This window comes from Lemur catta, chromosome 3, assembly GCF_020740605.2.
Source record: "Lemur catta isolate mLemCat1 chromosome 3, mLemCat1.pri, whole genome shotgun sequence".
NCBI classification, from domain to species: domain Eukaryota; kingdom Metazoa; phylum Chordata; class Mammalia; order Primates; family Lemuridae; genus Lemur; species Lemur catta.
The window spans coordinates 23701104-23762051 of record NC_059130.1 but is presented as its reverse complement, the minus strand read 5'-3'; the positions used below and the strand labels follow the sequence as shown (position 1 = coordinate 23762051).

The 60948-nt window shown below is 42.9% G+C and overlaps 1 protein-coding gene across 1 annotated transcript; it reads right to left on the bottom strand.

Annotated features, from left to right (window-relative positions):
- Positions 1 to 222: 222 nt before the first annotated feature.
- GJA8 (gap junction protein alpha 8) lies at positions 223 to 6547 on the bottom strand. Its single transcript, XM_045544849.1, has 2 exons — positions 6479 to 6547; positions 223 to 1566 (listed from the first exon to the last, which is right to left on the bottom strand). Exon 2 carries the CDS (start codon positions 1553 to 1555, stop codon positions 233 to 235), a length of 1323 nt encoding a protein of 440 aa, XP_045400805.1. The 5' UTR covers positions 1556 to 1566; positions 6479 to 6547; the 3' UTR covers positions 223 to 232.
- Positions 6548 to 60948: the final 54401 nt, after the last annotated feature.

The window sequence follows — 60948 nt, the reverse complement described above, 5'->3', positions numbered from 1 at the left end:
GGAGCCATATGAGATTGGGAACTTGGATGGGACAATGGGTTTATCTTGGTAGCCCTTATACTGTGTACGGGAAAGGCAGTTTCCTAGTTGCATAGCACGCACTGTTCCAATGCAGTGCCTATCCAACCAGGGGTGGGAGGAGGGAGAGGGGACAAAGGACTCAAGTCGTGTTGGCACCTTTTCCTTTCATCTTGCCCTATATTAGCCTGAGTGTTTTCTTTCTGGCACCACTTCATATGGTTAGATCGTCTGACCTGGCCCGGCTGCTGGCCTTGCTCAGCCTGCTCAAGGGTCTGGTGTCCTCCGCCGCGAGCTCTGGACAGAGTGAAGGTATTTTCTCAGCTAGCAGCCCTTGCTTCAACACCACCTCGGCCGGCACCTCTTCTTTCTCACCCTCCTTGCCCGTTCCAGGGGGCTCCACTTTCTCCCCCTCTGGCACTGCCGCGGTCTCCTGCCCTTCCGTGGTCACCTTCTCCGCTTCCTGCCTCTTTTCGGCCACCTCGGGCTCTGCGCCCTCCCCCACAGGCTGCCCCTCCCCCTCCACGTCCTGCGCCCCCACCTGAGCGTAGGAGGGCAGTGTCTCTTGGTAGCCGCGGGACAGGTCCCCCAGGGGGCCTGTGCTGACCTTTTCCTCGAACTGACTGAAGGGCTTGGCGGAAAGTGGGCTGGTCTCCACCATCCCAACCTCAGACAAAGGGAAATAGTGGGACACGATTTTCTCTTCTTCTAGGAGCTGGTAGCCCTTGGCTTTCTGGATGGAGGAGACGGCGATGGAGTGGAGGGATTTCTCCGGCAGCTCCCCCAGTGGCTGCTCTGCCGGCCGCTTGAAGGCGGAGCGGATCCCCTTCAGGCCCAGGTGGCCCAGCTCCACAACATTGAGGAAGAGGGACACAGAGGCCACCGACAGCATGAACAGGATGAAGATGGTTTTCTCAGTGGGCCGCGACACGAAGCAGTCCACCACGTTGGGGCAGGGCCAGCGGCTGCAGCGGTAGAGCGGCAGGATGCGGAAGCCGTAGAGGAAGTAGTGGCCCACGATGAAGCCCACTTCGAAGAGGGTCTTGAAGATGATGTGGCAGATGTAGGTCCTCAGCAGGGTCCCCTCCAGCCGGAACTTCTTGGTGCCTTTGCTGCTGCTGCTGCTCTTCTTGATGCTGCCCTGGTCTGGGTTGAGCGGGCCCCTCTCGCCGGCGTCGCCGCCGCCCTGCTGGCACAGCTCCTCCGCCTCGCGGTCCTTGCGCTTCTCCTCCATGCGCACGTAGTGCACCGCGTGGCCCACGTACATGAGGGACGGGGTGGAGACGAAGATGATCTGCAGCACCCAGAGGCGGATGTGGGAGATGGGGAAGGCCTCGTCGTAGCAGACGTTCTCGCAACCTGGCTGCTGGGTGTTGCACACGAAGTCGGACTGCTCATCCCCCCACACGAACTCTGCGGCTGTGCCCAGGATGAGGATCCGGAAGATGAAGAGCACGGTGAGCCAGACTCGGCCGATGACCGTGGAGTGCTCATTCACCTCCTCCAAGATGTTCCCCAGGAAACTCCAGTCGCCCATTTCTCACCCACCTAGAGGAGGGAGAAGGCAAAAACTGAGCGGCCACAGTGCAATCCTCAGGCATTCTCTTTTTGCTAACTCTTGGGGTACCTCTCCTTTCTGAGTTGCCGAAACTGTCAACGTGTAAACAGCACCACTGAGTGCTGCTTCTGTGTGGGCTGGGACCAGGGGACAAAAATGCACAGAAGAATTGGCTTGCATCAGCTTCCTCATCTGTAAAATGGGTTTAATAGTAATACCTGTTCTCATCCACTTCACAAGTGGTCTGAAAGGGTCAGTGAGGCAATATCTGTGTAATTTCTTCGTCTCCACTATAATAGGGATTCACTGTTGACCATAAATAGAAACTCATAGTTACATGTATTTAAATCAAGATCAAGACAAAATGATTTAAGGTGCACGAGACCTAATGCTGAAAAAAATACCCCTTTTCTCAGGTGTCTAGGCCCCCCAACAAAATTCTTTTTTTTTGTTTTGAGACAGAGTCTCGCTCTGTTGCCCGGGCTAGAGTGAGTGCTGTGGCGTCAGCCTAGCTCACAGCAACCTCAAACTCCTGGGCTTAAGCGATCCTACTGCCTCAGCCTCCCGAGTAGCTGGGACTACAGGCATGCGCCATCATGCCCGGCTTAATTTTTTGTATATATATATTTTTAGTTGGCCAGATAATTTCTTTCTATTTTTAGTAGAAACGGAGTCTCACTCTTGCTCAGGCTGGTCTCGAACTCCTGACCTCGAGCGATCCACCCGCCTCTGCCTCCCAGAGTGCTAGGATTACAGGCGTGAGCCACCGCGCCCGGCCCAAAATTCTTGTATATACAAAATTGTCTGTAGCCATCTATCTTATTTTCAACTTTGTCAGAGTATGTATAATAATGGTATATTTGAAGGGAAGTGGAAGGGAACTAACATTGAATACCTGCTTTGGGGACCTGTCTTACTTACTGCTATATACTCAATGTCTGACACACAGCCCAGCACATAGTGAGAGCTTGATGAGTGTTTGTTAACTAACTAACTTGATCGCAACTCATGAAAAACTGAGGCTCAAAGAGGCTGAATGGATTGTTCAAGATCAGACAGCTAAATAGCCAGAGTTCTGTCTGCCTGATTCCAAAAGCTGGATTGTTTGTACTATACCATTGAGATAAACTGCCTGCAATCAGAGCTACACAGTTCTCTGGCTTCTGTATTCTTGATTTATGTTTTCTCTTCTTTAGGTTGAAATCTGGGAACCCTTCTTAATAGCTTTACAAATTGAGGGCAGTATATTTTTATTATTACTCTTTTAAATCCAAAGAACAGGGAGAGTGCTTGGGAAGGAAACATGTCACAGGATGAGGAAGGTCCACTAGAACACTTTTAGTGTCTCACAGAATGAAAAGGTTCAGGGTCTGTAACATGTGGCTGTTTTAATAGAGCTAAAATTTTTGTTTGTAGAAAAATAATACCATTAAACATGATAGTATATAATGCCCCTTGCACAGCAATGGCTAATGGAAATGGGATTGAACTGATGGGGTGATGTGTGCAAACCGGATCATTCATCCAGTGCAAACCTGTTACCTATGGTGGACTATGAGCAAAACTTTCACCTCAACCGGGGACAGTTGTTCCTTCTGCTTGAACCTCTCTAGAGTTATGAAGTTTACTCATCACTGCTCTTACACCAAGGCAAGAGCCCATGTCAGACGATCCTGCTCTGGGATTCTTCCAGCCATGCTCTACCCTATAGGATCAGGAGCCCATGGGAGCATCATTTTTTAATGACAGTGATATTTGTTAAACACTTGAAAGAGTGATGAAAAGTGGTATCTCAAATTAGGTGTGATTTTCATCTTTAGAGGGGGATAAACAAAGTGGCATTTTAAAGCCTACTTCTAACCTTGTTATTTGGAGCCTGGCCAGATAGTACCTAGTGGCAGGACACTAAATGCAGGCATGGGCAATGCCCAGCCCATGCTCTCAGGGTGTACACAATGCTCTCTGCTTGTTGGTGAGCAGAGGGCATTCCTCCTCTTGGGGACCCAGAAACTTCCAATTAGGCAGGGTATCCTACAGTAGCTTCTCTTGTCCTGGGGAGGTGAGAGCAGCGGGGGCATCCCCAGTGATGAATGTGGCATTGGGAACAGTTCCTTGTAGGAGTGGGGAATTGAGAGTAGGAGGGGGTCCTCTGCTCAGAACCAGCAGCCCAGAATACCAGCCACGTGTATCTACTCTTAGCATTCCTCAGACTGCAGTTAAATTTAGGGCTTGCCCTGCAAAGGGTGGCAACCATTCCCACTGCCTTCTGGAAAACAGGTGGGAAGCATCACAATCAGGTAAGAAGCCCAAGCATATAGCCCATTGGTGGCAGAGCCAGGATAAAGTTCATTTCTTATCAAACAGTTTAACCTAAATTTTATGTTAAAACAACAAGTTGTGTAATTTACTTCTATACAATCAAATCTGGCTTTAATGAACTCTAAATCTAATATCTTACTTATTATTATCTTGCTTAATCTTACTATCTTACTAATATCTCACCCCCACTGATGTATCAATTTAGTTTTGACAACCTTACTTGTACTATATTAGTCCTTTTGAGTTTCTGCGTATATTTCACTCATGTACCCACCATGAAGGTGGGTGGTGAGCACATGCTCTCAGCACTATAGGTCAACTGGTCTTGTTTCCCCCTTTAGGATCAAAAGCTCTCCGAAAAAGGGACCTATTTTGGCTTCATCCCCTGTGAACCATCACAACATAGGACAAATCCCTTCACAGAGTGGGAGCTTCGTAGATACCAGTGGATGGGACTGATCGTAATCATTTTAAAATCTGAAATTCTCAATCCCTGAGTGCCTGTAATACCAGTATTACTTAGAGTCCAGGGAATTCCAGTCCTCTTGCTGCAGCTAGCAGAGGGGAGATTAAGAACTTGCAAAAAATGGTAAATACCAAAAAGGATAGTAAATCACTCCAAAACTAGCTTTTTTGAGACATAAAGCGGCTTATTTTATATAAAATCAAAGATATAAACTGTAAGGGCAATGGTTTTTGACACAGGAGTATCATGGTACATGTTCATGACATAAGAAGTCCCTCCTGACCATCCCATTAGTAATTTCTAGGCGAAAGCCAGACAAGGCTATGTCCTTCTATGCTCCATCCTGCAATGCTAGGATTGTTTGAATGCGTTTTTTTTAATGTCCAATTACAAAGTTTCTTGGGATAATTGTAGGAAAGAAACTGATTTATGACAAAATCTTTCCAACCCCATAGTAATTGAAACAAGCCAACTATGCTGTTGAGGCAAGAAGCTTTAGAGGTGCTAAGGAAAAGTGCCTTGGATTCCTGACTTCTAACAAGAAATTTAGAGGAAGTCAGATCAGAGTAGCAAGGTGTTCCACTGGAGCAGGGAGAAATCTAAACCAAAGGAAGAATATGTTTTTCATTTTCTTCAAAGAGATAATTCTTTGTTTTATTTTGCTTGTGAAAATTTAGTAAACAGATCTATGATTTATGGAACATAAACCAATGGAGTTCAAGCCTCCAACCCTATGGCATCCATATTTTCCTGGGCATATCCCACCAGAGAATTATGGCTAGAGATAATGATTAAAATAGCGCCTTATGTTTGGGTATCCCTTATCTATTCCTTGTCTATTTATAAATGATGCATTTTCACATATCTTATTTCAGTTCTCATAACAAGCTGTGAATGAAGCCAGTGGTTCTCAGTCTTAGATTTCACGGACTAGTATAATAACAACGACAAAATATGGTGACCAACATAAGGCTGCCAACTCCTTATTTTGTCAAACAAGGACATTAAAAGAAGAAACCTATTAAATTACTAACTATGACTACAGTCTGTTTTTGTCATCATTTCATAAAAGGGGATTTTAATATTAATACTACAAAAATAGAAAGGACATAAATTCAGAATAAAAGACACACTCATATTGGGTTAGAACCTATTATAATAAAAACCCAATAGGCTTATAACTTGGGCCCATTTAACTTGGTTAGGAAGTTTACTACATTGTTTACTTCATCACTGTCACATTTTTGTCACAGACTGCTGAAAACTTCATCTTGGGCTGTAACTGATAGTTGCACAGATGGATGCTTGGGAATCAGTGAAGCAGGCGTTATCCACCCCCACTGGCAGATAGGGAGACAGGCTGGGAGGTTCAATGAGTCTCCCAGATGTAAGCTGTGGTCTTCTGGCTCCAAGCCAGTATAGCACAGCCTTCTCCTGGCTTTGAAGAGGCAGAACAACAAATAAACATCTGTGTTAACAAGTTCCCTCAAGCATTCAATGGCTACTTACCACTCTGGTTGGTAATGGAGTATAAATGTGCCGCCATTCTAGTTTCTAGAGCAGCCACTAACCTGTAGCTCTCACAGACAGATGATGGAATGTACTCCCAGGAAGAGTTTTATGGTCTTTAGCCACATCTATTCCTGGGTTCCATTAAATCCTCCAATGTTGAAAATGCTGAGCGTATAGGCTCCCCTACACTCACAGCACTCAATAATTATGACTATTACTCCTATTGAAGAGTTTGAGTGAAAAAACTATAAAACCCTTTCATAAACATTGAATAGTTTGTTTAGGTCCCTTTGGATTCCTGGAGGCACCTTAATTCATTCTGAAAAGTGAGAAGACCTTAAGAAGCCAAGCTGTAGTTAGAGTTTGACTCCCCCATCCCCCAAATACTTTACCATTCCTCCATTTCCAAAGTCCTGCCAACTCTGAGGTCAACTCCAAGAGGGTTTTCAGAATTGCACTCTTAAGTCCAGCCATACCAGACCAAGACTGAACTTTAAAGGCAACCTTTTTCCTTTTGCAGAAGACTGTATATGGCCCTTCAATTAGGCTGGGAGAGAAGAAGTGAGGGGGAGGCTACAAACTAATATCGTCCAAGGAAAACTTGCCAATATGAGTGGTGTCCCACGGAGAAATATACACCGTCTTTCTCTCCTGGCGCTCAGCAGCAAAATGGCAACTTTGGCCTCTTTCCTTTGCTGCCTAAAAGCCCACCTCCCACTTCTCTACCCCGCCCCTACTGTGCTGCACGACTGAGCAGATATGACTGGATTGGCCCTGATGGGTAGGTTTTACTGTCCAGCAATATTTTAAGCTCCCAGCCAGACAGCTTTTATGAAGGGAGGGACATTTGGCAAACAATGGGAGTGAGAGAATGGGAGAGCTGTGTTGGGCACTGACGGGAGGAGAGTGGGGAAAGCTGATCTGTGAAAGCTTAGTTGGGGCTTCTGCAGCCTCCAAAAGTTTCTTTTAGCAGCAGACTGGCCCTCTATGGCAGGAAACCTTTGGCTTCTCTCCAGAGGGCATGAGCCTAGGGGTGTTTTCCCAAGGCCTTATCGCCAGCTTAGAAAATCTTGGTGATGTTAGGGACAGTAAGAGGTCATGTGTGTACATCCCTCTGCCCTGAGTCTGACTGAAAAAGAGTGGTCGGTTGATCCTTTTCAAAGGACCATATTTCATCCTCTTTTGGTGGTTTGCTCTTGTGTCTCAAAACCTTCAGTGGTAGGACTGTGGGCATTAGAGGCTGGGAAGGGTAGGCGGGAGGGGAGGAGGGGGAGAGGCTGGGTAACGGATACAAAATTACAGCTAGGTGGGAGGAATGAGTTCTGTTCCAGCACTGTAGTGTGAATATGGCTAACTATAATTTATTGTATATGCCCAAAAATTAGAAGAGAGAATTTTGAACATTCACAACACAAATAAAAGATAAATGTTTGAGGTGATGGATATGCTGATTCCCCTGATTTGATCATTACACATTGTATGCACGGATTGAAATATCCGTCTGTATCCCGTGAATATGTACTATTATGTGACAACTAAAAATAAAAGGAAAAAATGATTTCTAAAAAGATAAAAAACAAACAAACAAACAAACAAAAAAACAAGCCTTCAGCCTGGCAGTCTGCCCCTTTGAAAAGGAGCCCTAACACTCCAAAGAATTCTGGTGCCATTTGTCAAGATAATAACATTTCTCACCCTTTTTAACTCGTAATTATAAAACTTTTGAGAAGCTACAGTTGAATCAATGTCAGCTAACACTTTTAGACTTCAGTGCCTTTATCTGTTAAATGGGGGTATGATGTTTTTGCTCACCAAGAGGCTCCTGAGTGAAATAGCAGTGTGGCTTACTGAGGAATGATGCTGGGGGAGCCAGCTCGGAGGGTGTGGACACATGTCTTGGAGGCCTGCTCTCTTCCCGTTCTCTGGGACTGACTATGCGGAGGGTGTGGACACATGTCTTGGAGGCCTGCTCTCTTCCCATTCTCTGGGACTGACTATTGCACTGGTATAAAAAAATGGCTGTTTTGACTACATTTTCCAAACCAAAAATATTCATCCAACAAGTTTATTTGTGGAAACAATGGAACAAAAATAGTTGAAACTTGGATTGTTTTAGGAAGTCTGAAATGTATGATTTTTAAATTGAAGACAACTTTGAGGGTAAACCAGACAAAAAGTCTAAGCAATTGCTTCACCCCTCCCCCGCAGTCCCATTTTCCTGTCCTTTCTGGTGTCATGGACATATTGCCTGTTGAGGGTGGCAGTTTGAAGGAGGATGGTATTAATGTGGTGTGAGTCCCAAGTTCAATTTTTAATAAAATGTTCACTAGCCAACGACCTTATTTACTTTAGATTTTTGACTTCTTTTGAACTCCCAAGTTTGAAAGCCCACACTGACTGGGGCAATGCACTGTAGGGAATCCTTCAGTAAAAAATAGATGGTTGAGTGGATTCATAAAATGTGGTATATGTATATCATGGAGTTCTACTCAGCCACAAAAAACAATGGTGATCTAGCACCTCTTGTATTATCCTGGATAGAGCTAGAGACCATTCTACTAAGTGAAGTATCACAAAAATGGAAAAACAAGCACCACATGTACTCACCATCAAATTGGTATTAATTGATCAACACTTATGTTCACATACAGTGGTAACATTCATCAGGTGTTGGGCAGGTGGAGGGGAAGAGAGGATGGGTATATTCAAAACTAATGGGTGCAGTGCACATTATCTGGGGGATGGACATGCTTGTAGCTCTGTCTCAGGCAGGGCAAAGGCAATATGTGTAACCTAAACATTTGTCCGCCATAATATGCTGAAATTAAAAAAAAAAAGATGGTCAACCCACTGGTGGAAATAGATGGTTAAAAAAATAGATGGCCAAGTCTGTTCCCCTAATATCAATGAGGCAAGAAGTCAGAGGAAAGAGGGGAAGAAATCCAATTATTCTTTCTTTTGAAAATGTTCTGTTCCTGTTGATTCCCAAAGCTTGTGTTGTCTCTGAGATAGTCCAGAACCTTCAAAGCTTATTTTCAAAATGAACTTCCCCATTCAGGGTTTCCCAGTCCAGCTTGGCTAATGTAGTGGGTGGTCTCATCTCTCATCATCATTTTGTGAGAGATGTTAGTAGAGGATGTGTTTGAATCTGGAAAAACAGGGACTGTCAACATAGCTCTGAACCAATTATAGTCTCTCAGATTTGGACAAATCTAGCTTTTGCATTTAGCACTTGCTTTGCTTACTTACTCTGTTGATGTAGATTATTAATAGTGGCCAATTGATGGAATTGTTGTCAGTTCTTCTGTTTGCAGTGAAAAATCCTGCAAAATATAAACACTCGATCATGTTCTTGGGGAAGGTTTTGAAAGAGATGGGGGGAGAGGTTCATTTTAGCTGTGACTGAGAGATGAGTTGTCATTCCTACCAGGAACAAGAGTCACTTTCTTGGGTCTTTCAGAGGGAAATCTTCTCATGGTGGCTGTATTGCATCATTTGATGTATGTAAATAAATCCCTAGATGAGACATAACCATATTTAAATACAAATTCCAATTTTATATTCTGTAATCTTATAGAATAGATTATTAGATTATTGACATTTTTGATAATCTAATGGTGGCACCAGGGTGCATTTTGAAAACAATGAGGCAGTTATGTGTAGAAAGATTATGGAATTTGCAGTTGGAAGACCTGGCTTTGGATGTGGCTTTTCTGCTTCCTATTTGTGAGTAGCTTGTTCAGCTCGCTGAGCCTCAGTTTTCTCATCTGTGAAAAAGAGATGACTTTCTTGTTTTGTGAAAATAGGGTGGTGGTTAACCTATATGATGCTGTGAATCCCTGTGCACTTATTGGTTATATTTGCTAGGATCTGAGTATGGCTGTGTCCTGTGCCCCAGGGTCATGGGTTGGTTTGTTTCTAAGTATCTGTTGACCAAAGTCACACTCTCCCCCCTTCCCACAGTGAAAATGTCAGAACTGGGAAAGACTGGAGGAGATTATTGGCCCCAACCCTCATTTTATAAATGAGGAAACCAAGGCTCAGAGTGGAAATGACACCATGAGGTCATGGCACAGCTCTGAGGCCATGTGCTGCCCATGGCTCTGGGGGCCTCCGCACACGGGGCACAGACTCACTCAAGCAGCAGGACTCTTCAGGGAACAACCAGGTGAGCCATGGCACGAGTAGAAGGGCAGAAAGATTTAAGGGGTCTGAGGGGACCATCCTGAGTCAATCCTTGTGGTGACTGGAATTAGGAGGTGCAGAATCTCTCTCTTCCAGTTACTGGGGTGGACAAGGGGGAATGGGTCTTTGAGAAACACAGGACTGGGGGATGTGGGGAAATTGGTCACTTCTCTGAGTATTTCAGGCCCAGCTCTGGCTAGGGGACAGTGTTTGAGACTCACTCAACAAGTACTTGTTGAGCTCCCACCCTCTGAGGTGTGTGGGACACATCAGTGAATAAGGTAGAGACCCCTGACACAGCGGAGCTTGTGCTGTAGTGGGGAGGCAGACAGCAACACTGACACAAGAAGTCAGTGAGTTACGTAGTACATTGGAAGGCGCTGAGTGCTACCAAAGATGAACAAGCATGGCAGGGAGAGCACACTGGGAGAGCCGGTGCAGGGGCGGGGGTGCTCAGAGAGAGCTCACTGAGAAGGTGGGATTTGAGCGGACCTGAAAGAAGGCCATGGAGGGAACCAGAGGGTGTGTGTGGAGGGGCACTGTCCGGGGTGAAGCTCTAAGCAGCAGGGAGGCCAGAGGAGCTGAAACCCAATGGGAAGGACAAAAAAAAGTTGGGAAATGTAATTTTTTTTTTTTTTTTTGAGACAGAGTCTCACTCTGTTGCCCAGGCTAGAGTGCCATGATGTCAGCCTAGCTCACAGCAACCTCAAACTCATGGGCCCAAGCAAACCTCCTGCCTCAGCCTCTCAAGTAGCTGGGACTACAGGCATGCACCACCATGCCCGGCTAATTTTTTCTATATATATATTTTAGCTGTCCATATAATTTCTTTCTATTTTTAGTAGAGACGGGGTCTTGCTCTTGCTCAGGCTGGTCTCCAACTCCTGAGCTCAAACAATCCACCCGCCTCGGCCTCCCATAGTGCTAGGATTACAGGCGTGAGCCACTGTGCCCGGCCTGGGAAATGTAATTTTTGTCTCTTTGTTGTTTATCCACATATGGTTTGTTCACCTGCATGTCTTCCAAACCCCAACAGCGCCAAGAAACGAGATAGCACCCAGCATCCAGTGTTTGGCTCTGCCCTTGCTCTCTACCACAGACTTGTGCGAAGCAGCCACTGAGTGCTGGGCGCCATGCTGGGAACATAAAGGTGAACGAGGCTCTGTCCCAGGTGTGATGGCTGGCACACGGTGTGTGGAGTGTGCAGAGAGGCCTTGTGTACCTCGGCTCAAAGAGAGTGGGGGACTGTAGAGAATTTGGTGCACCCCACCATGCTGAATCGTGGATCTAGCCTTTGGGGTGGGAACCTCCATCTTGTGAGCATCTGAACAGAGGGCAGTTAGTGTCAGGCTCTGGGGTCGGGTCATCTCGGCTTCACCACTAGCTAGCTGCCTGACCTTACATAAGTGACTTTCCTTGTGTCAGCCTGTTTCCTCTTGTGAAAAATGGGAAACAGTGTCTGCCTCAAAGAGTCGTAGTGATTAAATAAAACAATATATATGAAAGTGAGCTCACCGCTTGGCATGGTAAGCACTTGATACATAGTAACTGCAGTCACCATTACTAGGAAGAAGGTTTGCATACCACAGGAGAAAGATCCAGAGTTCTTTGCTTCACCAGCATAGGGATAAATACTTGCTTTTTTGTTGCTCTTGTTTGTGACACCTGGAGAGGACCAGGGGGCAAGCCATGGCCCTCTCTGTCCCTCGTCCCTGGCCAATTTGGTTGTAAGCCAGAGATTCTTTTTCATCATAATCATTTGGCTGAGGTTCAAGGGCTCTCGTGCCCTGAGGGGCAAAGGGTGGGCTGGAGGGGGGAACTGGGGGCACTTTCACTCGGGAGAGGATTTCCAGCACAGACGAGCTGTCAGGGCAAGGCAGGGCTCTCTATTCAAAGGAGCAGCTCATGCATGAGAGCAGATCGTGCCAATTCTATAGAGCACGACCCCTCGGCCCAGGCTTCTCTTGCTAACAAAGTTATCTTTCCCGATCTGCTTAGGCAGAAGGGGGATACACTTCCTGTCACACAGGGCAGGCAGGACCCAGGCCAGGGCCCGGGCTGGCTCTTAGCATGTCCCCCAACTCCTCCACTGCCCCAACTAAAAGTCTTGGGTTCTCTCAGCTTCCCCATCACCTTGGACAGAGTTAACTTGGATGCACAGGCTGCAGAAACCGGCCTCTGGCTAGGGGTAAGACCAGGGAGTATCCTGGCATGCACGGTGCCTGGGCAGGTGCAGAGAGAACACTGGAGGAAGCATCCCAGACGAGGGTCAGGGAAAGAGGCTGCTGCAGTCTAAAACTCACTAGAGTGGGGCAGTTGTCGATGCTTTAGGTCAGAGGCCCTCAAAGTGTGTTTCCCCAGATCAGCAGCATTAGCACTACCTGGGAACTTGTTAGGAATGTATAGTCCCAAACCCTGCCCCAGACCTGCTGAATCAGAAACTCTGAGGATGGAGACCAGCATGCTGTTTTAACAAACCCTCGAGGTGATTCTAATACATGCTAAAATTTTAGAACTGCTGCTCTTGGTAGCCACAGCTACTGGAATTGTTCATCTGGCCCTGGTGCCCAGAACTTTTGCGTTAAACAATCTTCCCCCATGACCCATTGCACTTCTTGATGCTCTGCCACCAAGATTGGGCCCTAAAAACATTTCTCTGGGTCCACCCAGAAAAAAAAGTCTTTGTAAAGAGTTCCCTGTAGTCTCCCACTTGTCTTATTAGTCCATCTGACATATATAATATCACAAATCAGAAGAGGAAAACAAGTTTTGTACATAGGTAGTGTGTGCCTTAGGGCTGAGGAGTAGGCACTTTTATCTTCATTTTATGGAGACTCGGTGAGACTAAGTGATGAGCTCACAGTCAGAGAAAGAAAGGGGCAGGGCCAGGACTAGAATCAGACCTGCTTGATCATTGGTCCCCAACCTTTTTGGCACCAGGGACTGGTTTCATGGAAGACAATTTTTCCAGGGAGGAGGCTCTTTTCCACGGGGCAGGGGGATGGTGAGTGCTGGGGAGCGGCTGTGAATACAGATGAAGCTTCCCTCACTCACCTCCTGCTGTGCGATCTAGTTCCTAACAGGTTCCTGTCCTGGTCTGTGGCCTGTGGGTTGGGGACCGCAGTGCTTGACTCCAGAGCCCCGTTTGCTGTGGGCTGCCCATGCTGTCTCTTTTAATTATGAGATTCAATTCTACAGTGCTGGCTTTTCGGAGCATCTGGGGTCTCTGGCATATGTACTAATTAGTTAACATTCGGGGTGATTAAAAATTTTGTTTTGTTCTGAAAAACCAACATAGCTGAAAACATTTTCTAAATAAACTAATTCACTTTGCACATATTCTTATTTATTTATTTTTATTTTTTTGAGACAGAGTCTTGCTGTGTTGCCTGGGCTAGAGTGAGTGCCATGGCGTCAGCCTAGCTCACAGCAACCTCAAACTCCTGGGCTTAAGCGATCCTACTGCCTCAGCCTCCCCAGTAGCTGGGACTACAGGCATGTGCCACCATGCCCGGCTAATTTTTTCTATATATATTTTAGTTGGCCAGATAATTTCTTTCTATTTTTAGTAGAGACGGGGTTTCGCTCTTGCTCAGACTGGTCTCGAACTGCTGAGCTCAAACGATCCACCCGCCTCGGCCTCCCAGAGTGCTAGGATTACAGGCATGAGCCACCGCGCCCGGCCTACTTTGCACATATTCTTATTTTTAAAACAGTTACGAAGGTATAGCGTGAATACTTGCATACTAAAAGAAATCAGACAAGATAGGAGCATGTAGGATAAAGAATAAAGGTCTCTTCCATGGAAGAGCTGGGAAGAAAAAAAAAAAAGAATAACCATCTCTCCTTACCCTCTTCATCCTGTCCCACCATCACTGTGACCACTCTTAACAGTTTGATGTGTCTTTCCAAATGCTTTTCCTATGCATATATGTATGTAAACATAAATGAGACGGTGCTTTGCGTATTATCATGTGATTTGCTTTTTTCACTTAATATATCCTGGTGATCTTTACAGTATGTATAGGTCAGCCTCCTCCTTTTAACGTCTGCAATAGTATTCCACAGTGAGGACGTCTTGCAAATGTGTTTAGTCTCTTCTCTATTGAATGACATTTAGATGGCTCCCCTTTTTTCTGTTACAAAAAATTTTTAAATAACATCCTTATGAATATATTTTGAGCATATGTAAGAATATTTCTGGAGGATGTATTCCTGGAAGTAAAATGGATTGTCTGAAAGATGTAAAACTGAAAAGTTGGTAGGTACCACCAATTGTTCTCAAAACAGACTGTACCAGACTACACTCGTACAGCTTTCAAGAGGGCACCACATTGTGTATTCTCACCATCACTGGCTGTTGTCCATCTTCACAGTTTTTACAATCGGATGGGCAGAAAGTACCTTGTTATTTTAATTTATATTTTTAAAATTTATGTTTCAATTTTTATTTTAATTTATATTACTAAAGAGATGGAGTGACTTATCATATGTTTACTAGCTATTTACATTTCTTTTTCTCTGAATTGCCTACTTATATCCTTTGTCCATTTGAGGGGTGTTATTTGTCTTTTCCTTAATGATTTATAAACTTTTTATAGAGTACGGCTATTATTCCTCTGTCAGAGATGTTGTAAAGCTTTTTCCAAATTGTCACTTGTCTTCTAAGTTTGCTTTTAGTGTGTTTTGCTGTACAAAGAATTTATATTTTTATCTAATCAAATCTATCATTTAAAAATTTATGATAACTTGACTTTGTGCCTGGCTTAGGAAGACCTCTACATTTCAATAAAATTCAGGAAACCAGTGAGAAAAAAATTTGCAATAGTAACTTCTGTTTCAGTTCAGCTTTTAAGCCTGGATGCTTAAAACACTGAGTTGTATTGCCTGTTCTCCTCCTAGCTTCTAGTTGTTAGTTCTTTTTTTCTACTGGCATTAAAAAAAAAGAAAAGAAAAGAAAAAGAAAGGAATACAGTTGTCCCTCAGTATCTTCAGGGGGTTGGTTCTAGGACCACCTGTGGATCCCAGAATCTGCAGATAAGAAAAGTTGGCCCTCCATAGGACACGCTTTTGCATCCTGAGTTTGATCCATGTTTGGTTGCAGATGCAGAATCACCAATATGGAGGACAGATTGTATTTACTGAAAAAGAAAATCTGTGTGTAAGTGGACCTGCACAGTTCAAACCCATGTTGTTCAGGGGTCGACTATGTATATATGTGTATGTGTGTTTGTGTGTGTTTCTGTGTCTGTGTGTGTCTCTGTGTGTATACACACACACACATATATATAGACTTTAAATGCATCACCTTGGTGCATATGGCAACAGATTTCATCATTATCAACATTTGCAGGGGCGTCTTCTGATTTGCAAATCAGAAAACTAAACTTGGGGATAATCTGTGTCTTTTTGCTTTTTGCAGGTGTTTTTGTTTTACCTCATTTTGGTTCTAGATGCCTGATGTGTACTTAGGTTCAGATATCATGAGCGGATGAGACAGAGAAAGAATGTTATCACTTTCTTCTTTACAAGCATATTTTGTACCCTTTTATGGGGAGGCAGCTTTTTTTGGTCTTTTTGCCTTTGCCTTTTTCTTTTTGAAATTGCTTATCTCTTTTATGTATCTCTAAGGCTGTCATTACCCTCTCTTGGATCCATAACTTCTCACTCAGAAGCAACACTATAATTTCCACAGCCTATCTGGGTCGGTCCTCTAATAGGCACTTGGTCTCATCCATCTCAATGGATGTGGAAGGCAGAATAATGGCCCCCAAAGATGTCCATGCCCTAATCCCTACAACCTGTGAATATGGCATGTTACATGGCAAAGAGGAATTAAAGTTTCACTCAAACTGCAATTCCCAGATTTTTTCCTGATTCTAAGTGACACTCTGTTCTACAGAAAGCAGCTACTCATGCTTTAGAAACGTGCCTACGGGGCATCTGATTGGCTTTAGGCTTACAGATTCCTATAACTTGCATATTCTGGTGGTAATTAGTCTTCCTATAATTATTCTCCAGTCTAATCTACCACTGTGGCTTGGTCACACTTCATGACAAAGAAGATAGCTGTAGTCTGGGCTGGTTACCCTGAATTCCACAAAAGCTTGCCTCTTTCCTAATTCTTTTTTTTTTTTTTTGAGACAAAGTCTCACTTTGTTGCCCGGGTTAGAGTGCTGTGGCATCAGCCTAGCTCACAGCAACCTCAAACTCCTGGGCTTAAGCGATCTTCCTGCCTCAGCCTCCCGAGTAGCTGGGACTACAGGCATGCGCCACCATGCCCGGCTAATTTTTTATATATAAATATTTTTAGTTGTGCAGCTAATTTCTTTCTATTTTTTTAGTAGAGACGGGGTCTCACTCTCACTCAGGCTGGTCTCGAACTCCCGAGCTCAAACGATCCTCCCGCCTCGGCCTCCCAGAGAGCTAGGATTACAGGCGTGAGCTACCACGCCCGGCCTCTTTCCTAATTCTTTACCACTGGTTTTCTTTTTGACTCCAGTAAGAGGTTTGAATCTGACCAGATTCATTGGGAGAAACGTGGATCTGGAAGCAGGAAAGCTTCAGTGTCTGTGGCTTGATCTAGCTGGTCTCTCAATCACCAAGGGCTTCAGCTCCTTCATCTTTGAAGGGCGGATATTGCCCATCTCGTGTAAATCATCTAACACGGTTCCTAGCCCACAAGGAGACACAAAACAAATATTGTTTTCTGTCCATCACTCAGTTTTCTGACATGTAACATGGATATAATAATGAGACATATCTTGCCGAGTTGTTTCGAGCATTAAATAGGATGATAAAGATTTTTAGAAAGAAATGCGACACGAAGGTCATTCTTCAGAAGCAAGTTTGGCTCCTTTTGGGGTCATGCTGCACTCCTACCACTAGATGGCGGCATCAACACAGCCAGCGGGCTACGACGACCAAGTGCAGAAAGGGAATCCCCACTTCATTTTCTTCTCTCTGAATGTCACAAGTTTAGCAACAATTATCACAGACGTACCAAATACGTTTTCATTTTTACTGTAAATCATTTATTACCGTCAGAGCTTCTCTTAGGCAATAGAGTGCCCTGAGGAATGGTTGGAAGTGGGGCCTGGAAGCCAGAGTCGTCTTTTTGAAACACAAATTTGACCACGTCCTTCCCATGCTTGAAACCTGGGGTTTGCTATCATCGCATAAGTATATATGAAATAAGTCGCTCAGGTTGAGAGCGAGAGGCCCCTAGTCCTGCTCCTGAGGCACCACGGGGGATCCCTGGAGCTCCATGAAACGAGGCCCAAGAACCAGGGCAGGGTGAAGCTTGGGGCGTTGGCATGGCACCCAGAGCCCTCCGCTGCCTGCCACCTGCCTGTTCCTCCAGCCCATCTCCTGCCACTTACGCTTCACACTTGATTCCCAGCGTCTACGACCTGCTGAGTCCCTCAGACCCATCATCCTGTTTCCTGCCTCCGCGCCTTTGCCCGTGCGGTCCCCTCTGCTTTGAACCTCCTCTCCCCTAACTCTCACTCATCTGTTGAGACTCAGTTTGGGTTTTTACTTCTCCAGGAATTCTTCTCTGACCTTCTCTACGTTGTTTTCTAATAGTTCATCTATGAGTCTGTGTCCCCCACTAGCCTATGAGATTTCTGAGTACAGGGAAAGTGCCTTACCCATGTGTGTCTTATAGAGGTCTAGCAAATGAAAGAACTCGATGAGTTTTTGATGAATGAATGATGAGTAGAGAGAAGGGCATTCCAGGTAGGTGAGATGGCAGGAGAGGAAGCTATAGAAGTGGGAGGGGAAAAATGAGTGTTCTGAATCTAGGAGTAAGGGGAGTTTTTCCCAGACTCCAGGCTGAGCCCCCCAGGAGACCAAGGGGGGCCTTCAGAAGGCTCAGAAGGGGTCTCCTGACGGTGGAGGATTGGAACTCCCTCATCCGTACAGCAGCTGTAAGAGAAGCCCTAGCAGTGGCTTGCTTCCATTAATAAGAACCATTTTGCCTGTGACCTTCAGGGCCTAGGGTTGGGGGGTCTAAAGCTGCTCAGGCTGCCCCTAAGGGCAAAGGTCCTGCCAGGGCTGACGTCTGCCGGAGGGCCAGAGGGCAGAGGGAGACCTTGGACTGAAACTGGGAGGGAAAGCACTTGAATTTTTAAAAAATCGCTTCTTACTTCATTTTCCTTCTGAGCGGGTCCCCAGACATCCAAACAATGCCTCTCCAGGCAGCCTGGCACGGCTGTCATAAAATGCAACTGAAATCCGTATCTATGGAAACAGGCTGGGTCCTCGTTTCCTTTTGCCTCTCTCCCTCCCTCCCTCTGTGTTGGCCAGGACCCGGCTGGACTCCAGGCTCTGCACCCTGATGTAGGGGCTGCCTCAGCTATGCCCTGACTACCCTCCGGGGTCTATTTTCCTCTTACCTCCTCTTACCAGAGGCAGAGGTGCTGGGAGAGGGTGACCTCGGTGTGGTGGCAAAGCCTCGGACTACCCCAGGGAAAGCAGGCAGTGAAGCTCAGTGGAGCCAGCACTGGCCTGGGCACCAGACATTCCGGGCCCAGAGCTTTACCCAGTCAACACAGTTCTTCCCCCGTCTCCTCCACCCACCAGAGGCTTGGCTGTGATTCTCTGGTCCGTCCTTTCCTTTGTCTGAAAAGGTGATTCGTTATTTCTTAGGGGTACATGTAAGATGGTGTTTGATTGAGAGGTTTGTTTGTTTATTTATTTGCTTATTTTGGGGGATTGAAAACAAATGAAAATTGATCTGCTTCAACTTGGCAGAATTGACCAAAATGGAAACAAAGACATCAGAACTCTCTTTTCCTCTCCAGCCCTAATCTGCTGACTTACTAAACCAAGAGTTTTCTTATAGGGGCCACCTGTCTTCAGAAAGCATTGGAGAGAGGTCTAGCTTACCTGTGGGAACACTGGCCGGCAGAAGAGAGGGAAGAGGGTGATGCTGTTTGAGGACCTCACCATTCTGGTAAAACATGAGTCATTGAATGGCCAGAGGTGCTGAGGAACTCATTTGCACTCAGTGTGCTTCTGCCTCGGCAGTCCAGGAAAGCTTCCAGAACACCACAGGGATTGACCTTGCACCACTAGGGGGTGATGCTGTCTCTCTTTTGCTCCACCTACTGTTCAGAGCCTGTGGGCAAAGAAAAGGGACCAACTCCAAGTCTGCAGTGGAAAGTCCAGTGCACCCTTTGTCACACCAGAATAGTGGGCCATGGTCTAAATGGGAGGGACTGAGATGACAGCAAATGCAACAGGGAATGACCTAGACTTTAATTTGGGGGTACAGTTTAGTGTATCACCACATTTCCTGGGCCAGTCTTCTGGTGCCCTCCCTCTGTTTAATGATCATTATTTTGGTGGTGCTAGATGTCCCAGAGGATATCCCCCACTTTCTCCTGCACCTTCTCCTCCTACTGAGAAGTCCCTTTCATCACTGAAATATTTGCCATGTCCCCCACAGCCCCCCAAGCCCAAATCACTAAACCTGAGAGTCTCAGGTTCTTTGCTATATTCCCCTTCCCTCCTCCACACCTGCTCCCATTTCCTTTGGCTCTGAACTATCCCACTGCATCCCTGAGTGTACCGGGGCAACATTTGTTGTGAAAGGGCATAGTAAATTCTAGAGTGTGTAGGTTTATGTGGTGGCAAAGCAGAGGGTAAACTCCAGCAGGTGGCAGAGCTGGAATTAGAGGTGTAGGAGACAAACATTCTGAAGTCTTTCTGGTTAGGGTAATGGAGCATCCATTCTAAGAGTTATGGCTGAGATTGTATGAATTTAACTCACTTACTGGCAAATCAGAGACAGACCCAGCTGCAGGAAGCCTCTGTTGCTAGGGGCAGGGTTGGGGGAGCTCCTGGGGCCACAGAAGGTGGGTGGGAGGAGGCCCCCTGAGCTGTGAGTTGCCTACCCTCACGCTTGCCCTCCCAAAGCCTCCTGGTTGATCAAAATCCAGTGGTGTAGCCTGCATCAACAGAGAGTCCTGGCTCCAACTCAGGAGTTCAGTTTCCCCTTGGCTTATCTACAAACCAGTAGAGTGGACACTCCAGAGGAATTTCTCTCCTAGATCGAGCAAGCACATTTTCATGTCTTTCTAAAGCATGAGGGAGTTTGCATGGAAGACTCAGTAGTTAGAGCCCATTATTGGCTTTTGCAACATGGTTTAGTATTTTCTTTGTTCTCAGTCTCTATAATTGGGCAGCCTAGCTCTGAACCTATCACTTATCAGCTATGTGATAATTGGAAATTATCTTTTTTAAGCCTCAGTTTTATCATCTGTAGATGGAGGTGTCCATTATGGGGATTTAATGAGATAAGCTATGTAAAGTACTTGGCCCAATGGCTGGCACATAAATGGCTGAAATGCAGTAGAGTGTAATGGCTAAGCCTGCTGATTCAAATCTGGACTCTACCACTTACTGGCTGCGTGATCTCAGGAAAAGCATTTGATCTCTGTGCCTCGGTTTCCTCATATATAAAATGCAGTTTAATAATAGCACCTGTGTTATAAGGTACTTGTTAGGACTGAATAGCTAATGCATATAAAGCACTGAAAATAGTTCTTGGCACATAGTAAGTACCCAAAGCCTTGCTAGCCTGTGGAGCCGTGGCTTGGATTATTCAAAAACGATCTGCATTTGGCTGTGGAATGCTATGATGTGTGTGTTAGCAGGAGAGTTATTTTCTCATATGACTTAGTTTGCACTAAGTAAATCTGTATTTTCATTTGTACAACTGGATAATGCTGGGGCCAGGGGCTCAGAAGATGGACGAAGGAGACTTGTTAGAGATGCAAGATGTATCGCAGGGAGTCTAAAAAACGGATCACTTTGAGGCACTTGTATGGCATCTTTTCACTAGTGGTCCTGTATAGTTTATCTTTTACTACATATCAATTTAGAGAGAAAGATTTTATTGTCACACCAATTTTGCAGGCAGAGAAATAGGTGAAAGAGACAGATTACATGCTCTGCCCAAAGGTCACAAAGGCAGGATCTATACCCACATGCCAATTGCATTTAAAAATAAAAATTAATCAAAGCAGCTTTTGGCTCTGCCTGACAGGACAGGTCATAGACAGTGTGTTTGATGTGTCATTCAACTGTGTTGGCAGCCTTAGGCACAGCTGCAGTGAATCTGGGGTAACGCCAGGAATAGAGCACGTCTCAGGGCTTCTATCACACCTCTCTGATTATTTAATTTTTAGAGTTTCCAACAAGAAAATTTTAAGGAAAAAAAAAAAGAAGAAGAAAAAAGAAAAGTGAGTAGGAACCAGGAAAGAGCAATTTAGAAAAATCTGAAAATTTCCTAAAATTTTCAAAATATGCATTATGAATTCCAGATCCTGGGCCACTTTGATAAGCCAGTCTTTAAATCATATCACTGCCTTCTAGGAGGAGAGTCTTGAAGAATAAAAAGATCAGCATGAGGATGATATGCTATCAATCTTTCTAAAGAATTGAGAAGAATTAATTTGGAGAAACAACCCATTAGGGTTGACAACTGTTTAAGTAAAACTGATGATATGAAATTGGGAAGAAAATACTCTGCTGACTTCTTATACGGGTTGATGATTCATCAGCAGCGAGGGTTAGGGGTGTCTGTAGTCCTTTTCTGATTATCTGTGAAGCAGTAGCCTGGATCATCCAAAAAGATATTTACTTTTGACTCTGGAAAATGTCGTGATATTTGTTTTAGCAGTAGATTAATTTTCCAACTAAGCCTGTTAACTTGATTAAAAATATTTTATTGGAGAGTGATGGGCATATGAGTGCTGTAACTTCTTTTTATTCAACAAACATTTGTTGAGTACCTACTCTGTGCCAGGCACTGGGCTAGGAGCTGGAAATACGATGCTAAACTATTAATAGTTAGACATGGTCCCTGTCCTCCTGGAGACAGACACTGAAGAAATAATAAACACAAGTCATCATTATCATTTAATTAATATGGTCACAATGAAGGAGACATACAGAGTGCTAAATATGCGTAATGAAGGCTTGGCCTTGCCCAGGGAGTCAGAAATTTGAAAGCCCTTTGAAAACTGTAAAGTGCTAACTAAAAGATCTTACAAGCCCCTCCTCCAGGCTTTGTCTGATTCGTGGTTAGTGTCTGAATGGGCATGAGACCGCTCACGCATAAAGCCTGCAGTGCTATTTCTGTCTGAAATTTTTGTCTTGAAGGTGGCCAACTTCCTCCTCCAAACTCTGCCTATTGAGTGGGAAAGGCCCCAGGAGTGGGTGGGAATAGATTGAGAAATGGTTCTATCAGTCACTGGAGCAGAGTAACGGCTATTAATTAATTCTATTAATTCATCATCTATTTTGCTTGGAAATCTGAAAAAAAAAAGTAAGAGAGCACAGCTTCTTCATCAAAGCTATGAACAGGAAGGCGTGCTCCTGTCCATCACTCACGCTGTCGGGCCTGACAAAGTGCATTCCGTGTTAACTCACCAATTAGAGCCTGGAGTTAGGCATATGGGGATGTGAACACCAACATTATTATGAAAATTGAAGTGCCTGTTTTTAATAGTTAGCATTTATTAAATATACATTATATGGCTGGCACCTTTACATACCTCATTTCATTTAATCATCACGTAAGGCCTATAAAGTAGCTCCTTTATTCCCATTTTACAGATGGGGGAATGGAGTTAAACATATTAATTCACTTGTCCAAGGTCATAGTGCTAAGAATTGGTAGAATCAAGATTTATACCCAGGACCACTTGAAGTTTAAAGCCTGTGTTTCTTCCATTATGTGGTACATGTCCTTTGGAGAGTGCAGAGATAGAGACAGCAGCCAGACTTCAAGACTCTGGTGACATTATTCGCTTTCTCTCACTAAAGAAACAGGGAGCAGAGGAAAGAGTCTACAACTGAGCTTTAACCTGGGATTGGTGGAAGTAGATCTTGTATCATTTTAAGTTCAACATCTTTTATTGGGTGGGCCCCGAAATGAAAGGCCAGGAAATGTGATGTCTGCTCTGAGATGGAGGTGGAAGATCCTGTACTTGCTCATGCCCCTTAAAGTTAGAGATGAAAGAAAATTGGTCAAGGAAGGGCTTGGATAAAAGAAATTGAGACACATAACTGTTGAATATGAAAGTGTATAAAAGGGACCAAGACCCGAAAGGTCATAGAGAGAAGGGATACATAGCTCATTGCCAAGCTGGAGTTATTTCTGTTTAGAGGGACACCAAAGTCCTTCCCAAGACTTCTCCCTTAATCTTGGTAATATGAAACTCCGGGGGTCATTTCAACTGATCCCATCCCCTTTATGGCTGCCTGTATAATTAGAGACAACCTTTTAAGGGGGAGAGCAGGTATGTCTCATGGTTTATGCATAACCCAGTTACTTTCATGTTTCCTGCTGTAAACTTATGCCTGTAAGTTGCATTTTTGAGACCTCATTGTAACCATTCCTGGGGTTGGGAAAATTCCTTATAACCAGAGCAGTAGGCTGCTGTTCAGTTAACTGCAAAGTATACTAGATTGGAAGAAAAGGCAGTGGAAGAACTGAGCAGTGAGAGCAAGGTAAGGACATTGAGAAGATAAGTGTCCAGGGATTTGTGGTCTCTAATCTTCCTTCATCTTGTACTGTCCGTGAGAGATTGTATTAGTCAGGATTCTCCAGAGAAACAGAACCAATAGGATATTTATAGACATATAAGAGGAGATTTATTATGGGAATTGGCTCATGTGATTATAGAGGTCAAGAAGTCCCCTAATATGCCATCTGCAAGCTAGGGAACCGGAAACCTGGTGGTGTAATTCAGTTCAAGTCTGCAGGCCTGAGAACCAGGGGAACTGATGGTGTAAGTCCTGGTGAAAAGCTGAAGGCCTGAGAATTGACGGGGTAGAAGGATTAGTTTTGGCGGGGGGGGGGGGGGGGGGGGTTGGTGTAAATCTTGGAGTCCACAGGCCTAAGACCAGGAGCTCTGCCATCCCAGGGCAGGAGAAGATGTATGTCTCAGCTCAAGAAGAAAGAGAATTCACCCTTTCTCTTCCTGTTTGTTCTATTTGGACTCTCAGTGGATTGATTAGATGATGCCCACCCCAATGTGGGCATCATCATCTTTATTGAGTCTATTGATTTAAATGCCAATCTCTTCCCAAAACACCCTCATGGATACACCCAGAAATCATGTTTTATCAGTTAACTGATCGTCCCTTAGCCCAATCAAGTTGACATAAAATTAGCCATCACAGAGATCAACCTTGGATAGCCTTCTCCACCGAGTCCTCTCCAGCTGCCTTATAAAATGTTAAACTTCCAACTGTATGATTTTTCTTACTACCATTTCTTCTATTCTTAGAAACAAAAAAGCTTGGGTCCCAAAGGGATCTATTATTCCCCCTCATGTGAGTTTTCAGTTTAATGATTTTCATAACATCCTTACACTGACTGGTCTTTTTTTCCATTGGCATAATCAAATGGAGTTCATGTTTATACCTGCTTAAGAGTTAATTAGCTTAGTTTAAGAATAGATTTTATGTGGCTCTAACTTTAACTCAAGAAAACTGAAATAATAACCACAATAATGATAACACTGAATGGAATCAATGAAAGAAAATTTTACCGCAATAGGGGATGATAGTTGATGCATTTATAATATTAATATTTGTTTCAACACATTCATTTGTTGGTCCAACAAAGATGTAAAACTCATCGTTTGACAACCTGTTCAAAACCTGAAAGTGTTTACAATGAAGATGATCACTCTGGTTTCTTGAAAAACACACAAAAAAGAAAAACAGTTGACGATCTTCTTCCTTGGTTGGGATGACCCTATTTGGTCCATAACACTATTCTGGATTTTATTAAATTGCATGATAATTATTGGTTAACTTGGCTGGTTCCTCCAATAAAATGTACTTTCCTTTAGGGCATATTAATTAAAATTAATATTAATAACATTTTGCTTATCCTTGATTAAGTAGTGTCCAAAAATTCAATAATAAAAACAAGGGATCAAATTAATTAGGTTAATGAAGTAACTGGGGCCAGCTGCACAGCTACCCTGCTGGGAACTCCCATCTAAATTCATCGCCACCTGGATGTGTTGTGGCAACTCCCAATGGCAGTTATCTGCTCGAGCTTAAATATTGATGCCAATGCTTCTGGGTCCTGTCGTTGGGATTTCAAGGGCAAGAGTAGTGATTCCAGAAATCTTCTGGTTAGTAGTACCCATTTGTTGGCCCAATTCAAGTAGTAGGTAAAAACAGAAAAATATCAGGAATGCTAGGATTTACCTTCCACTTCCTTGCTTCCACAGGCAAATTTATCTACCTTTTCCCCTATTTTTCCCATCCTGCCTTCTCCTTTTTTCCTTATTCCTTCTCTTTCCTCAATAATAAGAAATCTGATCTGCTACATTTGAGAATGGGGGCTGGGTGGAAGATGGAAGCTAATATCAAAATGTTTTATATTCTAGCACATTGTCATTGCAGGAGTATTGGGTACTCAGAAAGTGTTTGTTGACTGAATGAATAAATATAATTTGTCTCACTCATTATCACCAAACAATGACTTGAAGTTCTTAGAAAGCCAGACAATAAAATGTGCAAATAAACCAATACAAGAGATCAACATTTGGTGCCACTAAATCTTGGATACTTACAGCATAGGCTGGCTGGTGGTGTATTAATGACATGCTAGCAAGTCTAGATTTAAAAAACCGAAAGAATTGCATGGCCTATCTGCACACCTGATTAGCCCAAATCTCATAGTCAAAACTGTGGCTAATTCTAGCCTAAAAGGAGGTTTGCATTGGGTGAAACTGAAGGTAGCTCTGGTTTTGACTCAGGATTGGATGGTTGGTGCTGGCAAATTATCTCAATCCAGTCTATGACAGAATTCACTGGAAGCTGAGATTTATTCTTTTTGAGGGCTAGCCTATTTCTAATTCATGTTTACCCCTAAGGATAGCCTTTCATAGATCCTAAATGAAAGCCTAAGTTATTACCAGAGCTCCTTCTCCTTGGTAAACTCTGACTGCAATTTTTACTTCTCCAATATTTGAGGCTGCCAACATTTCTGCTCAGTTTCCCAGACTCACAGATAATACTTAAGAATCCACAGATGTCTCTAGAAGATTGAAGCTGAATGTTGTGTTCACCTCTCCCTTGTCACAGATCTTTGTCCTCAAGTCCTTGCTGCCCTTGGTAGCTTTCAGAACCCTCGAATTAATTTTTTCCTTTCAAATATTTCATCCAGATTGTCTAGCTGTCGTTGGAAGAAGAATTGGTCTGTACAAACTGGTCCGCCACAGTTGGAAGTCTCAAACTTCAAACATGAGTTTTCCAGATAGTTCTCATATAGTCAGTAGGTACTGAACTCCGCAGTAAAAGATCGTACTGTATGTGGCTTATAATGCTCATGTTGTATTAAGAATAATAAATAACAATGACAACAATAAAAACCTACTTTAGATTAGGTACCTAAGTAGGATGGTTTTTCACGACCCTGTGATCAGTTGGTTCCCACCAGGCCCAAGGCAATACTGTAAGGAAAGAGAAGTTGGAATCTTACCACTTCCCTTTCTATACCTTCTTCTTAGGAAATCTATAATCTTTTCATCACATCAGAATCCTTGCTCGATTTATCCTGGCCAACACAGAACTTATCTTAATATCTTGTATGTAGCTTGTGCATGTGTTGAATGACTGAATCTTGCCTCTTTATTGCTTTCTGGTACTTAATAACTTGAGGAAGATAACATTATCCAACACAATAGCAGCAGCCTGGGGATTTGCACACTTGTGTTCTTGTCACCATGTGACACAGGGAAAATCATTCCTGGGTTTCAGTTTTCTTATCTACTACATGAGAAGTTTGGACTAGATGCTCTTTTAGAGTTCTTCTGGCTTAAATTGTAAATATTTATAATTATAAGCATCCCAGTAGTGTTTCTATTTTAAAAATAATTAAAAAAAATAAAATTTTAGGTGATAGGGTGTGTGTGAAGTGATTTGGAACAGGGAGTCTTTCCCCTAGGAAGTTGCTCCCATCATCCTCATTTGCGTCATTCACACCAGGAAGGAAGAACATATTGAGTGGTAGTTGTGGTTGGGCACTGTGCTAGACTAGTGATTCTCAACCTTCATTGTTCACTAGACACTCCTGTGTTGAATTCTAAAATTGCCCAGACCTCATCCCTAGAAATTTAAAAAAATAATCTGGGTGGAGCTGGGGATTTGTACTTTTCAAAAGCCTCCAGGTTCTAATTCTGATGTATAATTTGGGTTGAGAACTGCTGAGCTTGACACAGTGTTGCTTACTTGCATCTTTGCAACAGCCAGATGAGAGAAGTAGTATCAACTATCTTTCAAGTAAGGAAACTGAGGTCCATCAAGGCGAAGTGTCTGGCCCATGGTTACATAGCCAGTAAGTGGCTGAATCTGGTGTTACATTCAGGTTTTTTGACTCCAAGTCCATAGTATTATCTTCACTCAGCAAACAGTGATTGAATACATTGCAAGTTCAAGATGTTGAATTAAGCACTTGGAGGGATACAAAGATGATAAGAATATGGTCCCTGTTCTTTAGGTGGAAAATAACCTGGGTTGAGTGCCTATTACCTGACAGGTGATTTTTTTGCACATCATCTCTTTAAATCCTAAGAATTACCCTCTAAGGGTGGATATTATTAACTCAATTTTAATATGAAGAAAGCGAGATTCACAGAAATTCAACAACTCAGCAACTTGCCTAGTTCCAAATAGAGCTAGTAAGTGATAGAGTCTAGATTGGAATCTAGATTCTCCTGTCTCCAAAGACTGCTTCATCAGGACTCTCACTTTAGTAAAGTCGGTGGGAAGCATACAATAACAACTATGTTATAAGCCAGTGTACAATTAAGTGCCATAACAGAGCACAACCTGGCTTGGAGAAGGCTTCTTGAGGGATGTAGTAGTACTATAGTATCTGACTCCTGAGGGATTTCCATCCTGCCTTCTGCTGTAGAATGTCCTCTGGAATATTTTGAAGAATATTATAAATGTAATTATGTCAGTGGTTTCCTACAGAATTGGCAAAAGGGATAACACTTTAATAGTCAATTATCAACAAAGAAACTTTCTGAAAGCAGAGGAGGAGAGAACACTGAGAATACTTCCCAAATCATTTTATGAAGTCAGCATAATGCTGATTCCAAACCCCTGCAAACAGAAAAAAGACTTAAATCTAACCATCTCAATACTTAAGCTGAATGAATGTGGACTAAAATCTTTATTTAAAAGATATATTTTTAGATGGGTAAAAAATCAGACTCAAATATATGATATCTAGATCTAAAGTTTAAATACAAAGAAAACACGTATAGGTTCATAGCCAAAAGATGGAAAAAGATATGCAATAGTAGATATAAGCAACTTGGTGTCAAGGAGTATTCCCAGAGGTAAAGAGGGATATTTCACACTGATAAAAGGATCAATTCATCAGGAAGATATAACAATCCTAAATATAAATGCATTTAATAACAGAAGCAAAATGTGGCAGAACTAAAGGGAAAAGTAGGCAAATAGATGATTGTAGTGAGATTTTAATAACTCTAGGTAATTTATAGAGCAAGTAGATAAAAAATCAGCAAGGATAAAAAGCTTTGAGCAACACCATCAACAACTTGACCGAATCGGCATTTATAGGACAAGCCACCCTACAACAGTAAACATTCTTTTCAAGTGTCCAGGGAACATTCATCAAGACGGATCACGTTCTGGGTCATAAAATAGCCCTCAATACTTTCAAAAGATTAATATTATTCAGAATATATTCTCTAACCACAGTAAAATTAAATTAGAAATCAATAACAATAAGGTATCTAGAAAAGTTCCCCAATATTTGAAAATTAAATAACACATTTATAAATAAACCATGTCTCAAAGAAGAACTCACAAGAGAAATTGAAAAATATTTTTAACTGAATGAAATAAAACCAGAAAAAAGACTTTACAATAAAATAAAACTGAAAACCATTCTCTCTCAAGAATATAGATATAAACTCCTTAACAAAATATAGACACACAGAATTGAGCAATATATAAAAGGGATAATTAAAAGATATAAAAAACAAATAAAAAAGGATACTATATTAAGACATATTAAGACCAAGTAAAGTTTTTCCCCCAAAATGCAAGGATGGTTTAGTATTTGAAAATCAGTACAATTTACCACATTTACAAAATAAAGAAGAAAAGCCATTTGATCAACTCAATAAATGCAGAAAAAATTTGAAAAGAGTCAATACTTTCATGATTAAAAAGTCTATGCTTTCAGATAGAACTTCCTCGATCTGAAAAAGGGAATTTGTGAAAAATTCTACAGCTAACATCATGCTTAATAGTAAAATATTGAATGCTTTTCCCCTCAGACCAGAAAAAATGCTCTCACCACTTCTACTCAACATTGTAGTCAAGGCCGTAGCCAGTACAATATGGCAAACAAAAGAAATAAATGATATAAAGTTTGAAAAAGAAGAATAAAATTGTCTCTATTCTCAGATGGCATGACATGTGTATAGAAAATTTGGAGGCATCTTAAAAAAAGTTCCCTATGTAGAACTAATAAGGGAATTTAGAAAGTCATGTATATAAAGTCAATATATAAAGATCAACTGTATTTCTATGTCAGCTGCAAAAAATTGCACAATAAAATTTAAAAATATCATTATAATAACATCAAAACATCAGATACTTAGGAATAAATATAATAAAGTATAAAATGCCTGTACTGAGAAGTACAAAACATTGTGGAGAGAAATTAAAGAAGACACAAACAAATGGAGAGATGTATCACGTTCATGGATTCAAAGAATCAGTACTGCTAAGGAGCTCATTCTTTCCAAACTGATCTATGGATTCAGTGCAATTCCAATAAAATTCCTATCAGGAAAATGAAGACCTTTTCCCAAATCATGCTGAAACAACTGGATAAATGTATGAAAAATGAAACTTTACCCTTACCCCATATTACATATAAAATTAATTTGTGATGGCACATAGACCTTAACATAAAATTTAAATTTACAACACTTCCAGAAGAAAACATAGGAGAATTTTTTTGTGGGATAGAAAATATTTCTTAAAGAGGTTACAGAAAGCACTAACCAAAAAGAAAAAGAGTTGATAAATTAAATTTAACAAAGTTCAAAACTTCTGCTCATCAAAGACACCACCACTAAAATGAGAAGGCCAGTCAGTCACAGTCTAGGAAAAAATATTTACAAAACATATATCTGACAAAGAATTTCTTTTCTTTTTTTTTTTTTGAGACAGAGTCTCACTTTGTTGCCTGGGCTAGAGTGAGTGCCGTGGCGTCAGCCTAGCTCACAGCAACCTCAAACTCCTGGGCTTAAGCGATCCTACTGCCTCAGCCTCCCGAGTAGCTGGGACTACAGGCATGCGCCACCATGCCCGGCTAATTTTTTTCTATATATATATTTTAGTTGGCCAGATAATTTCTTTCTCTTTTTAGTAGAGATGGGGTCTTGCTCTTGCTCAGGCTGGTCTCGAACTCCTGAACTCAAGCAATCCACCCGCCTCGGCCTCCCAGAGTGCTAGGATTACAGGCATGAGCCACCACACCTGGCCAAGAATTTCTTTTCTATATGTAAGGAACTCTTACATATCAATCATAAAAAGATAATCCAACAAAGAGAATGGGCAAAAGACTTGACTAGAGACTTCACAAAAGAAGATATATGAATGGCTAATAAGCATATGAAAATGTGCTTACCATAATTAGTCACTAGGAAAGTACAGATTAAAACTGCAATGAAATATCACTACATATCCACAAGAATGGCTAAAAGAATGACAACACCAAATGTTGGAAAGTATGTAGAGTAATCAGAACTTACACTCATTGGTGGTAGAAGTTTTAAAGGGTACAACCACATGGCGATAGCATTCGGAAGTTATTAAAATGTTAAGCATACACATATTCTATAACCTAGCAATTTAACTCTCATATATTTATCCAAGAGAAATAAAAACCTATCTGCAGAAAGACTTGTGCAAGAAAGGTCTTAGCAGCTTTAATAAAAGCCAAAAAGTGTAAATAATTGAAGTGTTCATGAACAGGAGAATGAGTAAACAAATTGTGGAATAGCCACACAATGGAATACTAGTCAGCATTAAAAAGGAAAAAACTACTACTACACACAACAACATGAAAGAATTTCAAAAGCATTATTCTGAGTTAAAGAGGCCAGATATGAAGGCATATGATTTTATGACTTCATTTACATGGAAAACTATAGGGCAAAATTATAGTGATGGAAATCAGATCCAAGGTTGTCAGGGGACAAGGAGTAGGGGGTAGGTATTGACTGTAAAGAGGCTAGAAGGAACTTTTTAGGGTGATAGAAATGTTCTGTATCTTGATTGTAGTAATGATTATATGACTGTGTACCTTTGTGAAAACTTATTAAATTGTATACTTCTTAATCTGAGACAAGGTCTCGCTTTGTTGCCCAGACTGGAGTGTAGTGCCATGATCACAGTTCACTGCAACCTCAAACTCCTGGTCTCAAACCATCCTCCTTGCCTCAGCTTCCTGCCTGAGTAGATGGGACTACAGGTGCATGCCACCACACCTGGCTAATTTTTAAAATTTTTTGTAGAGATGGGGCCTCACTATGTTGCTCAGGCTGGTCTCCAAGTCCTGGCCTCAAATGATCCTCCTGCTTTGGCCTCCCAAGTGCTGGAATTATTGGGATGAGTCACTGTGCCCAGCCTAAATTGTATGCTTTTAATGGGTGAACTTTACTCTGTGTAAGTCATACCTCAATAAAGGTGATTTAAAAACACAACCTTATGAGGGTAGGTATTTATTATCCTTATTTTACAAATGGGAAAATTGAGACCAGAGAGATGAGGCTATCTTGCCTAAGTTCGTACATATAGCAAGTGAGTGGCATGGTCAAAGTTTGAACCTCCATTTGTCCTTGATGCCAAAGGCCATGTTCTTTCTGTTACACAAAGAACTTAAAAACGATTTTTTATGTGTATAATTCTTATACATGCAGGTGTCTTCTGTTTCTTCAACTAGCATGGAGGCTCTTCAAAGGCAAGGATTTTCCTATATACCTCTTTTCTAGTCCCCCAACTGGCTTGCAGAGTGCTCTGTAACAGAGTTAGACGGTGAAGCACAAAGCCCCCTGGTCAGACTTCACGCAGGAACTGATGTGTGTGTGTGTGTGTGTGTGTGTGTGTGTGTGTGTGTGTGTGTGTGTGTTGGGGAGAGGGAGGATGGGGGCAGGGATGGTAAAGTATGTGTGTGTTAAGAATAATGCTGTTCTTGGACTTTCTGGCTGAGGGTCATGCTGGTTGCTGGGAAGTGCCAGCCCCTCATCCTGGAGCCTCTGGAGAAGGCTGGTTTTCCTTTTCACACAGCATTTGTTCCCAGCCCCTGGCTGTCTCCCCCGGGGGGAGGACATCCGTGGGGACAGTTCCTGTTTCTCTGCCTTTGCAGGCCCTTGCCTTCCTGAACGTGATATGATTGTTTCTCTGGGCACAGTGCAAAGATGCCAATGGAGAACGGAAGTAGCTCATGCCTCAGCAATTTTTTTTTAAGGCAAAAAAGAAAAGGCTATTGAACTTGGGAACCCTGGACCTGAAGTCTTCTCTTCCTGGTGTGGGAGCAGGGACATTGTACAGGGTCTATCAATCAGCCCTGTGGGCCAGATATGCAACAAGGGAACAATTTGACTCCCAGCCATCAGCTAAGCAGTGGCACTAGCACTAAATTCCTTCTTGCTCTCAAACTGCTATATTTATGCACGGCTCCCCTTGGGAATCTTAGGACATGGAACTGGTGGACTTTATTCAATGCCTCCTCCTGTCAGGTTTCAGTGTGAAAATGTTGGTTCTTGGCGCGCTCATGGGCAAACAATGACCAGATGCACCAAAGTAAGGCAAGCATGCAAATGAGGTTTATTGAGGAGACAAAGATAGGATTATAGGGCAAGAGCAAGATACAGGTTTACAGAGCATGATACATACACCACAGATGATGATCGGACCCATTGTCCCAGTAAAGGAGAGCAAAAGGAAGGGAGCAAAAAAGGGCCTGGAAATGGTCTGCATCCTGTTTTATAGTGCCTAATTGGGACCTCCCTCATGGTTCAGAGGTCACCATGGAACCACTTTGATTGGACAGTTGGCAGTCACATGACCTGAGTCTTAACTACACAGGCAAGTTGCTCTAGGTCAATTTCCGGACTCTATGGTACCTATGCTGTTTGGCCTATGGGCTAGAGAGTCCTCTGCATTCTTTTGCAGCTGGTGTGCTAAGTTATGATTGGCAGATTTGTAGGATATTCCCTCCTCCCCTAGGTATAGCAATCGCTCAAGAGAGGATTAGGGTGGAGCAGGACCAAGATGGGGGTCTGGGGGCCCACCCCTGTCCTTCTTCCCATGTGGGGCAATTGCACCAAGGCAATAGCACCCACTTTAATCCCTAGGAGACCCAGAATCACTTGCTGTCTACTTAGCACTCCCCCCCTTTCTTTCCACATCCTCGTTCTCCTTTAATGTTCATTCATTCATTCATTCACTTGTTCAACAAATATTTCTTGAATACCTACTTGTGGTATAATTAATAAGAAATACATTTGGTCTTTGGGCCAAATACATTTGGTCTCTGTGCCTGGTTCCTGGCACAGAGCTCCTAAAACCCTAGGAATTTCCAGAGTGATAGGAATGTCTTTTGTTACTCATATTGAGTCGCTTTCAATCACACCTGAGTTTATACTAATGCAGTGACTTAGGGTGGGCCCCCTAGGTAATCTCAGGATGGGGCTGCTCACCAGGACGGTACTTTCAGCCCCACCCACTGACTTCTGGGAAGAGGGGAGGGGCTGGAGATCAACCTCTATAAAAACTCTTGAACAAGATATGCTGAGCTTCCAGGTTGCTGAACACCTGGAGGTGCTGGGAGGGTGATGCCCAGAGAGGACATGGAAGCTCTGTGCACCGCTCCAGCCCCCCCATACCTTGCCCTGTGCTTCTCTTCCACCTGGCTGTTCCCGAGCTGTATCCTTTATAGTATATCAGTAAACATTAAGTAAAGTGTTTCCTGAGTTCTGTGAGCCATTCTAGCAAATTATAAAAACTGAGGAGAGGGTTGTTTTATAGGTGGCTGGTCAGAAGTATGGGAGGCCTAGACTTGCAATTGGTATCTGAAGTGGGGGGAGTCTTGTGGGACTGAGCCCTTAACTCGAGGGATCTGACACTAACCCCCAGTACATAGTGTCAGAACTGAATTAAATTATAAGACATCCAGCTGGTGTTCAGAGAATTGGAGAATTACTTGGTGTGGAAAAAACTCACATAGCCTGTGCCAGAAGTGTGTGAGAGTATAGAAAAACAGAGTGTGAGTGTGTTTCCCAGACTACTGGGAAACACATACTGTGTTAAATATGACAAATATAGCAGTGCTTAATTAAGAGAGACCCCCGCCCCCATCCTTGGCCTCAGGCACTTACAGTGGGATGGGAAAGATCTTCCACTGTGTTCAGATGTGGTTATACCAGGCATGGGAAGACAGAAAATACATGAAAAGAGAAATGACAACATAAAGAAGCATATCCCAAAACTCTTTGAAGCCCGAGTTTGTGTCTAATTCCTGTATAACTGTCTTATAACACATGCTACAACGCGTGGCAAGTGATAGGTACACCATGGCTGTTTGTTGAATGAATAATGACAGAGTGAATGAGAAGGCACTTAAAAAGAACAGAGGCTCTGGAAGTCTACAGAATTGAACTTTATTTCCAACTCCACTATTTCTTGGCTGGTATGACCTTGGAGAAGGTGCATAACCTCTATGGGCCTCAGTTTCCTCATTTGAAAAATGAGGACAATAACACCCATTGCATGAGAATTTACTAAGTGTTAATGATTAAGGATCAATGACTATGCAAAGTATGTAAAAAACCTGGCATGGAAATGATCAATAAATAGCTTACATAGGTTTTTGGTGTTATCAAAAATAATAAAGGGTAAATGAACAGTACAGAAGAAAAATTTACAGAATTATGGAGGAAGGTGTGGCTACAGAGGGCTGAGGCTCTCAGAAATGCTGAGGGACTGAGCTCTGCCTGGAAGGGACACTTGGAGAAACAGAGAGGGGGGATGAGGCAGTGCAAAGGGCGGAAGCAGCAGCAGGCGCTGGCATGGGACAGGGCAGAGGAGGGAGCTGGGAAGCAGTGGAGGGGTGCACTGATGCGGAGGGCTCCTTTGGGAGCCACATCAGGACTTAGGGCTTGACTCGGTAGCAGTGGAGTCTTATAGGTGGGCAGCATGTGCTACGTGGTGATTTAGAATAATCAATCCGGGGCAGTGTGTAGGGTGGGGCCAGAGGGGAGGCAGGGAGAATAGTTAGGAGATTACATACTAATCCAAGTGGCACTGGGGCCTGGATTCAGGGGACAGCAGCAGAATGAAAAGAAAAGTATGCATGTGACAACCTTTAAAGTAGAAGAATGAGCAGGAGCAGCTTTAGGTAAGCTTGTTCGGGATCAGAGTCAGAAGGGAAGAAACAACCCTCCTCCCAAAGAAATGGAGTCTACCAGGATCCTCCAGGGGCCTTTTCCAAAATCTCTGCTGTGTCTGAGTCTGGCTCTGATGTCTTCATACCGTCTCTTTAGACTGTGTTTTTGCTTTTTAGCGTGTCTTGTACTATTTTTGTTGAAAGCTGCACATGAAGAGGTATATTGGCTTTTAGTGTGAGATTTTATGTTTTTCTGGCCAGAAAACATAAACAAGGAGTTGGGCCAGAAATTCCTTGTTTGCTGTAGCTGTGGTATCAGATGAAAACATTTCCTCTATAGTGTCCTAGTTTTTGTCTTCCCTGTTGTCTTTGGGTTTCCCTAGAGATTTTTTCTTAAATAGACTCATGGAAGGCTAGAGGGGGCTGAAATTGGGTATTTTCCTTCCTTTAAGTCAGTTAGGCTCCGGTAAAATACTTTCCCTTGAAGGATTCAGTTCCCTGTGGGCTGTTGGACTGAGGGCCTCAGCTCCTCGCCAGCTGTGGTCTGGAGGCTGCCCCCAGTTCCTTGCCCATTAGGCATCTCCACAGGGCAGCTCATAACATGGCTGCTGGCTTCATCAAAGTGAATGAGAAGGAGAGAGAGGGCAAGAACAAGATGGAAGTCAGTCTAGTCTTTTCTAACCTTATTGCATGGGGAGGGGATTATGCAAGCAGGGTTCAAATATCCAGAGACAGTCACTGGGAGCCATTTCAGAAGCTGCCTGCTGAAGCAGGCTTCCTGACTGCTACCCCATTGTTTATGCCCTGGGTTCTGGCCCAAATTGTGTGCTGGCTGTGACTTGAATACCTCCCATTCTTTTCTATAATACCTCTATGCCTTTACTTAGGCTATCCTGTCAATCTAAATGTCCTCTTCACCTCCAAAGCTACCTATTAACACCCATAAGCACACCTCAAATGCCACTTTTCCTTTTCTGACTGGATCTAGGGTTGATCTCCTACTTTGGAGTCCTGGGTAGCCCCCAAGGGCTTATCTCTTTATTGGCTGTTATCCTGTTCTGCTCTGTGAGAGACCAGTTTGTATAAGTGTACTCCCCAACTCTTGGTAGACTGAGTTGCTTGAGGGTAGAATTATGCCTTAATCAACCTTTCAATCTCTTTTGGCCATAGCACAGTTCCTGGAACACAGTAAGCCATCAAACATTTGTTGAATTGCGAACAATAGTGAGGCCAGAGAGCCCAGGTTCTGTGCAGATGGGATGTGTTAAGGGCAAGGGCAGAGAAAAGAAACCCCATGCTTCTCAAATAGCCCTGCATGGCGGACTTAAACCAGAGGAACAGCTGCCTTGCTGTGACTCCAGGGATTAGTCAGGGGCTGGAAGTCTGCAGAGACTGTGGGCTGTAAGGGACCAAAAGCCACTGACATCTGATCTCTGCACAGGAACTTGGGAAGACTAGAATCAGGGCATCTTATTCTTATTATTCCATATATAGCAACTCTCCTTATGACCTCAGTAAAGCCAATGAGCTAGAAATTGAAGGGGAAGGGAACTAATATTTATTTAACCTATGAGTTTTGCTAGCATTTAGTACTCAGAAAATTCCCTATAGTGGATATTATTGTGACTATTTTTAAAGATTAAAAAAAACCCGACAAAATTCAGAGGAAAAAGTAACTGGATGGAGCTTAGTAAATAGCTAAACAGTGATTCACATTCAGGTGTGGCCTCTGTCAATACTTGTTGAACACCTAGTATGTGCAAATCTCTGCTAGAGTACTGAAGATTTTAAAAGATATAAGGCATGGATCTTATCTTTCAAGAGGTTATATTCTAGAGTTGAGTTTGGGGTGGGGGAGTTGTGGGTGCAGGATAACTGAATGTAAGATAGTGAGCAATCCTACACACACACACACACACACACACACCCCTGTCTGTATATGGGAACATAGTGAAAATAAAACTGATTAATTGCAACTGGGAAGACTGGACAAAGTTTTGTAGGAGAGGTGGAGATTAAAGGAAAGGTAGAACTCTTGAGTTAGGAAGGAAATCTTATGCCTCTTCGTAGCCACACTCAGTCCTCACTGTCTAATCCTGGGCAAGGTATACATTCTAGACACTCTTAGGTGTGACAAGGATTAAAATACAGCTATACTTGGTAATATACACGAACCCAGACTTAATTAAACCTAAGTCGGGAAATACTGGATTTGTAACTGAAAGGATAAACCAGAGTAAATTTTTATCTAACAAAATGGATTCAATAAAGCCAATTTCCTAAGCTATTAAATGAGATGCAAGTGCTCTGTGAACAACAAAACACTATTCATAGGTGAAATACCAAAATATTCCTAAGTCTTTTCTTTGTGCTTCTATGCAGTGAATTTTGTGAACCTAAGTGCAGGACTTCACATTTATCTTGATTGTATTTCATCTTGTTGTCCTGGGGAGAATTGTTTTGGATCCTGACTCTGTCATTCTTTGCATGTCCTATTTTTAGCTTCATTTGTGCTGTACATTAATAAACAACTTCTTGTGTTTTCATCAAAGTTATTGTTAAAGATGTTGAACAGGACAGGGCTGAGGCCAGTCTGCAGTGGCAGGTGGTGGTGGATCAGTAAGTCTGGGGACGGTCCTATCCTACAGCACCCGTGCTCTTGGGAAGAATGCCTCTGGGAAGCAGAGTGACACAGACTTGTAATGCACTTGGCTCCTTCTCCTTCAAGTAGTTGGGACAAACTAAAATAACCACTTTCAAGTGTTATATAAAGACCTCCACAACAATAAAAATTCACATCTATGAGTTTTGTAAGTGCTTTCACATTGGTTGTCTCATTTGGGCTTCACAACAACCTCATGAGAGGGTGTGCAGATGTTGCTGTATGGATTCTCTGAGAATGCTGATGAAATCAAGGCTGTCAGAAGTTGAACAACTTCCTGAGGCTGATGTAGCAGGAAGCAGGAGATCTGGATCTCAAATCCTCTTCTGACTCCCAGATCTGTGATTTTTTTTATTTGCCTAATAATAATAGCCATTTTCATTGAAACTTAAAAGAGTTTTTTTTTTTTTTTTCTTTTTTTCACTCCTCAAACTTGTAAGGACTGCCTGGTTGCATATTTCTCCACTTGACTCTGCTCCATGAGGGCAGGGATTGTGCTGTCCTATTCACAGTTATATCTTTTGTGCCCATATGGTGACTGGCATGGTGTGTGTGCTCCATGAATGCATGCCAAATACATGAATAAGTGATTAAATACAAACTATTACCTAAATGTAATTGTTAATAATAACAATTCTTATTTTATTTAGCAGGGCTAGGCTTTTAAATGGCTTCCTTCCATTAAACACTGAATAAATATGGCAATATGGGCATACCAAGTTCTCTTAATATAGAACTCAAGGCTCCCTAAGTACACTCTGTTTATCCTCACACACACCTTAACGATATAGGTATGGGCTAGTGGTGTTATCATCTTCTAACCCAGAAGAATAGAGAGATTTTTTATCTCACCCAAGACTGCACAGGCATTTTCAGGAGCAGCTGTTAATAGACTTTATGTTTCATTATATTCAGTCCATTGCTGAGGATGCTAAATCCTACTAAAGCTATCAGGCACCAGAGCCTTATGCCGCTTTTCAAGGGTCTACAATACTCCCAAATTAATTCATGGAAATGGCTGCAGGATTGTGGAAAACAGCTGGTTACCTCCCAGCAGAATTAGCTGTAACCAGTTTAGCCACTTTCTGAGAGAAGGCAGGAAATCTCTTGCAAAAATCAGCCACATTCCTCATAATATAATAGCAAGCGAATCTATTTCTGTGAAGACTCAGGTGCCTGGTTGGTTTAGGAAGATTCAGGGGCAGATAGAGAGTTGTAGTCTAAAGAATGGGAGCAATTTTAGAGCCAGAACTGGGTCTTTGATTTGGTGACTCTGTTGCAGATGGGGCAAATATTTTGAAAACAGTGAGAATAATTTGTCAGTGAAATTGAAGCAGAAATGTGGCTAGGCAGAAAACCTTGAGCCACACTCCTGGCAGCTGCGACAGTACTGGTTCTTTTCCTAGCCTGAGACTGGCGACAGACTGTTAGTCTCTAAGCCTATGGACTCTGAAGTGGCCTGCAGGACAGAGGGGAGGACAGCCTGCCCCAAAGTAGTCAAACTACAGCCTACTTATTTAATAGTAAACTGTTTCATTAAATATTTTTGAAAGAATTATAGTTGCAAAAAAAAAAAAATAGCTGCAACAACGGTAGAAGTAACTATTTGACTGAGAACAGGCTGCCAACCTCATTCCCTACTATCTAAAAAACTTTGGCTGGGTGCGGTGGCTCACGCCTGTAATCCTAGCACTCTGGGAGGCCGAGGCGGGAGGATCGTTTGAGCTCAGGAGTTGGAGACCAGCCTGAGCAAGAGCGAGAGCCCGTCGCTACTGAAAAATAGAAAGAAATTATATGGACAGCTAAATATATATGTAGAAAAAATTAGCCGGGCATGGTGGCGCATGCCTGTAGTCCCAGCTACTCGGGAGGCTGAGGCAGGAGGATCGCTTGAGCCCAGGAGTTTGAGGTTGCTGTGAGCTAGGCTGACACCATGGCACTCTAGCCCGGGCAACAGAGTGAGACTCTGTCTCAAACAAACAAACAAAAAAACCCCAAAAAACTTTGATATGTATTTCCTACAAATAAAGACATTCTTCTCTATAAAAACAAAACAATTATCAAAATCAGAAAATTAACCTCAGTGCATTATGGCCATCAGACCCCATTCCCAGTTTTGTCAAGTGTTGTCATAATACTCTTTATAGCAAAAGGATCTAGTTCAAAATGCTGCACGCATCAAGTCTCTTTGGTTAACTTCAATCTGAAACAGTTCCTTCTTTTTCCTTGACTGTCATACTCTTGCCACTTTTGAAGATTACAGCCAGTTATTTTTGTAAACTGCCTTTCAATTTAGGCTCGTCTGCTGTTTCCTCAGATTAGACTCAGGTTATGCATTTTGGAAGGAATCACATAGAAGTCATGCTGTGTTCTTCCCAGTGCCTCACACCAGGTAGTGCAAGATTCTAATTTTTCCTAATATTGGTGATGTCCACTTTGGTTGCTTTATTAAGATGATGTCCACTAGGCTTCTTCAGTTTCAAGTGACTTCTTTTCTCTTTGTAATTAATGAATATTTTGTGTGGAAAAAAATGTTGAAGTTATGTAACTATACTATTCCTCAATGAACTTTTAACTTATTCATTTACTGTTTTATACCTGCATAGGCTAATACTTTATTCAATGAATTGTGATCTGTTACTATCATTATTTATTTTGATACTTGAATTGTCCCTAGTTTGGCCATTGGAAGCCTCTTCAAGCTGGCATTTGTGTATTTTTGATATAGTTCTATCATTCTTTGAGTACGTCCTTGCCTTACCGGAGCGGAAAAAGGATGCTATAGGTCCATCTTATAATTTCCCTGTCCCAACCTTGAACTCAGACATTTCTTCAAGGAGCTCTCATTCCTTTAAGTGGAGAATGATATTTAGAAGCCGGCATCTGGGCTGTAAGGGTGGTTACTGCTATTGGGCGTTGCTGCTTCCAGGACTTCTCAGTGGACATAGCTAAGAAATATATATAGGTGCACACACACATTTACATTAATATCCATTTCCATATATACCTATGTATATTGCAAACTGATGCCTCTGTTGCCTAAAAGACCACCAGGATGGCTAAGTAGTACAAAGAGGGGCTTTATTGGCGGTATCAGTTTGCAAACTTGGAAGAGAAAGTCTCTGATGTGGACTGAAGGTGCTCTCCCTTTGAAGAGGGAAGGGGCAGGTTGGGTTTCATGTCTCACAGGGTCTGTGTTACATAATAGAGTCATACATATTCAGCACATTTGGGGGGAAAACAATGTATATTTATGAGGGGAGCTGAGTGCATGCACAATGAGTAAACATATATGTAACATACATCCTATATTCACTTTGGGGCAAGGTTTTAGCATCAACATGAGGTGGAACTTGGCTCTTTACATCAAAAGGTGAATGATAGGACAGAGTTTATGTGCAGCAGCCTCTATAAGCTGGCTGAAATTGGCTTAAGGTCTGCAGGTGCTTACCAGAAAAGGCCCGTCCTCTAACCAGAGTTGTAGTAGTCTGGGTTGTAAAGCAGAGTTAGGAGGGGTCTAATAATTTGCCTGATAGCTCCTGTTGTTAGGGAATTTAGCAAGAGTGTGGTTTTCCCTGTAGCCATAGGAATTTAGAAATTTGCCATGCCAGCCAGTCCCTAAACATTTGACCCATAGGTAACTTTTCTTTACTTAACCTTATGGTCCATCTTAGTTGATAAAAGGGCATCTCTTTTGGTCTCTCAGATCATACCTCCAACTCCAATCCAACACCAGAGAGTTCATTCTAATTTTCTCAATTATCTTATTTGTTACTCCATTTTCTGATGGTGAGAAACCTGGCTCTTAATATCTGTAATATAATTAATTACTTGATCAATTCTCCTGTATGAGACCAATCTCCCATCTCCATTGCTAGCCTCTCACCTGCAAATATGCCCTCTTGAGTCTACTCCAACTCGAACTCTCTACACCGGGCTTAGAAGAGAAGCCCAGGCTACTGGCAGGAAGCAGACTGGTAAATCTACTCAGCTGCAAACATGTGTTACCTTTTTTGAAAAAGGAAGGATGACTCTGAGGGCAGAATGCAGAGTCTAGAGAGTGAAGAGCTGCAGAGAATGTATTCCTTTGAAGCCTAATCAAGGAAATCAAACATTTATCTGGCTGAATTTCAGAACTGTTATGGACCAGTGACTCCTTTTTACCTCTTATCGCCCCCAATTTTAAACAAGAATGTCTATCCTGTGCTCGTCCCACCATCGTATGTTGGGTGACTTGGGGGAAGATAACTTGTCTCTTAAGTTTCGCAGGTCTTTAAATGGAGAGGAATTGTGTCCCAGGAGTTGTACTTAATAGATTACACCCACTATCCTCATCTGCACTTGAGTCACATGATTTAGATGATTAGATTTTGGAGTTTGAGCTGATGAGCCGATGAGATTTAAATAAAGAGGTTTTTCTGATAATGTAATGGGATGAGGATGCTGGGAAGATGTATTAATCTGCTAGGGCTGTCAAATCAAAGTGTCACAGACTGGGTGACTCGAACAACAGAAATTTATTTTCTCACAATTCTGGAGGCTAGAAGTCTGCAATCAAGGTGTTGACAGGGTTGGTTTCTCTTGAGGGCCTCTCTCCTTGTAGATGACGTCTCTGTGTCTTCACATGGTCTTCCTTTTGTAAATGTCTATGTCCAAATTTCTATTAATACTTTTATAAGGACATCAGTCATATTGGATTAGGGCCCTTCCTAAGGACCTCATTTTAACTTAATTACCTCTTTAAAGACTCTATTTCCAAATACAGTGACATTCCGAAAATACCGGGGGTTAGGACTTCCATATGTGAGTTTGGGGGGACATAGTTCAGCCCATTACAGATGGTGTGGATATATTTTGCATGTGGGAGGCACATGAATCATTAGGGGTCAGAGGGCAAACTGTGGTAGGCAGAATTCTAAGATGGCTCCCAAGATTGCTGTCTCCTGGTGTGTCTACCCAATATAATCCCTCCCTTGAATGTGGGTGGGACCTGTGAATACGATGAGATAGTCACTCCTGTGATTATATTACATTACGTAAGATTCCATCCTAGTAGACTGGAGAGAGAGATTCTCCTGCTGGCTTTGAAGAAATTAGTGACCAGGTTGTGAGGGTCATGGCAGGGAACTGGGCAGGGGCTCTAAGAACCGAGAGCAGCCTCTACTGCCAGCCAGCAAGAAAGCAGGGACCTCAGTCCCCCACACACAAGGAAGTGGACTCTGCCAACAACCATATGAGCTCAGAAGAGAACCCAGAGCTCTAGAAAGAATCGCAGTCCAGCTGACACTTTGACTGCAGACTTGTGAGACCCAAGCAAAGGATCCAGCTAAGCCAGGCCTGAACTCCTGACTCACAGGAACTGAGAGATAATAAATCTATGCTGTTTTAAGGTGCTAAATTTGCAGTAATTTGTTACACAGCAATAGGAAGCTTATATCGTCCGCAGTTTCTAGCTCTTGTCTGTTCTAGTCTGCCATTCTCTGCCCTTGCTACACCCCCCAAAGATCTAACCAGCTTTTGACTTGTTACCAACCAACCAACACACAAAGAGTCTGTAGTCAGAGTGTCAGCTGGACTCCCAGCTACTGGACCTGTAGATGTCACTGATTCTCTTACTGTGAGAGTTTATAGCTGAGAGGTGTGCTTTGGGGAGCCGGACCCAATATCAAGGGCCAGTCCCTGAAACACGACACCCCACCCCCTGCGTCTGTCATAGCCCACGGTCCCCAGCTATCAGGTGCTGGTTATAACCTATAGCATCTCATACCTGTCAAGTTTACCATAGTGTTACTCCTCACTGGATGCTTAAAATGATCTCATTTGGACTGGACAGGGTAAATTTTCAAATGACCTTTTAGAGGGAAACAAGAACAAATTGGGAGAGCAGCTGGCTGTTACACAATTTTTTTTTTAAGTGAGTCCATTAAAACAACAAATCAGCTATTCCTTCAGAGCCTATACTCTCCATTCAGGCCACACAAATTTCCCTGCAATCCTCTTCTCAAACTTGCTGTCTGCTTCCCAGGAGCCTGTCACAGATTATACAACATATACACATCTCTGTCCCCTCTCTCATGAGTGCAGGGCAAGCAAAGCAAGTGGTCATGTTGGTCTCCTCTAACAAGTCTCTCCTTTCACTTTGCATTCCCTAAACCCTTATCTCCACCCTTCACCTTCCCCTACCAGGGACAAAGCAGGGTTTCTTTCCCACACATACTCTGAAAGTTGTCAAATAATTTAAGCCAAGGTGTTTGCTGATAACAGAGGTGCCGTGGCTGATAAGAAAAGTGTTAGTTGATATGCTTAACACTTGCAGAACTATTTGCATTTTAGTAGGGACCTTCTGAGGAGAGAGAAGCTCTTTGGGCCTCAAAGAAAGAAGTAACATGGTGGGGTGGCTTTGGGGGGACTGAAGTTTGGGGGCAAAGTTCCCTGGTGTAGTATCAGACTGCGTTAGTCTTTGCAGAAGGGCTCCCCGTCCATCTGCAGTACCCCTTTCAGATAAATTCTTAACTGCTACTAGGTGGGTGGTCAGAGCCCCGACAGGCCCAACTGGCCTGGCCATCTGATCTGCCCCCTTGTTGATTTCTTCTTGGTCTCTCTGGGAGATGGTGGGCAGGATGCTGAGTGGGCGCTTGTTTCATCCTAAACTGGGGGACATGGTATTAAGATTTTATTTCCTTTTTTTTTTTTGCCATATAGGTTTATGAGAAGCAATTTTCTATAAAGACTGATTTGAACTGAGCTACTAAAACAAGCTGGACTATTAAACTACATGTATTGCACTGTTGAACATTAATCTCCAAACTGGCAAATAATTATAGTACATACAAATTAGTCTCATAAAATAAAAATTGATCTTGTAATTTTTGTATGTTTTGGTGTTATAAGGTTCTAAATGTTCTTTCATAGGAAGAACTTTTGTTCTGAGGTTCTTTCCTATATTTCAAAACATCCTTCTTTTGTGTTTGGTGTATTTCTTATGTTTGGTACTTTCCCTATGTTTGGTATTATTATTCCCAATCCTTTTTCTTATGTTTTATATTATTTATTTCTATGTTTGGAATTATTATTATCTATGTAGGGTATTACTATTTCCCGTGTTTTTATCATAATGCATCATTGAAATGTCTTTTTGGTATTAAACATGATAATTGATAATGGCACAAGGCACGAGGAAGAGAACTGGCTTTGTTTGCTCCTGTGCCCCAGACCCTAAGACAGCACCTGGAACATAGTAGACACCAATGAATATTTACTTCATAAATGCATATATAAATAATAGGAGATTATTTTTAGAAATTTAGAAATTATATTCTTACCTGTCACAAAAGTTGATAACTCTATATGGTGGTCCAAAATGTAAAAAAAAAAGTTACTGATTTATGAAATCCATAGATTTAGAACATAGGATTGGGAGTCAGATCCACCTTGGTTCACATGTGCCTTGATCTTGGGCAAGTTACTCAATCTCTGCTGGCCTCAGTTTCCTCATCTGTGGAAAGGGACTGATACCAGTAGTTACTTCACGAGGGAATTTGAGGATTGCAGGGGATGTTATGCAGGTCCTAGGTCCGTGATTATCAGACTCCATCTAGGGATGGGATCAGGTACTCCTTATTTCAGGCAGCCAGGTGTGACTTTGCATTCATGCCAGTGCTTGGCTAGCCCTGTGGAGGCTGCTCATCCCCCAAACTCACCTGAGTAATTCTGCTTTTAAATATCTGGAGACCATAGTGGTGTCTTGATGGTGGACTATCAGATACAGACCTTCTTCATGTGTAGTAAAGTAAAATGGGCACACTCTTCAGTGAATTAGGATTTTCTTTCTGAAAAGTTTAAAATTTACTTTCATTTTTCAATAGGAAATATATTGTTATAGTTCAAAAAAAAACCAAGGATGTTTTAAATGCTAGCAATTTTGTTACATACATAATGACATTTCTCCCCTCAAAATAACTCTAGAAGTTATTATTTCTATTTTACAATTATGGAAATGAAGCTCAGAGAGATTAAACAGCTTGTTCAAGGTCTCTTGTTAGTAGGTGGAAGAGCTAAGGTTGGAGCTCAGGTCTGTTTGACTCCAAAAAGTGTGGTTTAACTATGTTGCTGCTGCTGTATAGGAGGGAGAACACATACTTGTCTATTTTAATGGCAGATTTGGAGGCAGGATTCTCTCTCTCTCTCTTTTTTTTTTTTTTTGAGACAGGGTCTCACTCTGTTGCCCAGGCTGGAGTACAGTGGTGTCGTCCTAGCTCTCTGTAACCTCAAACTCCTGGGCTCAAGCGATCCTCCTGCCTAGCCCATTAATATAACTCCAATCTTCACATGCCGTTGTTCTTCCCGTGAGCATTCTGTGTCCAGATTTTCTCTTTTTACAGAGGATAACACGTGCACAGCCGGTAGCTCATTTCCTACCTGCAGAACGCCCACAGCCTGCCTTCATTCCGCCCGTCTTCATCCCGTCAGTGCAACGGAGGCAGGATTCTCTACCGCTTCCCTCGGTGAGATGAAGGTCAGTCATTCATTCAGCCTGTTCACTGAATCCTTTTCCATTCTGAGTGCTGGAGAACGGGCTCTGCCCGTCACTAGCTATGTGACCTTGGATAGATTATACACCCTCTCTGAACTTCAGCTCTTCCCTCTGTAAAGTGGGAATAGTAAATCTTGCCTCACCGTTGCTACATGTGAAAGCACCTTGTGAAGTGCTACGTGCACCGAGGCATTTCCCCGCCAGCTTCCTTTCTCCACGTGTCTGTGTCATTAAGAAGTCCCCTGCAAGACTCTTCCTCATTTCCACTTTACCCTCCATCTTCTCCCCTCTGGGGCTGTCTTCCAGTTTGACTCCACTGATTACTCAGGGAGCCAAACTTTTCAAGGTGCCGAGAGCGTTTTGGTCTATTTCACACTCACCCCCTCCCCCTTTCCCGGCTTTCATTAAGGTGCTTAAGGAGTCTCCAAGCTTCTAGTGTATTTTTAAAATTCTGCCTTCTAGTGTTTTCTACTTAATATTTCCTGTTTTGGTACAATCCTTTTTTTCCCAGGCAGGACAGCAGCTTGCACCACACTAACGGTGGGGAACAGCGGCTCATGACCTTGGAAGGTGGCCTTCAGGAATAGGTGGTGTCAACAGTGTCAGAAAAGCTCCTAAGAGGTGGGCTTCAGTCCTGCTTCTAAATGGGTTTCAGAGTTCTAAATCTGCACTTGGAATGGAAAACACGGAAAAATGCTCACCCCATCGTTGCTCTAAGTATTAAAGAATTTCTGGACCCACTGCTCTGTATTCACTGTGTGCCAGGGGCTAGGTTAGGCACCGTGGGGATATCAAAAAGAATGCGACACGGTCCCTGACCAGTAGGGCTACTGGGAGAACAGACTCCAAGACCACAGAGGTAGCAGTAAAAGCTGGGGTGTGTGTGTGTGTGTGTGTGTGTGTTAAGCCCCACTGGGCTCCTCCCCACCCCCACAACAGGCTTTGGCGTCAGCCACATGTTCTCTTCCTGCACCAACCCCAGGTTTCTAGAAACCTCATGACAATAAAAAAAATTCTTCCTTTTCCTCCCCAAAGGGAAAAAAAAAGCCTTAAAAACAATCCTCAAAGGGTCTAATGTAACCTTGAATGTCCACTGAGCTACGCTAAAGACGCCATTCAGAGTGAGCCTGATGGCCCAGAGCCCCGTTCATAGCTACAAATTTCACCCCAGAGAGGCCGTTCATACACGCAGGACTCACTTGCCTTGGCTGTGCCAGGTCAGGCAGTAAGCTCGCTTTGCATGCCTGCACCTGTGCCCAGGGCGCCATGGAGAGTCAAGCTGAATGAGGAAACCAGTTGCTCCGTGAATCCCTGAAGGGAGAAGGGAGGAAGACTTTTCCCATTTCATTTCTCCTAAACTCTGGCTCAGGCGCTGCACTGACAATATTATCTCCACCAGCCAGCACCCGGGCTGGCCCTGGACTGAGCCAGAAGGTCTCTCTGTACAGAAGCTGTGTGATGTGGAGAGCAAGTCTCCTATTTCTCGAGAAAGTCAAGGCCATTGTATTAGTCTGCTAGAGCTGCCGTAAAAAAGTGTACCACAAACTGGGTAACTTAAACAACAGAAATTTTTTGTCTCACAGTTCTGGAGGCTGGAAGTCCAAGACCGAGGTATATTGGCAGAGATGCTTCCCTCTGTGGACTGGCACAAAGCAGAGGCTATGGAGAATTGGTTCCATGCCTCTCCCCTGGCTTCTGGGGGTTTTCTGGCAATACTCAGCATTTCTTGGCTCGTAGACATGTCCTGACCTCTGCCTTCATGTTCACATGGCATTGCCCCTGTGTCTCTGTCTCAGTGTTCAACTCTCCCCTTTTCATAAGGACACAGTCATGTTGGATTAGGGCCACCCTACTGGCCTCATCCTGACTCGATCATTTGCAAACACCCTGTTTCCAAATAAGTTCACATTCATAGGTACTGGGGGTTCAGACTTCAACATCTTTTGGGGGGATAAAATTCAACCCACGACAGCCTACCTGAGATGTCTCAGCTTCTCAGAATTTCTTGGTATTTTCACCTTCTTGCTCTTCTGAGGTTCCAAAGAAGTCTCTCTTTTCTTTGACCCAGCTAACTCCTTCCTAGACCTCCTAATTCCATCCCTTCCAACTTCCTCCTGGGTCCTTCTATGTCAATTAGCCTTTCTTGGGCTCCTCTCAGGATCTCCCCAGACTTACACATGGGCTTAGGTCTTGCATCTGCTTCCCTTGGTCCTGCCATTGCTGTGTTCTGTTCTCTCACTCCTTTTCATCACCTGCCGTGTCCACTTCCCCATCACTCACTTGTACCCCGCAGACTGGCTCTGTCACAACAGTCCTTGCAGACTGTAAAATTTGCATTCAGTCGAAAGGCTGCACTTAAGGACCTAGAAAGCCTTAAGGCTGCAGGTTCCCCACCCCTGCTCTAGACTATTCCAGTAGCCTTCTAACTGGACGTCTTGACTCTCTGTCATCATGATTGTTCACACATTGCTGCCAGATTCTTCTTAAAATGTGACTTGATCATAGAACTCTCCTGTAGAAAAACCTCCAATGGCTCCCTACTACCAACCAAATAAAGCCCAAACTCTGGCATTCAAGCACCCTTATAATATGGCTTCTCTTCCTTCTAGCCTCATCTCTTCATAGTCCCCTAAGCTTTGACTACACAGAATCATCAATTGTGTTTCAAACATGCCCAGTGCTTTTTCGCTTATGGGTCTCAGTTTAAGGTGTTTCCTTTTAATTGGAATAACTTATTCCCACCCCACCCCATATTTCAATGATCTTCTTAAATATTCTTTCCTCTCTGTAGGGCTTCCCTGACTCCTTCAACAGGGTGAGTTCTCTTCCTTTGCTGGCCCTCAGCATCTTATTTAATATCTGCCCTCCTGTGGCCTTAACACAATGTGTCTTATACTCCCTGGTAGGACGTTCTTCCGTCTCATTATGACATCTCCTACAACTTCTAATAGTGCCTCATACACACAGATGCACATAATTGTTGAGACTCTTGACCTGACTTGAAGGGTACTCAACTTTGCATGTCAAGTTTCTTTTTCAAAAATCCTCATCAGGCTGTGTGACAAAGCAAATGTGAATGAATGCTGCAGCGAATCATGAAGCGGAGCTTTAGCTCCCAGCCCATTAGAGCTGCCCCTCAACCCCAGCAAGGACTTTTCGTGGCCTCACCTCACCTGCCACTCACACTGCGGGGAAGTCATGGGTTTGGGGCAGAGAGAATGTAAGACTAAGATGTCCTTCCTCCCTCCCTCGCACAGTCCTTTCTCTAATCCTGAATGTCAGTCAACTTTTCCTTCTTGCACAGATTCTTTCTGCTCTCTGCTGCTTCTTCTACCTTTTCCTCTTTGCCTTGTCCTACCCATCACCATCCATTGTCATAAAAGATTTTGTGTCCGGGGCTGGGCTGGGGATGAGAAGCAGAGAGAATCAGACACATTTGCCTGCAGACAGGCTGCCTGGGGAGTCACATCGTGAGCCCTCGTGGCTTCCTTCTTCCCCAGCAGCGCCAGGCATCTGAACTGCTGTCTGCTCACTGCCTTCCTCGCTAACTTCCAATGACTCTGCTAGAAGATATGCAGCAACCTCTCTTTGTCCTTTTGGTTTGAGTTAATCAAGAACAGAGAGGTTTTCAAAGTGATGGCCTTATCCGGAGACCTGTGGAATGCAAAGTACTTTCTTCTTCCATTTACAGAACAAACAGCTGAGAGCCAGGAATTCTTCCTCCCCATGGAGCCCTGCTGGCCCTGCCTTCCCTCCCCTGGCTTCTCACCTCCAGATCCCTCTGCCCCACAAGTGCGCTATCATATGACTGTGGACTCCCCTAGGGAGGTACAATTTAATCTTCAACCTGTTTCTCCAAGGAGATTGCTTTTCCGGAGCACATTTTTGGGAGAGCATAAATGTTTTAGGTCTGATCATCTAGCATTTCTTGTCCTGCCCATGGCCCTTGTCGCCGTCAGCAGTCTCTTCATTATCTCTAGCTATACTAGTAACCTTCCCCTCACTACAGTGGTTCCTCAAGCCTAGTTTACCCCAAATCGCCTACATGTTTAGCTCACCTGGGCATGTCCAGGTGCACAGCCAATTTTTATCTCAGAATCCCCTGCACTCCAAATACAAATTCCAACTACTTGGGAAGTTGAATTCTGTTTCTGGTATAAGCATTTTTAGGAACCAAAGGCACACTTTTTAGAGCATTTTAAGCTCACATGGGACACATTTGTAAATCTAAGGTATTCTTTTTATTTCAGAATATTATGGGGGTACAGACATTTTGGTTACATAAATTGCTTTTGTACAGTTTAAGTCAAAATTATTGTACCCGTTAGGTGTGAATTTACCCATCCCTCCTCCCCTCTAAGGCATTCTTTATATCTTTATCACTACTGTTATTACCCAGATAAACCTGGTTTCAGTACATTATAAAAAAAGGGTGATATTCAAGTTCTCTAGAACTAATCATGGTTGGGCCAAATTTCTTGTGAGTGTAACAAATGTCTAGAGGGTTTCCTTTCTGAGCTGATACCAGTAAATGATGTCAGTAACTCCCAGGCCCCCTGGGGCCAGCCAGCCAGCTAGTGCAATAGCAGTCTTTCTAAAGTGGTTGGTCAGCTACAACTACATATAATAGGAATGAATCTCACAGACAAAATGTTGAGTCAAAGAATCCAGTCCTAAAAGAGAAAATACCATATGACTCCATTTTTTAAACTCTGAAGACAGAGAAAACAAATCCACTGTGCTAGATGCCAGGGCAGGGCTAGATGCCTTGGGAAGGTTGTAGCTGGCACAGGTGCAGGCATCTGGGGTGCTGGTGAGATTCCTTGAACAGATGTGTTCACTCTGTGAAATTTCATAGTGCCATATATTCATGATCTGGACACTTTTCTGTATGTGTGTTATATATATTCTAACAAAAAAAATTTGTTTTAAGTGGCTGCTGAGCTTGGGAAAGGTGTGAAGTGAAATAGTACTAAATTATCTACCTCAGTAACTCTTGAAGGTGGCCCGTTCCCTCCAATCCCAACAAATGGCCGTAGAAGGGGCAGACCAAGGATTAGACTCTCGGTAAAAGTATATGTAAAACTTATGGAGGTTTTGGAATTGTTCTAGACATTTCTCATGCTCTTGGGTAATCTACTTCTGGATCCTAAAATGCGGAGGAAGGGTGAGTAGGAATACTCTCCCATTAGGAAAGCCAAAGAGGGGAGATACTCTTCTCTTGTTCCCCGGTATTGAGGAGTGGCTATGTGGCCCCCAGGCTAACCAATGGACTTTGAAGTTTTGGGACAGTCGAAAATATTTAAGACAGCAGAGGAGAGATTCAGCTGCCTACGAATTTGGTGTTGAGCGTCCAGTAGAAATAAGAGTCCATTAGCAGCAGAGCCTGCCACAGCTTTCTAGAGAGCATGTTTTTGTTGCACGATCTAAATGAGTTCTCGGCAGCCCAGTCCTTCTTGGGTTCTGTCTGACTTCCAAGCCTCCTCATCATTTCTGAGGATTCATACCTGATACCCTTCCTAGATCCCATCTCTGATTAAGATAATCACAGAAAGTTTCTGTTACTTATACCCATGAATCTTGACTAGTACAAAAGCTCGCCTGCAAAAGTAATTTTAAATTGTTTGCAATTCTTCCCCCAAATTTTATCACAGGGATTCTAATTCCACTGAGTAGAGATTATTTGGGGTTAATGATGCTCCTGTTTCACCAATACCAACATTCTTGTGGGGCAATTCATCATTCATACTTCGATGTGAATTTTTTCGATCCAGTTGTGTTTTTCCTTGTATCTACCTTTAAGCACATTAAGGTCAGCACATTAAGAAAACAAGATGGAGGAGGGAAGAGTTCAGGAAGAGTTCACTTTGGAGCTTAGAGCCTTTCAGGGAGATGGGGAGGAAGGAATAAAATAAGTTTCCAAGATGGGGAGCCTTGGGAAGTCAGAGGGTCTCAGGAGGTCACAGGATTCATATGGAGTAGGACACCATGAAATAGGGGAGGGCGGAGAGCAATGTGTCAAAGAGCTAAAGATAAATTTTGCAGTTTTACTGTACACTGGCCTTTTGCATATATGTATTTTTTGTTCTGTGTTAGGGTAGGTAATTGGGAGCCCTGGGGTTTTGGGAGTGATTATAGGTGATTTATCATGTTGTTGCAACTCCCAGCTTCTACACAGACACCATCAGGGGAAGCAGTGTGGGTTTAGGATCCACCTTGCCAGACTAATCTTCATAAAACAACAGGAGCTCACTCAGAACCAGTTATGCCAGACTAAACCCATTTCCTTGGTTGATGGGGTTACCAGGCTGGTGGGTTTCAGAGGGATATAGACCTGTGAGCCCGGAACAGTTAAACAGATTTGTAACTGGTTGAATAATCACATGGGAAGACTGAAGATTAATGAATCTGTGTCAACTTTAAGGGAGGTCTCCAGTCATTTGCTGCAGAGTCTCAGTCAACATTTTCATTAATGGCATGGATGGGTTCACGGCACATACTGATCAAATTTGCTGAGAGGGTTAGTGGCTACGCTGGATGACAAGATCAGGATTTAGAATGATCTCAGCAGACTGAAGTAATGTCCCAGATACAGCAAAATGGGATTTAATAGGGATAAATGTGAAGTCTTTCATTTAGCCCTAAAATGCCAACTGTATGTGTAGAGGCTGTAGATGACTTGGCATAACACAAACACGATTGAGGAAGACTTACCCTGAAGCAGCAGCATGATATGCTTGAGTGAGCAAGAGCTCTGCCTGGCTTGTGGCTGTCCTGGCCACACCTGGAGAGTGTGGCTCATTCTGGGCACTGTCCCTGAAGAGCAACAGGGACAAAGTGAAACACGTCCAGAGATGGGGGTCAGGCCATGATGGAGTCTGAAGCTATTTTGTAGGAGGGACAGCAGCTGAAGGATGCCTAGTCTGGAGACAAGAGGTCTTGGAGTCATGCCACTTGTTTTTAATTATTTGCAGGCTAATAAAGTAGAAGAGGAATTATTATAGATCTGTTTTGATGATCTCAAAGGGTAAAACTCACAATCATGGGTGGAAGTTGTAGCTTCTACCTAAATTGTAAAATTTAGGAAACCTTTCCAACAATTAAGGAAGCAGGAATGCATAATGGTGAGAGTATAGGTTTAGGAGTTAGGCCTTGGTTCAGATCTCAAATCTACCACTTAATAGTGTGACTTTGGGCAAGTTTACCCTTTTGTATGCATGAGAATTAATTGAGATACTAAAGAACCTAGCTTATAGTCTGCTACACATAGAGATTTAATAAATGACAGCTATTTTTATGATGCTTGTTGTTATAGTTGCTTAAAAGCTTAATGAGTAGCCTTGGGTGGAAGTGAGTTTGAGCATAGCTGGAATGATGGACAGGGGATTTTATGTGTCTATGTGGTGCAGTGGGTTGGTTAGTAGGCCTATTTAATTCTGAGATTTGACACCTTTTGGACAAAGTGAAGTGTATGCTCCAGTAGGTGAAGGAACAAGTGGTATGCCTCATACCTGTATTTTCTTTCAGGTTTGTTCTCAGAACAGGTAGATTGTGTGTTTCACAATGTCAAAGAAGTCAGTCTTTTTCTCAAACTATGCACATTTAGAGCTTGACCTATGGGATGTATATAAAGTAATTAATAATCTTAAAACAGTTTTTCTTTATTGAGGCCAGGTTATAGGCTATATAGTGTACTAATCATCTTCCATATATCTTTATGATACCATTTTTATATAATGACTTAGGAATATTGTATAATAAATATTATATAACATTTTAATATAATGACATGGGTATATTATACAATAAATGTCACAGGAACATTGAGCAGGAAGCAATTAATTCTAACTGGAGGATTAGGAAAGGCTTCTTGGAGAAAGTGGCATTTGAGTTGGGCCTTAAAGGATGAGTAAAGCTTTAATTGATGGAGTGGGGTGGGGGTGAGGCCTTCAGGGCTGGGGAATGGCTTAAGCAAAGGCACAGAAGTAATTAGCAGAGATAATGAGCCATCTTCCCAGGGCTGACTCTGCCCTTTTTCTTACGAATGCCTTCATCATTGCCATTGTTGATGATAGAATGTTAATGTGAAATTGTAGGAAAGGGTTTGCAGTCAATGACTTGTTTCCTGTGTCCCCATGCTGAGATTATTTTTTGTTTTATTATTAAAATAGATGGAATGTCTACAACATGTGTTCAGAGCCTGAGTGCTGAGGCAGGTGACCCAGAGTGACTCAGGGAGGGAGTTTTAGGCAGTGTGAGGTGCACCACAGGAAAGGAGGTCACTGATCTTGTGTTGAAACAGGCCTTCTCCACCTGCCTGGGAGAGGCTTTTTTGGCTTTGAGAAGGCCATTTCTGGCTGGATTAAGTCCACTACCTGGAAGGGACCTGGGGATGGAATACATCAATGCCCAGGCCCAGAGGCCCTCCATGGTTGTTCTCACTCACTCCTTTATACAGTGGATGAGGCCTGGGAGGTGAGAGTGACTGGGGGCCAGTGGCAGTCCTTAGGGGAACACGATCCAAGGCCAGGGTGGTTTTCCCACAAATGGATGGAAAAAATATCCCTCCACCTGCCCCAGTCTGTGTACTCCTAGAAAATTGGGAGCAGCTGGGCCTGGCTCTAGACCAGCCTTAGGGCAGGACAGTGCTTGGGGAGCTGCCCCAGCTCAAGTGTAGCACAACTGGCCTATCAGTGACAATGGGAAGGGTTAGTGGTGGCTCCAGAATTTCCATAGTGGTGGCACTTAGGGATAAGAATCAAGTTGGAAGGTGCTATGGTCTGAATGTTTGTGTCCCTCTCAAATTCATATGTTGAAACCTAATCACTAATGTGATGGTATTAGGAGGTGGAGACATTGAGAGGTGATTATATCATAAAGATGGAGTCCTTGGTACCTTTATAAAAGAGGGCCCGGAGGGCTGCCTTGGACTGCCCATCATGTGAGGACACAGTTAGAGGGTGCCATCTATGAACCAGAAAGCAGTATCCACATGACACCAAATCTGCTGGCGCCTTGATCTTGGACCTCTCAGCCTCCAGAACTGTGAGAAATACATTTCCATTTTTTATGAGCTACCTATTCTATGGTATTTTGTTCTGGAAAGGACTAAGACAGAGGGAGTGTTAGGATCCTTGTCTTGAAGCTGCTTTTGCATAGCAAGCACTCTGCTTTTACTTAGATTGTATGGCATAGATCAGTAAACAAAACAGTAATTTTGAAATGCACTTCTACTCACATTTTGTGTAAGATTTAGAAAATGACAACTGTCCATATCAACGGGAGAAGTGCTGATGGAGATTAAGGGGACTGAACGTTAAGCTGTCCCTTAGCAGTTGGACCATTTAGACCCCAGGGCTGAGAATCGATGCCTGGGATGATTCCTGGGCCTTAGCTCCAGCCTGAAATGTGATTCAGGGACAGAAATCCCTGGTGGGAATTTCTCCCTGGTGGATAAAATGTTTACTCCTCTCTGGAGAACTGGAAAACTAGAAAAAAGCTCAATTAGAAGCCTGATTCACGAGAAGCTATAACTCAGGGAACAATTCAGTAACCCAGGAGTCAGCCCCACTGTGCCTTATCTAAGTCGGAGTGTTGGTCCCATTGCTTCACTTGGTGCTTACTGAGCATGTACTTTTTGCTAGGCATGGGGCACTGTACAGGGAGTCACAGATAGATGAATTAAGATCCTGATTTCAAAGAGCTGCAGGTTCATGGAGAGACTGATTAAAACTAAGCACCCAGTTTGGGGTGGGAGGAGTAATATTAACAGCTACAATTTGCTGAGAACTTACTATATGAGAAGCCTGGTACTAAACCCTTTATACATATAATCTCACTCCTCACAGTAACCCCAAGAGGTAGGTATTTATTGTACCCATTTTACCGAAAGGCTATGTGACTTGTTCAAGGTCACAGAGCTAGACTCCAAAGCCTGTGCTCATACAACCACACCCTGCCCCCCTACCCCCCACCGATGAATCTGAGAAATGAAGCAGGGCTACGAATGGAGGGTTAGTTGAAGGGCTGCTGACTGACCTCTTCAGACTAACTGATGCTAACTGATGTATATATCTCATATAATTTTTATCCCCACAAGAGTTAATTCTGATAAAGATAGTAAGAGCTTGGGCACTGTATCCACGGTGGAAGTAGGAAAGGAAGGCAGCCAGGGATGGTGAGAAGAAGATATAAAAGAAAAAAAGAGTTTGGGACACGTTTTGCTACACTCATAATTTGACAAGAGCTGGCCTTGGCTATAGATAAGACTTATCCAGCAATTGAGGAGAATTCAAGAATTGAGCCAGCTGAGATGGGCGTCACTGTGCTTTTTAGCCTAGTCAAGCCAGTGCCATTCCATCTGAGGAAGAAAGAGCAGCTGTAGAGAATTCTCTGTGGATTTGGGGATTAGCTCTATGGAGGATGGTGTTAACCAAAGAGAAATAAATGATTGTACAGGTCACCCAGTCTGGACTGCAATGTCAGATTTATTCTGAATAATTAAGTAATTAACTATGACTTTCATTCAGTGAGCATCTTCTGGTTGGATTGTTTATTGGAAGACACAGCCCTTGCCCTCATGTAGCTTATCTTGGAGAGGGTAGAAAGCTGGAGGACAGGGGAATGGGGTTAACCAGTCTTTGCTTTGGCTAAAAGATGTAAGAAGGGAGACAAAAATGAGCCACAGCGTTAAACCACTCCAAACAAAATATAGCAATTTGACTTACTTCTCAACCTTACATCTGTTTATGTTTCTATTTTTGGAGGCTCTCTCCCTCCATTCCCGTCACTTGAACACAGTGACCACTTTCCAGGCACGTCGGCTCAGTAACACCCACAGTGTATGTCGTAAGATCTGTGGGTCTGAGGAAATGGCAGCACATGCAACCAACGACCAAAATGTTCCAGGCTTCTCTGTGAAGAAAGGTCAACCCATGACCGATTGGGACATAACATTGTTGGCAACCAACTCTAACAACCCTTAGTGATCAGCAAATGAAGAAAGTGTCTGTGATGACTACCCTGTTTCTAACAGTCCCAATGTCAAATAATCAAGGACTTTTTTTTGCTGAATTTTCTTTCTTTCGATGTAATATCATTCTTCAAAAAGATAGTTCTTTAAATACATGGCTGAATGTATCTTAATTATTTTGCCTTTGAAAGACTTGTCACATAAATAAAGGAACATATCTGAAAGAAAAAAAATGCCATCCATACAGTGAGACCATGCATCCCAATCTTTGGTTTTGGGAAATATGGTTATAAAATAAAAATCTTTTTTGCTGCACCCATAAGAGGCAGCTTCTTGTGAGCAATGTAGTTTAGGGCAGGCTAAGACAAGTCAGGAATGTTATCTAGGAGTTTTGGCATGATGGTTTCCCAAAGTAAGTTCGTTCTGGGGTTACAGCCAGGGTGAGAAAAGCTGGAAAGGGGACTAATATCCATGGATCCTCTCCCCTGTGCCTGGATCTGGCCAAGTGCTTCACACACAACTTCACTTGATCCTCACAGCTACCCCCTGAGGTGGGCATTACTAACCCAATTTATAGATAAGGACATTGGGGTGCACTGTTAGTGCCTCTTGAAAAGACCAAACAGTGGATTCTGAAAGTTCAACATGTCTTTTATACAAGGTGCATCCATAAAGAAACTAAATTTTTCTAGCAGAAGAAAAAAAGTAAAAGAAAATTTGGCTTAGAAGGGATACGACCTCTTTCTCTGCTCACCTCACAGGCCCCACTGTTCTCCTAGTAAATCCACAGGTGCTATGTCATTTGGCTCAATGACAGCTTCGGAGATGATCTCATATTTGCACCTTCTTCACACCAGAAGGGGAGCTTTGAATCTCCCCCAAGCTTCCCATATCTGCTATGAGTTATTTGCGATAACTCTTTGGACTTAGCATGATAAATCTTTCCTGGAAGCTTCTGCTTTGACTCAAGTGAAATTAAATAAAAGCTTTCAGAGTGCCATTGTGAATTACCCACACTGTTTCAAAGGAATCCCAAGTGGAGGATGCAATATATTGTTTTAATTACAAAGGGATAACAGCCCTTTGTAAGGAGCTATTTGTAAGGAGCTTTGTAAAGGAGTTTCACCAAGAAGAAATGAGTCTTACATAATGAGCAATAAGAGCTACTGCAATTACTATTATTGGTTGTATTTGGGGCCAGACCTCAGTAAGATTGGGACAGAGGCCAACTTTTACTTGAAAACTATTCTTCCCTGCCCCATACATCTGTTCTTCTCTGGGCGTTGTTTCTTTCCTCCTTTTTCATAATTCTCAGCCCCTAGAGGAGCCCAGTACTCTCCATGAAGAGGAAAGCCAGGGTTAAATGCATTTATATAAAAGTAATAGAGATGTAATGTGTTACTTTTCCCAGAGGTATTTACATTTTAAAACTTTGGCCTAGAGAGGGCAATTCTTAATTCAAAGGAATAAGTCTCCAGTGATTGAACTGCAGGCTTTATGGAAAGGAGAGTTTCGAGAGAGACTTTTTGAGAAGAAAATGCTAAGGGGATAAGAGGAGGGACAATAGTATCTTCTCACCCATTTTCCTTGCAAAAGGATAATGGCCTATAATAAGGCATTTGGGTAGGATGAAATTAGTTCCCTCATTTCCCCATATCATGTTTACAGAGGGGCCTGTTGGCCGTCCTTCATAGAAAGATGGGCCTGGTTTCATTTATTGCTTTCTGAATCAAGACAACTCATTTGGGAAGTGACATAGCTCAACGAAAGTGAATTCACCTAATGGAGATTATATCACCATAAAGTGGTGATACAAAGGAATAAAACATGGTCTTTGCCTTCAGGGAGATTATAATCCCCTTGGGAGATGAAGATGATTCTTCTCCATGATGTAGTAGGATAATAACCTAAGATAGTGTGTTATGGAGGACTATATACAGCTTTAAAATAATTTTTTATCCATTTCCTCTGCCCCCTTGCAGCAAGATTGCCATCTCTAATATATACTACATAGGAGATTTAAGCCTCCACTTGTTACCAATTTGCTGAGAGACAAATGCATTTACAGGTTGAGTGTCCTTTATTTGAAATGCTTGGGAACAGAAGTGTTTCAGATTTGGGATTTTTTTTAGATTTTAGAATATTTTCATTATGCTTACTGGTTGAGCATCCCTAATCTGAAAATCCGAAACCTAAAATGCTCCAATAAACATTTCCTTTGAGTGTCATGTTGGCACTCAAAAAGTTTCAGATTTTGGAACATTTTGAATTTTAGATTTTTGGATTAGGGATGCTCAGTCTGTACTAAGGAGTTCGTGGTGTCCCATTCTCTGCAACAAATCAACGTAATGTCCTTAACAGGTCTTCCTCTTCCATGAGAAGCCACAGGCTTCCATAAAGGAAGACTGGCTATATCCATCTCAACCTCCAGTTCACTCTCTCTCTCTGTCCTGCTGACCCAGATTGCAGCCTGGTCTTTCCCTTGGCCTGGTCTTTCTTTTTGGGCTACTGTGGATTGAACACTTTAATTGTGCCTCTGAGTTTTAGGCCCTCTTTTGCCCCTGAATGTTGACTTCTTTTCCCCATTTATGCCATACTCCTAGCTAGAGTGGCTTCTGTTCCCTTGCCCAGCCTAAGCTCTATGAGGACAGTGTAGGTCAGAGCCCTGGAACCCTGTTTTCTCAGGAGAGGAAGTTAGGCTCTGTGACCCTACTTTGCAAAAACAGCAGCAGCCACCACTATACTTTATTTAGACCAGTGCATGGGTATTGAGTGGTTGAGTGAGGCCCCGGAGAGTCCTGAGTTCTAAAAAACTTTTATATCATGCGGTTTCTCCATGGGATACTAAGGAAGTCAATAAATCCTCCCACATCACTCTGGAGGGATAACATGAAGAAAATATATATATATAACCAAGATTTCCAGCTATTTTATTCCCAAGGTGTTAAGCAATCATAAATAACTTTACAAAAAGAAATTCTTAAATGTAGAGGACATATTTAGCTTTGTACAAAGGCAGTTTTGATGATGAAAACAAGTAAGAACTGTGCATGTGAGGCATCCACCTAAATCAATTGAGGTGATCCATCTCATGGAAACATGGTTTTCCAGATAGAGCTGGGACGGTCATCATCATTTTACAGCTGAGTTTCTCAAAATAAAATCCCTAGACCACCTGCATCAGAATCACCTGGGGAGCTAGTTAAAAAATATAGATTTCTGGGTTAGGGTAAA

Bases quoted from the DNA above. Each gene is read 5' to 3' on its own strand.
- GJA8 (XM_045544849.1), bottom strand. From the start codon at position 1,555: ATGGGCGACTGGAGTTTCCTGGGGAACATCTTGGAGGAGGTGAATGAG.